This window comes from Python bivittatus, unplaced genomic scaffold, assembly GCF_059951505.1.
Source record: "Python bivittatus isolate LINGU-HERP-01145 unplaced genomic scaffold, Pbiv_v1 ctg000610_np1212, whole genome shotgun sequence".
Taxonomy (NCBI): domain Eukaryota; kingdom Metazoa; phylum Chordata; class Lepidosauria; order Squamata; family Pythonidae; genus Python; species Python bivittatus.
The window spans coordinates 29,593,181-29,665,269 of NW_028277088.1; the positions used below are offsets into that span (position 1 = coordinate 29,593,181).

The 72,089-nt window shown below is 37.4% G+C and overlaps 2 long non-coding RNA genes across 2 annotated transcripts; both read left to right on the forward strand.

Moving 5' to 3' along the window:
• Positions 1–22,447: 22,447 nt before the first annotated feature.
• On the forward strand, positions 22,448–42,020 carry LOC148214587 (uncharacterized). The gene is made up of 3 exons (XR_015797855.1): positions 22,448–22,559; positions 22,689–22,829; positions 41,152–42,020. It is a non-coding gene; the product is annotated as an uncharacterized LOC148214587 (long non-coding RNA).
• Positions 42,021–66,212: 24,192 nt separating this feature from the next.
• On the forward strand, positions 66,213–71,064 carry LOC112540504 (uncharacterized). Its single transcript, XR_003084584.2, has 3 exons — positions 66,213–66,318; positions 68,367–68,444; positions 70,269–71,064. It is a non-coding gene; the product is annotated as an uncharacterized LOC112540504 (long non-coding RNA).
• The last annotated feature ends 1,025 nt before the right edge of the window (positions 71,065–72,089 follow it).

Below are 72,089 nucleotides of genomic sequence, written 5' to 3' on the forward strand. Positions count from 1 at the left end.
ACATAACACCACTATTTTTCCTTCTAGCTCTGACATTTTAAAAATGAAAAGTGTCAAATGCATCATATGGAAAGAACTCAAGCACAAAAGCTGTATTACGTGTGTTCAGATGATGCCTAGAAGCTTATTAATTAAGTATAATAGATCATGCTATTAAAAAAATTTCCTCCCAACAGACATTGAAATGGACATTGGATTCCATAGTCTTTGCACCACAATGTAATGGTAATGGAAATGTAATATTCCAGAGTTATTACTGAGAATAATCTACTGTTAAGCACGTGGTAGCACTTAGGTAATCTTAGGTGAGCTTGAAAAAAGATAAGTAGGGTCAAATCTGGTTACCATTTGAATGGGTGATTGACCAGAAAATCTCAGAGCTGAAAGCTAAACTGGAAAGTTAAAAAAAAAAAAATCTCAGAAAGCAATGGAAAACCATTTCCATATTGCAGGAAAACTATATGGGCACATCCATGAAGAATCAGAAGCCAAGAATGACTCAAAGGAGTTTTATGTTTTAATTCTGTCCAACAAGCCGACAGTAATTTATCAGCCTATAAATCAAGGCACCAATTGTCCCAACTGTACATACAAGTTCTTGTTATAGAGTAAAACATTCAGCCAACCAAGAAACATGGTTTTTTTTTTCCTGACCATAGCAAAGAGAGCATGTCCCCAGCTTCATTTAGACAAAGCAGACCTATCACTCAGTACAGAAAGTTGTAACATCAGAAACTAAAAACATCTCAAACGTTTGCTGGCCAATCCTAGCAGTATGGAAAAGAGGAATGAGTGGCTTTTTCTAGTCTGTTGCTATTATGGATGAATTAGGTTTTTTTCTCATTGATTTGGAGATATTTTCTAATAGAAAGTTGGAACTCAACTTTTTAAGGCTACCAGATCTGGTTGATCACTAGATTTTTTTTTTTTATTTTTTTTTTTGCTGCCCAGATCAAGTAATTTGATATTTGAGTAAAATTATATTTATCCAAGTAAGTTTTTTTTTTTTTAAGTGAACTGTGCCAGTTCCAGGTTGCATAGCTCTTCCCATGCTATGTGGACATACCAAAGGGATAGGAAGATCCACTGTCACCTCTGTCTCCTCAAAATCAGCCCTTCAAATAGTGGAGCAGTGAGAGGTAGTAGTGACCCCTACAGTGAATTGGTAGGAGGTATCCAATCTCCTACTTTCCCTATGGGCACACCTATTTCTCTGTCCTTGGATGGGAAGAATTGAAAGATTCTTTAGCCTCTGAGATACCCATCCAGGGATCATAGGATTATAACCTCCAAAACATTCAATTTGAAATAAGTTAATTCAGACCCCTGTGACTAAAGTGATGATGGGAGAGAAGTCTCCAGATCTGGTCCTTTGGTTAATGAATTCTTTCCATCTTCCTCAGCTAGAAACTGTGAATTTTATAAAAGCAATGCCCTTGCCCTCTCTCTTTCTGATTTCAGTGTTCATCTATTAATGAAATGAGATGTTTCTGACATGTGGTGGCAATAATGGCAAGTTTCAGTACTGACAGTTCTGAAAGTCAATTTATATTTTAATCAGGAAATGATTATCATACAAAATTTTACTTGTTCTGTCTCTGTGTTATATTTTAATAGCAATTTATATATACACATGCTAATAAGTGGTCTTCATTCTCTATAAATATTTCAAATTCTGTCATTTGTCAAAAAGCCTCTTTCTTGAGGTCGCTTTTTATTCTTTAAAAAGAATAAAAATTCACTTTTAAACATTTTTATTCTTCCATTCATAATTTGCATCAGCCATGGTAAATTTCAGCTTTCAGCAAATAATACTTGCTGTGTCTTTAGCCTGTTTCTAAAATCTGGGTGCACCATATCCACATACATAATTACATTTTTCTTACAATAATGGTCTCCAGAATAAAAGGCATCTGAGGGTGAGACAAAAAGTAAGATTGCTGGACTCGTTTATTGTTTTATTATGGTTTTTGTGGAATTCTGTGTTTTTATCAAGCTCTGTCTTATATGTCCTTTTAAGGCTTTGTCTTCTTTTATCTTCTTTTGTATCCTTATGCCTTAAATATCTGTGAATTCTGTTGGCTAAACCAGTACCTTCTAATATTGACATTCTGCTATTCAGGGATTTTATCCATTTCATTATCTATGACAAACACCTTGCATTGTAATATAATTTAAACTTTGGGAGAGCAAGTCTACCTCTATCTTTTGAAACTTGTAACTTTTTTTATTTTACTCTAGGTTTTTTTTCCTCCTTTCCAATAAATTTGTTATCTTTTCTTTGCCAATCTTACCATTTTTTTTTCTGGAATTGAAATTGATATCATTTGAAATTAAAGAAAATTATCTTAGGAAATATATTCATTTTAGCAGTTGCCATTGATCCTAACAGGAGATTTTTTAATTTTTTTTCATCTTTCTAAATCTCTTTTTAATCTCTTCCCATAATTTGATGTCATTATTTTGAAATATACCTTTGTACTGCCTATCAAATACAATCCCAAATATTTCACTGGGTCTTTTGTTGTCTGGCAATCTGCCTCCTCCACAAAACTTGCTTCTTCCTGGGGTAAGTGTCTTATTTCAACTCTGCACACTACCTTGAGACAAATAATAATAATAATAATAATAATAATAATAATAATAATAATAATAATAATAATAATTCCTCCTCCTCCTCCTCCTCCTCCGGAAATTACCCTGACATCTGTTGGGAGACAAAGTCTGCCAAATAGTGTCCTTCTAGTAAAGTCCTGACTTGTCTTGCTGACAACTTTCTTCTTCAGAGAGTAGAGGAAAGCACAAGAGGATCAGCAATCCTTATCTTGATAGTGACACTATGGAACATTTGGATGATGAACTAGAAGTAAAAGGAACATTGGGAGAAAGTGACTATATAAAGCTGGAGTTCTTGATATTAAGAGAAACAAAAGCTATGTTCAATGCGTGCCTTGGACTTCAAAAAAACAAATTTTAATAAACTCAGAGCAGTGATAAATTGGATTCCATGGCAGGAAAAGTTAATGAGGAAAGGAGTCACAATGGTGGGAGTTTTTAAAAATAAGGTATTAGAAGCTAAATTAGATAAAATTCCAGCGAGGAAAAAATGGAAGAGAGTACAAGCAACCAAACTCACTGTATTAAAAGCTTAGTGAAGATTCGAAAACAAAGACAGACACACATAGAAAATGGAAATAGGGACAGATTGCCTAGGAAGAGCACACACAGAATGTAAAAAAAATAGGGACAGTGACAGAAAGTTTAATGTTCAGAATGAGCTGGATCGGCAAACGATACTAGAAATAACAAAAAGCTTCTTAAAATACATTCAGAATAAAAGTAAGAGAAAAGAATGAGTATAGCAGCCTATCTCAGTGAAGAAAGCAAATTGCAAACATGTAGCCGAAAATAAGGCAGAACTACTGAACTGCTCCTTTGGGTCAGGCTGCCCTGAGAAGAGGGGACACGTTCCACCAGGCAACAGCGAAGGGTCTCTGATAAATAACTAATAAAAGCCTCTGACTAATAAAAATTGGGGCAAAGAATACCTAGCTACTTTGTATGACTTTAAATCTCAGGACCAGAGGAATTGCTGAGTACTGAAATAATTTCCTGATGGCTTGGCTAAATATTTATATTCTGTAGAATGGATGAAGTGCCAAATGACTGGAGGAGGACACCCCCCCCCTCTATTTTCAAAACAAGGGGAAAAGGAGGTTCCAAAGGATTACACAGCATTCAGCAAATCACAAAGTGGTAGATCTAAAAGTACACTGAAGACAACATGACCATTATGAGAAGTCGTCATGGATTTGTTAAGAACAAGCTTTGCCAAACCAATACCTTATCCAACTTTTTGTTCAGGTAACTTCTCCAAAACAATGTGAGAATGCTGTAGACCTAGCACACCTTAATTTTAGCAAAATGTTTGACAAAATACTCCATGTTATTCTAATTAGCAAGCTAGTTATGTATTATCTGGATGGCATGAAAATTAATTGGATCCTGGGCTGGCCCAAAAACTATGCTCAAAGAATGATCATCAGAGGTTTCTCATCAAGTCAGAGGAAGTCATTGGGTAGAATGCCACACTTTCACCCTGAGTGTGGTGACTCTTCAACATATTTTATTAGTAAGTTGGATGAAAGGTGAATCATTTGCAGATAGCAAAAATCACAGTGCCTGTAATACAGCACAAGTACTCTGTGTATCACAGTCAGGAGTAGCAGAATTTTATTTATTAGCTTATATACAGTCATAAAACAAAAGAAAAAAGCCTCCAACACACAAAGCTTGTTCATAGCATAAGCTAAGCATACCTAGATCACATTCAGATCTTATGGCTTCTAACAGTTATTGCTACAGCACAAAATTTGACCACTTTTTTGGACATTTTGCAATACTGGTTATTGAATAGAAAGATTTATAATTATAGCAAAGATGTGAAGTATTAATTCTAACCCTTTACATATCCAGCTTTATGTAGGTCCAGCATAGATAAAGATTGTGGGGTGGGCCAGATTAGATATAATGTTATGCTTCCCCATGGAAACACATCTATCACTGCAAGATGGGCTAAAGACTCACACCCATATATCTGTTAATTACTTTAAATGGCATAGCCCCATATGGGTCGTAAGAGATACATCCAAGCTCTCACCAAAGAACTGCATTTGTGATTAAGCAAGGCAAATGGAACATAGATTTCAAGAATTTAGACTGGACTGCTTCTAGTGCAGGGGTTTTCCTAATATACACAACACTGAACCATACAGCAAAAGACTTCAAACTTCAGCAGTTTAAGTTGAACTTAAACTGTTGTACTGTTGAATATCAGGTCTCTGCACAATAAACTGCATCGATCCTTCATGTAGTAGATGACTGCACAAAGGTGGTGTGTATTACTGAGATCTCACTGAGCAGTGGTAGAGATGTGGTCTCAGTAATACATAAGATCTTCTCCTGTGTTTCAGGTACTGCAGCAGCCACAATGACATAGCTAGGGAGGAGGTGCGGCTGCTATCATATAAGAAACAATTGCAGTGAAAAATAGCACTGCCCTGGTATAATGGCATGTAGGAATGACCTTGAGGTAGGCGGAGGAGCCACAAACTAGACAATGGTCAGACAGGCAGCAGCTGAGTCTGCAGAAGGAATGTGAGTGTAGCAAATGTCTCAGAAGGAATTTTCCCAAGTTTCTTGGGCTATAAAGGCGAGTGGAGCAGGGGGGAGAGATGTACTTTCAGACTTGCAAGATTCTGTTAATGTAACTTCACAATAAAGTTAGAGCTAGTACTTCTGGGTGTGCTTCTTCTTTGGATGACCTCCCAAGGCTGACACCTGGAGATGACTGGTCATGAGTGCCTGTGTGTGAGGTTGGGCTGCAGGGACAGCTTAGGGGAGCTGATGGTGTACTGAAAGCCCAGCTGCTCAGTAGTGGCCCTTCACAACCCACAGAACTTCACTTCAGGGCTGGTTTTGCAATCTCCAATGTTCCTAGCCTGGGCAACTTCTAACTCCATGCCCTGGAAGAAGGCTGTAGCTGGCTCATGAGGTCATGGCCACCACAGTGACATTTGGCTTGTCCAGATATTGGTAGCTCTGATTCATGTAGGCAGGCACAGACTTGATCTGGTTTTTACTTTGGAGCAGATGAGACTTGATAGATATTTCAGCTTGGGTTTCTTTTAAGCTTATGGAATTTGAAGAAGTCCATAGGATCCAGAGTAGTAGAAACTCTACCATTTGTGGATAGATCCAGCATTTCCAGTGTGTCTGGATTGGCAGGTCATAAATGTCTCCTCCAGGTGTAATGCCAATTCCCCTAAAGGAGACACTGGTGCACCTTCTCCTGAAAGAGGCATCTCTCACTCTGACTGTTTTTGGTAACTTCAGTCCCAAATGTCCCCTGAGGAACATTTGCCCAGTTTCAGATGGTATGCAAAATGTAGCCTGACCTGGACCATGTTGCCCTAGTAACAGTGACTTATACACTGATCACCTCATGACTGGACTGCTGCCTTTGAAGAAATATACAGTAGGTGGTACAGAATGCGGTGGCCAGAGTCTAGTTGCTGATACTCAAAAAAACCCCACCAGTCTTGTGATTGCTGCACTGGATCCAATAGACTTCCGGCCCCACTTTTGACTGCTGCTTATCATCTGTAAAACCTGTATAGCGTGCCACTCAGTTGTATCAGGGACTGCCTTGCCAAGTATGATTCTGCTTGTCCAATTTGGACATTTGGTGAAGGCCTGCTCTGAATTCCTCTTCCATGGGAGATTAAGAGGTTTTGGACTAGGAGGCAAGCCTTCTTTGTGGTAGTGCCTGGAGGTACAAATGGAACCACACTATCTCCTCTCCCTTACCAGAGTACAATGTGATCGTGTCCCCTTCAATCCTCTTTTCTCCAGTTCTGGATGTCAATGTTCTGCTCCTAAACCCTCTGTCATTGCCATGATGATCAAACATCCAACTATGAACCTATTAGGCACTTTGAGGAGAAAGTCACTCACATCCATGCAGAACTTGCTATTTTAGCAGCATTTCTGGCAATTTCAAGAGCATTCCCTGTTCTTGTTTAGGGATTTATGTCACTTTTTTTAGTTGGAAAATGTGGACAAGTAGTCTGTAACCATGCCGGCCTCAGCTATTAAAATCTACCAGAAGTATTCTACGGAGATCAGTCAAGGGAGTGTTAGGTTCTTCATTACATAATTACTTTGAAAGAGGCACTAGTGCAGCCCATCCTAAAGAGTATACCCCTGGATATGGGAGTATTTGACAACTTCTACTCTATCATGAATATCTCCTTCATATGGAATAGGGTGGCTGCTGATCGGCTTCATGCATACTTCCATGGTCAGCTCCAGAGCATGGTTTAGGGACCTTCTGCTTGATCCCATAGCTATTGGGCTATGGCATCATGCACATGGCTATTTAGTCACCTTTGGTATTTGCTCTCTAATTAAACTGCTGGATGAGGTCACAAAGGGTTTTGGTACTGGGTGCTACCAGTACCGTGATGACATCCATCTCTGATTTTCCCAGTTTCACTACAGATCATGCTGCAGGGATTGCCTAATACTTTTCCTAAAAGAATTGCACTGGATTCCTATACATTAGTGGTCAGACGTTAAGGTTTTATTAATAATGTTTCAGGCTCTTAAAGATTTAGGACCCTGATACTTAAGGGAGCACCTTACTCACTATATGCCTGCCTGAACATCACAACCTTGGGGAAGGGAAGACATCTCCTGTGTCCTGTGAATGGGAAAGATGCATTATGTGGGGACATGGGAGAGGTTCTTGTGTGTTGTGACATCCTAATTTGAAATGCCCTTTGCCTTGAGGCCGTATGGGCACTGACATTTTCTGCTTTTTAGCATTAGAAGAAAACCTATATTTTCATTCTTGTCTGTTAGTGTTATTTGTTTATTATTGTGTGGTTTAAGTCTCATGTTTAATGTAATTTATTATTTATTTTACTGATTTTTATGGTTTGTAACACACAATGAGAAATCATGTCACATAGAAGAAGCTCAAGACCCATTCTGTAATCATTCCTAATGGCCAGGTTATGAAATAATGGATTCAAGGCACAACTGAATGTTAGGAGAATGTTCTTAGGAATTACAGCAATTTGATACCAACTACTCAGAAAACTAGTAGGCTCTTCTTTACTTATGTTCAAGCACAGTTTAGTTAGATATTTTTTATGGATGCTTTAGTTTGGATTGCTGCATACAGCAGGGCTTTACATACAGTGGTGTAAATGGACCCTTGCAATATAATAGTTCTATAATTATTTCAGTAAAAAAGTTTTATATATATATACACACACACACACACACACACAGAGTTTATATGACTAGACAACGCTGCCCAACACATTACAATGAGGATGGAGTCTAGGCCATCAATCAGCTTGACAATTTATGCTAATCAATATCTAATGCTGCTTGTTTTGACAAAACAACCACTTTTGGGGTAACATGGGGATTTTTTTTCTTCTGTTTCTCTCCAGTACCAGATTCAATCTATGCTATTAAACATGGCAATGCAACTTATCTGACTGGCATATGTAAAATCAGCAAACATGCAGCCCACTGTTGTTTATGTATCTCTAGCTCACGTTAAGCTAGGAACTTCCAAATATTGCTTGCAACTTCAGTAGTTCCCATCATTAGGAACTAGAGATGCTGAGAGATGTAGGCCTGCAAAAGCTGGAAGTCTGCAAGTTGCCCACTCCTGCTTTGAGTATTAAAAATAGTATCAAGTTAAATTAAAACCCAGGATACCATATTATCAGAAATCCATTTTAGGTATTTTTGCACTGACAAATATATAAGAATTACTTTGTTAAACAGATAAACATACACATATATCTTATGTTGGTAATTATCTCTGGATTAGATTGACTAATACCTATACAACACTTCTGTTAATTTCTTGAATTTCTTTTTTTTTTTGGTAAAACAGTTTGTGAATTATAACCAAAATGTTTCAATTCCCTTGATGGAGAATCCCAGCATGCTGCTGATTCATTCTTTAACAATTCTTTTATGTAAGTATGCGAGTAGTGAGATGGGCGACATCAGGAACACATGTGGGCAGTGGGAAAAAAATAAAAGGGCTGTTGAATGATGTAATGACTTAGTACAAAAGCTTTATCCGAAATAGAAAAGGCCAAAAAGGAAAAGGTGCAATGCCTACAAAAAGTTTGAATCCCAAAGGATTAGAGGATTGATATTCAAACTTACCTGTTTATCTTTGATTTGAAAGTTGGATTAGTCTTCTGAGATCAAGCTTGTCCTGAACATTCCCAGATTCTTTAGTCTTTCAGCACATTGAGAGTGACCTTTCAAACCTAACCTTTTCTTATTTCCAGATGCAACTAAGAAATGCAATGCTGTGCTAAAACCTGAAACACAATACAGCTAGAACAAGCTAGAAGAGATACCACAAATCAGATCTATTGGTATTTGACCAAAATAGGTTCCAAGATCTCTTATCTGAACAAAAAGTTTTAAACATCCCCTTTTTGATACTTCTAAGACTGCATATCTTGATGATCTTTTTAAGACAGGCACTTTTTAATTTGAATTATTTCTTATTCTTAACTTTGTTTACATCTTCAAAATCATTTAATTAAACCTTGCCTCAGTAATTTAATAAAGGGGCATAATAGATTGAAGATCTTTGTTTATGGGTTACTAATTTCACATACTGAATTATCCTTAGACTCCCATCACTGGCATCTTTCTGGCCCATTAAAATTCCTTCAAACTATAGGTAGTGTTGAAACACCATGGGGGAATAATAGCCTAAAAGAAGATGGGTAACTGTGGTTCTCCAGTTGCTTTTGAACTATAATCCCAAACATTCTTCATAACTGATTGCTGGTTTGGAAGGCTACAGATTTCCAATCCTGGCTTAAATGAATTTGGTGCATTATTACTGTTTGTACAGATAATGTATTTAATAGTATCATAAAATAAAAAATATTTTTATTTTTTATGTTAGGTTCTGGAAAAAAAACACACCAAGATGGACACAGTGACAGAATCATTCTTTTTTGTTGCTGAAATGCAATCTAAATTCAGTATGCTGCATTAAGAGTTACATATATTGCTTCCCTAACTTGAGTTTCATCCTTTTGGAAAATGTTCCTATTCGAATTGAAATCATGGAAATATTTGGAGTAATTATTGTGGATCCAGAACTAGATTACTTTGTGGAGAATATTGTAAATTAATAACCATTTTGAGCTGTTATACAATGTTTGCCCATTTGACTGAATTGTTTCTACATTACCATTTTAGGTTTGGTCTTGGCTGCATAGAAAAATTACTCTAGCTGCCTTGTAATGGCTCATTTTTGGCACAGTAGTTAATAATTAGCAAGTCAAAAATATCACTAGATGTAGCTTCCTAATAATCTAGTTTAAAAAGTTGGAGGCAGAAAGGTTTTAAAGTAAAAAAAGAAAAGGTAGCATTTTGATACCTACCCATTGCATTCCCACTTCTGTTTTTTTTGCTTTGTCAGATTACAGCTGGGAAATATTTTCAGTCAGACTTATGGAGAGATACTCGGCTGGGCTCCAGATAGTTTACTTGCCATCAGTGTGGCATATACAGTGTGTGAGTTCTGCTGGTAGAATACAGTCTTGGAAAATGTTGAACTGCTATGGTAATCGTATTTTTGATTTCATGGAGAGAGGACTAAGTATAAACAGTCTGATGCAATAGTAGATAAATATAAATGGTTTTTCACCCTATTTTAGATGGCCAGATTGGTTTTTAGAGGATGGGGCATCTGGGCAACAGTTGGGGTAGATTTTTTTCCCCTGAATCACCAAAAAGGATGATTTTGCTGTAGTTCAAGAGAGGAATCTGTATAAATACTTTCTTTACATATAATATGAATTAGTTAAATGCCAGGCAGGATCTAGTTATCAACTTCCTCTTTGAAACAAGTTAAGCTGAAGCATATCAATACTTTCATCATTGTTTATGGGACAATAGAATTTAATCTCAATCCAGTGTTTGAGGATTTGTATTTTATAGAGTTTGAGTGAAACAATATTTGGAGAACAATAGGTAATTCTATACAGAAGTCTGCCTATTGTTAATAGAAAATTTGATCTGTTTTAATGTATTTATTATCTGATTACTGTCCTGCTTCAGTAACATACTGAACTGATTTACAAGTAGTTTATTAGTGAGTAGCAAGCAATTATGCATACAGCAGAGGGAAAGACACTGGCTGCAAACACATGCATGTTCCACCTACTTTTACAGAGGAGCAAGATCTTGCCAGAGAGAGTTCAGTCCAAAGCCAAAAGAGAGCACAGGTGAGTGTAAGTCCACAACAGTCCAGAAGCCCAGTCACCAAGAGTTAGTTAATCCAGATCAAAGAGCCATGGTTCAGCATGCAAACAGGAATCATGAATCCAGGAGCACAGAACTAAGATTAGTGTCATTGTTCCTAATGAAGAAAGCAGCTGTGGCAGCTGTTCTAATACAGTATAGATCACATGCAGGTGTGCCTCTGTTAAGGGCATTCATGTCTTGGTTTTTTGAGAAGTTAAGCAGAGAACCTCTGCTTGGCTCTTCAGAGTTCCTGATGCATCCTTTGGAATTGGGGCCTTAACAGCTGACTCTTCCCACATTTGCTCCAGCTGAGTACTGACTTAGTCATTCTCAAGTGATTGATTGTTTACCAGATCTGGAGGTTGAGCAGGTCCCTCTAACTCCTCCAAGTCAGAGAAGACCATTGCAACAATTGTTTTTCATTTGTTATACAGCATTTTGAACATATATTAAGGAAAATCAAAGTTGGTATTTGAGATACTTTGATCTAAGTTTAAGAATTGTCCCTTTTCCAATGAAATATAAGAAAAAGGGAAATCTATAACAGGAAAAACAGTGAGGAGAAGGTATGGTCAATCTTCTTCCTGCTTATCAATTCTTGCTATTTGTTCATTCCATGTTATTCTCCATGTCCCTTCCCCCTTTTAAATGGGCACCTTGAAAATTATAGGAGAATAACAAATACAAGCTTGGAAATAAAATTGCTGGCCAATTATTTAGTTCTTATAATAAGTAGTTAGTTAGTCCTATAATGCCCTGAAGTAATACATTATACATGCATTTATTATTTTGCATATATACATTTTAAATGGCATCTGTATATTCTGTGACTGTCAACATAAGAAAATTCTTCTGCAGTTCTCTTTCCAGATGTTAAAATCATGTATTGTCTTCTTGGTTTTTGCCACTTCTGTGTATTCAATATTTCCAACTGTTCGTGTCTTTCATCTGTTTCAGATCTTCTGATGCATAGCTACTCTAAAGAGAAGAATATTGAGTTGTACAGTACATTACCATCTAAAGCCTGTGCTCTAAAGAACTGTAAGCATTCATCACCAATTTTTTATGGAATGATATATACGTACACATACTTGACTTTTGAAGTGGGTCTGCACATGAGCATTTTTTTAAAAAGGAGTACTTTTTAAATGGGATAATTGACACAAATTATTTCAATGACCAGGCAAAGATGATGGCCAAACAAGCTTATGTATATAAGATTTCCCTCAAGATTATAAATACAGTCTTTAAAATGGGGGGAAAAATAGTTCTTCATTCACCAATTTAAAACATGATTTGAAATGTTTGAAACTATTCCAAATGCTGATTGGTTAAGGGTTGCTTTCTTTAAATCAGTAATTACTCTTTGAGTTACTTCAACAAAGCAAAATTCCATTATGAAAAAGCTAGATTTTATTTCATATTAATTTTGATACCATTAATCTATGTTTCCCTACAAAATTAGTTATAGTATTCTTAGTACCAGAACTATACCTCCTCAATTAATCTTCATCTAACTGATTTCATGTGGAACCAATTAAAGCAACTTTTTTCAAATCCTCAAATATCTCTGCAAGAGCATCTAATGGGAGGCTGAGCCCAAAATGCAACAGAAATGTCAATATTTCATAGTGCTCTTGAACTCCTTTCTGTATTGTTGTACATTACATTATTTCAGATTCTTTTCTAGAATGCTCTGTGGAATTCTGCAAATGAACCTGACGTTATGTGAGCATTTTCTGAACTGAAGGGTATTTGAGGAATTGACCTGTCAACTTTATTTTGAAAACAATTTTGCATTCAAATGGACTTTGCAGGATTAGAAGGCATTAAACCAATTAAAACAAAGAAATTGCTAGGCAACGGGTAAAAGTAATCTACAAAAAGTGGGATGCTAATCTTCTAAAGTCTTCAAGAACCATTGTTGGTTTGTTAGCTTTTTATTTACATGGCTGCCCAGTTCACCAATGCAAGTCTGGCCAGGAATTAAAATACAATATAAATACAATGTTTACTGAAAAAAGGAAAAAGAAAAGAAACACACCAACCCAGCTAACTAACACAACGTGGCTCCCAAACACACCATTCATTAATAGTGTGGGCTTGTTTACTCTCCTGGCCCCCAAATAAATAAATATAAATAAATATAAATAAATAAATTTGTACATCTTGTTCACTGGACATAAGAGAAAGTTTAGTATCCTGTTATTCATGCTTGTTCTTTCCAATTGTGTTAAATTCTGATCTTTGGTCATACTGGCTGAAGAATATAGGTTCAACACATCTAGAGGACATTAGTTTGGGGAAGGCTGTTCTGTGTGAACTGAATATATAAAAACTATTGATTCATTCATTCATACATACATATACACATAAATTTTCATGTGCATACATATGCTACTGTTGACCCAACTACCTTACTTGCTAAACTGTACAGTACTGTCGCAGTCAAACTCTACTACTGAGAAAAAGTATTGCTTAAGCTGTCATCTTTTCATTAGAATTTCACATGATCTCAGGTAGCCTAACCCTAACCATAGGGAAACATCAAAGTAGGCAGGAGATTAACAGTGCAGACAGGACATGGGTCGCAGGCAGAACTTCAAACACTTCAAGTTAGGCTAAAGTTCCTCAAGAAAAACATTGCTGCTTTTATGAAACTTGACCCTTGGGGGAAAAAAGTTAATACATTTTTAACACAATCACTTCACTACATGTTGTTTTATAGCACTTCAATAAGTTATTCATCATTTCTGTAAACATAATTGCTTCCTGACTTCATTGATTAAAAAAAGCAATATTTGTGGAAATAGCATAGGAATAGAGACATTGAGGAAAGTTGACTCTTTTGTTCATTATAAAATGAAGGGTTCATTATATTTCATTTCAATTGAAAGGGATACTTCAACATTTAACTGATTGTGTTAAATGAATGTAATTCAAACAAATAGAACAATAATATGAATTGTTACATATAAAACCTTGTTACATTTTAACAATTTTTAAAAATAACTCCAGAATCACAAGGTTATTAAGTAGGGAAAAGTTTTAATAGAAAACGGGTTGCCAATAATCACAGCCTAAATACAAATTAATATAAAAGTTTTGACTGAACCTTAATTTGAGTTAGTATGGAATATTTTAGAACAGTATTACAAGAGGTTACTGGGATTATAGAATACCTGGTCCATAACTAGGGTTTCATTTTCACTACCATCCCTAACATGATGTCTCCAAATATGTTGGATTTCAACTCCCAGAATTGCCAATCATCATGTCATTGACTATATTGTTTATGGAATAGTTTATTTATCACCAGTCCTGCCAAGAGTTGAGGAATGTGGTAAATATAACCTAATGAAAATGTGTAGTCTGAGTATTTGATGATCATAATCTATCAAAGACTTTGATCAGGACGACAGAAGCAACATCACATTCCATTTTAATGTTTCCTGAATTTTTGATTCTGCAAAATCCACAGACCAATGGATTACATTCTGGAAACACAACCAGGGTAATCTTGGTTCTATTCCCATCTCTATTGGAGATTGACTTTTACTAGTACTCAGTTCTTCAGTAACTTCTATGGCTTACTGAGTTGCTACAAGTGGGCCTACTTCTTCTGCAGACAGCTGCCAGACCAACCTCCACTTTGCATAATGTTTCTCAGAACATCTTTCAACCTCTTCTCTTTTGGTTTTTACTCCAATTCCTGTCAAACAGTTACTGGGTCAGAGGGGGATTAGCATCTTTCTTTAATTGGTGGATTGTGATCACTTGCAGGAGTGATGTTACTCCCTTTGCTCTTAATTTCATAAATCCAGGTGGGAAATTACCCTCATGTATTTGAAAGGCAAATGGAGTATGGACTGCAAGAAAGGGTGCAAGTAGCAACAGTGGCATGTTTTGCTCTGTATTTTCCTGCCCTGATCCATGTGCTTTGCTTTAGTTTGCTCTGGGTTTAAGCCACCTGATTTTAATTTTAAACTGGGTAAGTTTCATGTCCCATTATTTGAGCTTCTTTTGTTTTCTAATGTATTACTCTGCTTTTCTAAGCTAGAACTCCACTATGCATTTAGAGGTGCTGGGACTGAGTTTAAAAGAGGTCATATACAGTTCAGAAATGTTTAGAAAAGGAGGGGGAAGGGAACTGGGAAAGATCTTTTAAGAGGGTATTTTGATGGCAGCTCTGTAATTCCAGAAACAGCTGATGTTCAGAGGATGTTCATGCATCCCTTGCATGTAATGAAGATCGCTATCCCATAATATAAGATCACATCTTCTAAACTACTGTTTCTGTAGCAGGCAGGAAGTAATTCTAAATAGCTGCTGCAATGACTACCTTCCATTCTCTATTCATTAGATGTGTGTTGAAATTTATTTATTGAAAGAAAAGAAAATTGGTCTCAAAAATTCCCATGAATGCAATACCTTAGCAATGAGGTGACTGGGATTTGTTGGTATCTGGCTTTTTGTGTATAATCACCCTTCTAGTCAGTGGACTGCAGCTTACCTGACTTCTTAAGCTTTAATTAAATCCCAAATAGAAGATATAATAAGGGTATTCCGATCATTTCCCCCCCTTTTAGATCTGGAACCAGAAGTCAGGGAGGCAGGGGAGTGATGTTGAAATATGAAACAGAGAAATGGTAACATTCTTCTTGCACCATCAAAGAAAGCTCAAAAGTGTCATGATAATGTGATAGGAAAAGTAGTTTTTTGTGAAGGGCACAAGACTTTTTTGGAAATCAGCACATTTCCAAAATTCACATTTATTTGTTTGCTCAGTTGATTCAAGGGAGAGGCAGAGAGAGAAGGAAAAAAAGCCATAATGATGCCCATAAGAACAAATGGATGGGCCCTTGATTTGTAGTATGCTGGCATTTAGGTAGACTTGGGATCTCTTAGTGTTGTGTATTTAGAAATGAAATTATCTGTAAACCTCAATACTCATGCCCTTTTAACCCAACCCTGATCTCACCTGCTTTGCCTAATATAGCTGAATACTTCCAAGTACCATCTTTGAAAGCTGTTCTACATCCTCCCCCTAACCATTTAATTTATTGCATAACCTTTACACCTCACTAAGAGACTTCCTGAGTTATTGTAGTTACTCCTCTCCCCTCCCCGCCTCTCCTCCCCATTACACTGGCAAGTAGTCAAATGATTGCCACTGAGGCACTTCAAGCACTGATATATATTAACTTTAGAAATTGTCTAGCTAACATTGACATTCCCTTCCTTTTTCCCTTTCCATTCCCACTCTCTTTCTTTTCCTTTCTAAAAAAAATAAGGGAGGAAATGTATGCTTATTGGCTGACTTTAAAACATTTGCACGTAGCTGCTGGCATTTGCTCAGGTACAGTCTTTGCGAGGGGTTTAATAGGTCAGCTCAGCTCAACGGCTTCTGCCTGTCTTGCCCGCCCTACTTTAACAAAGCCCGGGCTATGTTTGTACAGCTGCATTTTTAGCAGTGGGAGTTCCACCGATCTCACATGCCTTCAGTTCCTCTGCCTCCTCTTTGCCATTTTACCAGTGCACAAATGCCCACAGATTTGAAACTATAGGAGAAAAAAACTGTCTGACTAGCAGGTTAAATGCTCGAGAATTCAAGTCCTGTTTATTTTCTTTGCTTGATTTCCTGCTGTTACAGTAAGTAAATGGTCTTTTTCGCCTTTTCTACTTATTTGTCTGTCACTGTCTGGATAAGAATGAAAGAAACCATAGCTTTCAGCAACTTTTATGGGACTTCAAGGAGCCTCTGTTCTTTATGTGCTGCTCTGATATTTTTTTCCTCCAGGAAAGATGGTCACAGAGACAGGTAGATGAACTGTGACTTCTCACCAGGGAAGAGTGATATTTGAATAAGTCCAACAAATACATGTTACTCAGTGGCAGAATGGCAGCTCAAATTATTTTTGAATTTCTGCCATAAATTACAAAACTAAACATCTGGGGAGGTATTACATTTGAAATTGTATATAATGGCAAAATCAAGACATGCTGTTTTAAAAATGTATCATTAATTTCCAGTCAATCTTTTGTTCCTTTCCCCTGTCTATTAAATGGTAAAAGAATGCAATATATTTTTTAACTTTGGTAATCTATTGAGCTAATAAAAAATTGAGCATATTAGAATTAAAATTAAAACCAGTATAATGTGTGATTTCAAAAGAAGGCTTTAAAAAAATCTTTCCATGAATTATTGCCAGAGCACAGGCCAGTTTTGCAAAAGGAAAGGTTCAAATCAGAAAAATATCAATCGCAAAAGACTAAAATTAACTTTTCAAAATTAGAAGACCATTAATGAATAGTTTGAAGACCTCACTTGTTTAAAGAAAAAAAACCTAGTCACTCAACTTAGCATTGAGTTTTCTTTTTAATTTGTATTTATTTTATGCAGTTTCTAAAAACTATCATCAGAACTGTCCAATGACAATTTCAATATAGTAAAACCATGTTATCAATATGTATCAGATTTAGAGTTCTTATTCCACAAGATCTATAAGCCATCCCTGTCATGGATTCTGGGTGGCTCACCATCATTTCATTGAAGTTCAATCTGGTTACTTCTAAAATAATCCTAGACTAATTTTCTGAACACCCAAGACATACAATATTAAACATTTATGATCATCTCTTTGCCAGGTTTAAGCTTCAGTCAATTGCTACTGACTCTTAGTCACACTGAACTATACATGCAAATATCCATAATATCTCTAGAACTGTAAATTATTATGAAGTGGTGAGTCATTGTTTGAATCAGTCTGAAAGGAAATGAGTTGAGCTAGACAATTCTGCAATCTTTCTTGACCAGTTCACAAAATGGCTTATTTGATTTCTGTGCCTCTACCCTGTACTCATCTATTATTTTTCTTCTACTTCAAATTTTGCAATAATCAAATGCTATCTTTTTGCAGTGTCAAAATTTATCTACGTCATCACAGTTCTGTAACAATCAGTAGTTGGTAGAATATATCAAGCAAAAAATTATCTGGAAGTCCTTAAGTAGCAAGAGCATACACTCTTAGCATGAACTAAACAGATTTATGATAAAGCCTAAGTCCTTCAAGAATGGATCACTCTGGCTCGGAAGAACATGTGCTCTCATTCAGTGGAATAGTTAAGCAGAGGCCAGCCAGCAATTTCTCAAAGATGTTATCACTGAATCCTGCTTTGCAAATCCTGCATATAGTAAGCAGTTAATGTAAACCAAAACTGTACAACCTGATCAGACTGTGAACCAAACTGGCCTTTGAATGACACTGGTACTACATTCCAGGAAATAGGTGGAAGAATGCATATATGATGATGGCTCCAGACAAAAATAAATGCTTTATTAATATTTGAAGTTTAATGTAATTATTACATCACATCTATAATCTGCAAAATACAACAGAGTAAAGACCATATCCATCCTCAACCTACCTAGTTTCAATCTTCAGTTGGCGTGCTAAGTCATTATAGTATAAAATTTTTTTTTAGCGTAGATACCAGAGTGTGGCTCTGTTCACACAACATATTTAATTGGGTGAAAAGGAAAACCAGGAGAACCAATGAACCTCAGGTTAACTGACCCTTTCCTTCTATAATTGATATGAAATCCTAGAGAGACCTTCTGAAAATGAGGCCTTTCTAGGCTCTCTGTCTCTATAGTTTTCCATCTCTACCTCCTCCCCATCAGTAACATAAACACACATACAGGTAGTCCTCGACTTACAACCACAATAGAGACCAGAAAATTCATTGTTAAGCAGTGTGGTCATTAAGCAAGACATCACATGACCACACCTGAATTTACAAGATTTTTGCGGTGGTCATTAAGCAAATCACACAGTTGTTAAGTGAATCACATGGTTCCCCATTGATTTTGCTTGTCAGAAGCTGGCTGGGAAGGCTGCAAATGGTGATCACATGACCCACATGATCATGAATACGTGCCAGTTGCCAAGTGTCCAAGTTTGGATCATGTGAGTTCAAGGATGCTGCAATGGCCATAAGTATGAGGACTGTTCATAAGTCACTTTTTTCAGCACCATCGTAACTGTGAACAGTCACTAAATGGTCCTAAGCCGAGGACTACCTGTACATATTTGGGACTGAAATGGGCAGAGATGATAACATCCTCCATCTTTGTTTACAGTGGCATGAATACAATCACTGCGCTGAGGATTTTAATGCTTTTCCCCCTGAGACAACAAAAGAAAAACAATGGGGCATTAGCTGAGCAACTGTTAACATTACCACTTAATAAATGATGTAGATATCACTGATTGTGTGTTGTTTGTTCATGCAGGTGAGGTAAATAAGAGGGGATATCTTGGTTACCATTTGTGTTGACGCCAACACAGCATCCTCTTTTAGGACAGGATCAAAAAGGATGTGACATGATTTCTAAGATCCCTACCAAATATATTGTTGCTTCTGAAATTTAAAAAAAAACCCACATGGGAGTAATAAGAGAAAAGGGGTAGATAAGCTACTTAACAAACCTTTCTTAGATATAAAATGTTTTCTGATAGAGATGATGGAATCTAGAGGAGAGGTGGGTTGACACGGGTGACCTACCCACTTATTTAGAGAGATATTTGGAATAAGATCTGTGTTTATGTCGAATAGGATCTTCGATCCATTCCCCTTTCAATTTTTTTTGTTACACTGTTTTGTTATACTGACGCTCTAAAATAAGACATGATTATAATACAAATTCTTTCGTTGTGACAGAAGATGCCGCCTTCTATGCTAATCAAAACAATACAGGCACACTGAGTTGCATGAACAGTGGTAATCTTGCTAAAAGGAAAGATTATTACAAAGACCTAGCTTTGAAGTGGGTATGGAATGGGAGAAAGAGCAAATGCTGGCAGAACTAAACAAACATGTGAGGGGGAAAACATTAAAGAGCTCTTTGTTCCAAACAGCAGAAGTTAACTACCCAAGGTTAAGAAACAAACCACCCCCATATACTTCTCAAGGGTCTGAGGAAGGCAGTTTTTGAGATTTGGTCCTGCAGGACTGGGAGATCCTTTTATGCTATTCTAATGTTAATGCCTGATTAACAGAAAACTAAAGAACAGTATTTCTTTAACAAAGAGGGAGTAACACAGATTAACAATATGATTAAAGTAGACTTAAGGGTGGGCATTAGTTATGGGATGAATCCAAAAATGAAACAGTGGACACTCTGATTACATATGCTATTGGTCATGAACTGAGAGCCAGACACAAAAATGATTCTTAATTGAGACTACAATGATGTTATGCCTTTATTAGAACCAAGCAAAATGGCACAAAGGAGACCACAAATGTCCAGGTTTTCCAGTTCTCTTCATCAGGGATGTAAAAAAAAAAGGGGTGGGGGTTGATTGTACGGTTGTGGCTGCCATCTGGACTTTTGACTCCCCTGGGATATCCCCTGTGCACAGGGTCCTGGTCTGACAGAGTAGGAAATTAATGAAACATCACTGTTTTTATTTCAGCAAACCCAGAAAGCAATTTTGGATGAGGAAGAGGGAGGAGGAGGAGGTGGCAGAAATATCAGTGGAGTCAAATTATTTTGGTGAAGGGGATTGAACCCTCAAGATATAAAGGTGTTTTTCGGAGTACAGAAATGTATTTTCTTTGGGAGAAATTTATTTTATTTGTTTGTTAGTTTTCTATCCTGTCTTTCAGGAGTTCAGGGTTGTGTGCATAGTGGTCTCTTCATCCATTTTTCCCCACAAGAAACCTACCAAGTAGGCTGGGCTGAGAGATATTAAGGAACCCAAAGTTAAACATTGAGCTTCTGTGGCTAAGGGTGGATTTGAAATTGGGTCTCCTTGGTATCAGTCCTTCACCATCACCATTATACCACACTGGATGGCTGTATATTGTATTTCTAACATTCTTTAAATAATCGATTCATTCAATGTTATTCACCCTCTCTTCCTTTTTCAGAGCCAGGCACTGATAAGACTTGAGGGGGAAAACGTAGAGTAGAGTGTACTGATTTCTGTTCTAACTGGGATAATAATCTGGGTACAAGAAACAGTTATATTAGTAAAAGTGGCATGATTGTGTAATTCCCATCTGGTGGAGATTTTTCAGGATTCCTTTATTTCTATTTCTATCTTTATTTCTATCTTTCTGCAGGTAAATGATGGACAGCCATGGTCCACAGGGCACATGTGGATCATGGTGCCATTCTTGTACTCCTCTAAAATTCATATCACCAAAGATCATACCACCAAACTGGCAGAAGACCATTTTTGTCAGCACAATTTTTATCTCTTTTCTAGGTAAAGTTGCAATCAAAATGGGTATATTAAGCCCAAATGTTACCAACAAAAAGGGGTGGTGGTGGTTAAATATTTCCACCACTCCAGTGACATCAACACACATCTTACATACAAAAGCCTACAAAATATAAATTAAAGTAGAAAAATTATTTCCTCTACTCTAAGTAATGCTGTGTTTTCCTTTGAGAACCCACAGGGATCTCCCTTATGCAGACATTTGATCACATGGACCACTTATAAATTAGGAATGGCTTACACACAGCCTGCCTTTTCCCCCTCCAAACCTAGGAATATAGGAAGGATTCCCCCATGATGTTGAGGTGGGGCTAGCCAATGTAACCAAACCCTTGTTCTTATTTTGCTTGTGTACTTGAACTCTGATAGTTGAAAGTGGCTTAAATGTTAGGTTGTGCTATTTAAAGGAAGACATTTGATGAGCATCATTTTTCTAGTGACCTTTTTTCCTGCTTGAAACACAGAATTCACAATACAGTATAGGCTTAACTAGATTGTAACTGGGGTCAGTATGTCATGAGAACACTTAAACTAATTCAGAGTCACTGCCATCATAGAGTCAGGCCTACTCCTTCCACATTATTATTACTTTGCACATACCCCCTACATAGTGGGCCCAGGGGGTAAAAAGCAAAATAACCAAAGAAACAAAGTCTGTCTAAAACTTCATCTCTATCAGGGAAGGCAGAGGATTCATTAAATCTCTAGTTACAATTTGTACAACAAAGCTTAGAAAGGAATGCTATAGTCCTAGACAAACTCAGAACTGTCTGAAGCTCAAAATAACCCCTTAAAGCTAGTAAACTCAACTAATTCACTGTTCCTATGTGCATGACACATTAATCTCCCCATGACAAAGAGGTTAGCTTGGTTACTGCAGTCTTAAGCATTTTCTTGGTTCACACATTATACTGAATCACAAAGTAAGCTAACTAGATTCATGTTACACAATGAACCACAAGAAAACCAGCCAAATTTGCCAACTAATCAAGTACAGCATGTGGGGGTGTGTGTGTCTGCTAGCTTTTCTACCCAATCAGCTTAAAGTATGATGCAAACAAAGGTGAAGGAGGCAGAGTAGGTGCATGGCAAATAAAAGGTGAAGGAGGCAAAGGTGTAGGTGCCTGGCAAATAAAAAATTATCATATGAAAATTGTTATGTATGATTTAGCCAATGGTCTTCCTCAAGGCCAAAGAAATTGTATAGCCTGATATGCTTTCAAAATGATTTTGAGGAGTCAAGGACAAGCACAAAGTCCTTATATGGCTTTCAGAGTCCTGTTGGATTGGACCAGCAGAAGCAAGCAAGCAAGCTGGCTTATGAATTATCCCTTATAACAAAAAGCATGGATTTGAGGAGGGATGCAAAAGAAGCAAGAAAGGTGGGACCAGGTAACATAACACAACAAAGAACTGGCAATTGAGACAACACATATCCTTCTAACAGATAAAATCATGCACAATATATGTGCCTTTTCCCTCTTAATCATAATTGCTGCTAACCGTATGTTTCCTTCACAGACACATAACTCACTGCAGCCTTAACTTGGGCATGTCAGCACTTAATATTTCCTGCTAATGTTACATCTGGAGATGTTCAGATATTAACCACAGAACTGAGGGCAACCCTTAATCATTTGGCAAGTATTTGAAGGAAAAGAGGTAATACATCACAATATTTTTTTTCCCTTTACAAATTCATTCCAGCAATATAGCAATGTCATTCTTTAATAGTTGGTTGTAATTCTGAGAATTTGTGACCAGGAGATGTAATTGGTGATATCTTTCTTTAAGTAGGACATCCAAAGGGGCCTGGCTCCAAATGCAGTGGCTATAAGTTTACAGACTGTCTACCAGTATTCCATTTGTATTACAAGATCGATAGATCTTCAGTGGTCAAACTTCCTAATGTTCCAGCTTTCCTAACATCCAATCAGATCACTCTAAAAACATTTCAGCTTCTAGCTTCTGTTCAGCTGTTCAATACCCTGGAGAGCTGCAGTCAGTTAAGTGCAGATATTACCAAACTAAGTAGCCTTCTATTGTTGCTGTGTTTCTAATTCCAATAATCTGTTGTTCTTTAATGTCTGATTCTTTATCTGAACAACTCTAATGTGAAGATTCTGCCAAGCTCAAACCCTCCCTCCCTCCCTTCCTTCCTTCTGATTTCTCTGGCCCTTTTGAATATGAAGGGGGTGGCTACTGTGATAGATTATGAACTCTGCCTGTTCGGGACCACACATAATCTTCTGGACCCTTTGGTTTATAGCCAGTGGAATGATGCCTTTGAGAAGGACATTAAGTGAAGAGAAAAGGAATCATGAGAATCTACAGAGACAAGGAAATCAATTGTCCTCCACTCAAGCTATAATGTTCAGATTTTCAGCTTTCATTTAAAAATGAAGTCTCTTGCTCTTCCAAAGCTGAGGAACATTGGCTTTTCTTACTGTTATTTAATAGAAAAGCCAATGAGATAACAGCCCTAATGATAATTGCTGGCTGGATTAGAGATCTAGCAGATGCATTTGCACAACACACTATGATTGATTAATGTTAACTGTGGTTGGGTTGGGTTTTTCATGGTATGTGCTGTGAAATCCATCTGATTAGAATGTTCATCAAAATTTTCAAGATAAGGGAAAAGCTGGATCTCAATGGTAGACTGTACTTTGCATACAGAGAGTCCCAGGGTTAATCTTTACCCACTCCAAGTACGGTGGGGAAAGAAATGTTTGGGTTCAAAGTTATTAAGAACTTCTGCCTGTTAGTGTTAACAGTGAGCTGGTAAAAAGAAGTTTCCCACATTCCCTTTCTTTGATAATTCATATGCTGTTGTTAATTTATGAAAAACGTAGTATTGCTAATAGAAATATCCAATACTTTTGGAATAGAAGTAGCCAACATTACTGTACATACCTTAGTACCAAGCTCAATGTTTTTGCAGATGTGATCAATACTGAGGTATTGATCTCCCAAAGCCTTGAGAAAACAACTCAGTGTCTAATATATTCCATAAATATACCATGTTTCACTTATGGAATGTGCTACTAAAACAAGAAAGCACATACATGAGAAAAATTGACAAATGTGCTCTACATGCAAATTACAATCTTATCCTACATTGCAAATATATCCTTCTCCTCTTCCCCTGAAAGAACATGCAAATATCTGACAGTATATGTTTTGACAACTGATGCATCATTTAAACAGTGGCAGAAAGATATATCTAAATTTGTGTGGCAGGGGAAAAAACCATGAATTAAATATAACGTGCTACAAGATGCAAAGGAAAGAGGAGGATTGTATCTGCCAGATGAAACTGTATTTTGCAGCTTGCTGTTTGGTTTGGATGAAAGGGTGGACACTGCTGAGAAATAGAAGGAGTTAGAAGGACACAACTTCAGATTTGGGTGGCATGGATATTTGTGGTATGACAAAGTCAAGGTTAATATGGATTTTAAAAATCATTATGTTAGATGTGCCATATTGAGAATATGGAATAGATACAAATCCAGGTCATGCCCTAAAACATCTTTGTGGCTTTCAGCACAAGAAGCATTTTACTATAGATGAGAAATGATAGGCGAACATAAATGACTAACTTATTGGGAGATACTAGCATTTTGTCAAGGGGAATGTAAAATAAAATCAAAAGAAGAATTGGTGGTAGAGGGATATAGTTTTCAATGGTTTTCTTATTTACAGTTATTAGAAAGATTTTAAGTAGATAAAAGAGTTTATGGTTTTGAACATTATAAGACTGAGCTTGAAATAGAGTTGTGTACAAATGGTGAACATATAATTGCTAACATGTATAAACTTTTATTGAAATTTGAAACAGAAGAAGAACAAGCAAAAGAATGTATGATAAAGTGGGCTAAACTTTTTGGTTATAATATACAGATGGAACAATGGGAAAATATGTGGTTGAAAGGATTGAAATTTATGTTATAATCTTACAGAAAAGTTTTATGAAATGATGTACCATTGGTATATGTCACCAAAGAAATTGTCTAGAATGTATAAAGACACTTCAAATTTATGTTGAAAATGTGAACAACAAGATGTTGTTGTTATCATGTTATCATGTTTGGACATGTAAAAAAGCTAGAAAATTTTGGATTCACTGATTCAGAGGATTATAAAGATTAATATACAGTTAAGACCAGAGGTTTTTCTTTTGGGATTGATGGACAAACAGTTGAAAAAAAGTCATGGAACTTTGTTTTTGTACATGATAACTGCAGTGAGATTATTGTATGCACAAAGATGGAAAGATTTAGCACTACCTATGATGGAGGAATGGTTGCTGAAAATGATGGAATTTGCTGAAATGGCTAAATTGACTTCTTTGATCAGAGAAAAGACAATATCTATGTTTATTGCTGACTGGAAACCACTTATGGACTTTTTGTGTAAAATAGAAAAAAAATGAACTTATGATTTATGGTTTTGATGATTAGGCAGGATAGATTATACAAAGAAGAGAGTTATGTTGTAACCATAGAGTAAGAGGTATATATCCCCTCTCCTATGGGTGGTATGTGTCTGCCTCAATCTCAGGTCCTTTACCAGAGGCCTGGGAGTTTGAGGGTTCTGCGCATTATCTTAGCTGTTCCTAGCACTGCACTCTCTGGACTGAGAGCTCTGATGTTTTCCTGGGATCTGTTGGAGCCACTCTCCCAGCTTAGGAGTCATAGACCTGAATGTTCCTATCACCATGGGGACCACTTTTCCCTTTACTTTCCACATCCTCTCTAGTTCTTCCTTCAGGCCCTGGTACTTCTCCAGCTTCTCATACTCCTTCTTCCTAATGTTGCTGTCACTTGGCACTGCTTCATCTATCACCACTTCTATCTTCTGGTCCTTGTCTGGTTGATTGGACAGTACCTGCCTGTCCATCTGGATCTGAAAGTTTCACAGGATCTTAGCCTTGTTATTCTTCCCCATCTGGACTTGGGAGGGTCTACCCATACACTGTGCAGATATTCCTGTTCACAATGCCAGCTACTTGGCTGTGCCATACACTGTATGCTGTTCCTGCCTGCATCTTACACCCTGCCACTATGTGTTGGACTGTCTCTGAGGCCTCTGCACAATCTGCATCTTGGGTCCTGTCTAGTGTGGTAGACCCCTGCTTCTATAGTGCTTAGTGCCTGTTCTTGTGCTGCTATGATCAGTACCCCAGTGCTGTCTTTTAGTCCAGCCCTTTCCAGTTACAGGTAGGATTCCCCAATGTCAGCCCACCTCAGCTATCTGTCAATGGTACATCCCATGCAGGGTCTTCTCTTGCCATGATACCTCCTCCACTTGAACTTTCTCCCATGTCTGCTGCTGCCTGAGGCATTCTCTTAGCAGTTCATCTTTGGGTGCCATTTTACTGATGTACTCCTGGATGCTCTGGGTTTCATCCAGGACAGTGACTTTGACACTCAGAGACCCTGCCTGCCTTTTTTCTAGCTGGTGTACAGTCTCTTTGGAATTGGTGTAGAAACCTCCATATATTGTGAGGAGCTTCCAGGTCTTCATATTGGCAGCCTCCATGTCCTCCTTTGGTCAGCTCACTATACCAGCAGGGTATCTGATAACTGGCAGGGCATATGTGTTGATGGTGTGGATCTTGTTCGTTCCACTGAGCTAGCTCTTCAGGACCTGTCTTATCCTTTGGTAGCATTTGGATGTTGCTGTCTTCTCATCATGGTTCCCTTGTGACTGTGGAATACCAAGGTACTTGTAGCTGGTCTGTATGTCTGCTATGTAGTCCGCTGGTAGTTTCACCCCATCAGTCTTAACTACCTTCCCTTTCTTTACTACCATCTGGCCATACTTCTCCAGTCCAAATGACATCCCAATGTCTTCACTGTAGATCTGTGTCACGTGGATCAGTGAGTCGATGTCTTGTTTACTCTTAGCATACAGTTTAATGTCATCAATGTAGAGGAGGTGGCTGATGGTAGTTCCGCTCTTGATCTTGTATCCATATCTAGTCCTTGTGGTTATCTGGCTGAGAAGGTTCAAGCCTATGCAGAACAGTGCATCACCTTGGTATATGCCACACTTAATGGCCACTTGTGTGAGCTGTCTTGAATTGGTTTCCAGTGTTGTCTTCCACAGTCCCACTGAGTTCTTGAGAAAGGTCCTTAGTATCCTGTTGACTTTGTATAGTGCCAGGCATTCACAGATCCATGTGTGTGGCACTGAGTTGTAAGCTTTCCTGTAGTCAATCCACACTGTGCTCAGACTGGTCTGTGTAGCTCTTGAGTCTTGGGCGATTGCTCTATCTATGAGCAACTGGTGTTTTGAGCTTCTAGTGTTGTTCCTAAACCCCTTCTGAGCAGTGTTTATGTACTGGCCCATATGGTCCTGTAGCTTGGCAGCTGTGATGCCTGATAGGACTTTCCATATTGTGGGGAGGCAGGTTATTGGCTGGTATTTGGCCTGTGCTGTTCACTTGTGGGGGTCTTTCATGATCAGCACTGTCCTTCCTTGTGTTAGCCAGTCTGGGTGGGAGCCTGCTGCTAGCAGCTGATTCATCTGTGCTACTAGGCATTCATGCAGTGCTGTTAGTTTCTTTAGTCAGTAGGTGTGGATCATGTCCAGGCCAGCTGTTGTCCAGCTCTTCAAGTTCTTGACCTGCTGTTGGATGTCTGCTACTGTGATGGTGACTGGTTCCTATTCTGGGAGATTGCTGTGGTCTGCTCTCAGGTCCTGCAGCCACTTTGCATTGGTGTTATATGTCTTTCTCCCATATGTTCTTCCAGTACTGTTCAGTTTCTGTTGTTGGTGGCTCTGCTGATACTGTGTTGTTGCATTGCAGTTGGGTTATACCTTGGATGGTTCTTTGGAGAATAGGGCATTTATCTTCTTGGCCTCTGCTTCTCTAGTGTATCTCCTTAGTCTGGTAGCCAGTGCTGTGAGCCTTTGTTTAGCAGTCTCTAGGGCTTCAGATGGAGTCAGGCCCTTGTATTTTTTCAGTAGCTGAATCTTATCCTTAATCTCCATACCCTTCTGTAGTTCCACCAGCTGACTAACGTCTCTCTGAGTTGCCTTGATCTTAGCCTCCAACCTTAGGGTGGCGGCGGTGGCAGGATGTACTGCTGTTCTTCTTGATCATGTAGCCAAGCATCTCCAGGATTACAGCAGCTGTAGCATATACCAGTTCATTGGTTTGAGTTATGGTGGTAGTAGGAATTGTCTGGAGGGCTCTATTGGCATCTTGTAGCATACTATCTGATGGTACTTCTCCACTGAGCCTTGGTAACCAGTCTCAAGCATTGACTGTAGCTAGTTTATCCATGATCTTATGCCTCATATCAGCTGCTGAGCTCTGTAATGGAGGGAGTGACAGTAACATTCCCGCTTCAGATGTTGGCTGCACATCCGCTTGTTCTTCCAGGTCTTTTTGAGTTTGAGATGTAATATGTAGTTGATTGATCTCAAGTTGTGAAAACAGCTTCCTCTTCACTATGTTGAAGTGTTGGGTAACTAGCTGTTTCTCAATTAGTGTGGATGTAAGTCTTCTGTCCATCCATAGTTCCCTCATACATTTCACAAGGTTAGAACAGTACTGGACATTATAGAATATCTGGAACAGCACAATAAAAAATAAGCTGCACTTATCTTTTTGGTAATGCAGAGAAAACGTCTGACAATCTTAATTAACCTTTTCTGTTTAAAGTTTTAGTGGATATCTATTTTGGCGAGAACTTTATTATATATATCTCACAGAAAACACAAATTATCATCAATGGAGATTTAACGAAACCATGTGAGATTCAAATAGGTACAAGACAAGGATGTTCATTATCCCCACTTTTGTTTATCTTGGTTTTGGAAGTTTTAAATTGAGATATAAGACAAGTTAAGAGGATAATGGGAGTAAAAATCAAGAAAGAGACATATAAATTGAGAACTTTTGCAGATGATTTAGTGCTAGTGTTGGAAGATCCTTTGAAAGGGATAGAGATACTAGTGAGAAAATTAAAAGAGTTTGGTGCATTAGCTGGATTTAAGGTTAACAAAGAAAAGACAAAGATGTTAACAAAAAATAAGAAGATACAAGACCAAATAGAATTGATGGATAAAACAGGTTTTAAGACTGAGAAAAAGGTAAAATACTTGGGTGTTAATCTGACAAGTATGAATTGTATGTTTTTCCAGAATAAATATGATGAGACATGGAATGAAGTCAAGAAAGATATGTTAAGATGGGAGAAATTACAACTATCACTTTTGGGAAGAATCTCTGTGATAAAAATGAATGCCTTACCTAGGATGCTATTTTTCTTTCAGACAATACCGATTGTGACTACTGATTTACCATTTAAGCAATGGCAGAAGGATATAACTAAATTTGTTTGGCAAGGTAAAAAACCACAAGTTAAATATAAAATATTGCAAGATGCTAAAGAAAGAGGTGATTTAGCCTTGCCTGATTGCAAACTGTATTTCACTGCTTATTGTCTAGTTTTGCTGCTTATTGTCTAGTTTGGTTGAAAGAACAGGTATTGTTGAGAAATATCAGACTATTGAATTGGAAGAACATGAATTGAGATTTGGGTAGCATGGCTATTTATGGTATGATAAAGTTAAGGTTAATGTAGACTTTAAGAATCATTTTATTAGTTGTGCCATTTTGAGAATTTGGTAACTACCTGTTTCTCAATTAGTGTGAATGTAGGTCTTCTGTCCATCCATAGTTCCCTCGTACATTTCATATATCCCCTCTCATTAGGTATATAATCATATGTTCTCTATGGAGCAGATCACAATTTCATTCTTTTTCATATGGAGGTTGAACTGAGAAAGATTCCTGAAACCTTAGTGATCTGTTGCCAGTCAGTGTAGGTAATATTCAGTTATGTGGATTAGTGCTTTTACTTGATGTAAACTAGGTATCACTGGTGTGAATCAATCATTAACCACATACTTAAAAATCAATGTTGTCTTTAAAGTCCCTTATTGATCCCAGTTTTGAAACTCATATTTTGTAGTAAGAGCTATTGACCAGGTGGCACATGACTCCAGGTTTTTGAGATGATGCATCTCAGCTTGGACTGCTTTTCTAAGGCCATACAGTTCATGTGATGCTTGTGTTCATATATACCCAGAGAATATGCCAGCAAAATAATATCTTTGGCATCTTGGAGAAATCAGAGAAATTAATTGTCTTTTCACATACCCTTCCCCTCCTCCAGGATAAACAGTAAGTGAAATATTTCAAGGATAGTTTGCCATGGAACTATTTTGGTAGGTGTGCAGTTGGGCTGTCACATAATTCCTTTTCTTCTGATTTGAAAGCATGATTGTCTGTAGCCCAAGCTGCCTGTTTTCAGTCTCTATTTCTTTAATCGTTGCCAATTTTAAAAATAACAACAAAAAGTCCCATCAAGTGATTTCTCTAAAATAATTCCCAGCAATTATTTATTGAGCTTGGCCTGATTACAGAGGAGGCAATAGATGTGTGCCAATATCTCCATTACAGGTTTTCCCCTCTCCAAAATATCTTAGATTAAAACAGAGCTCATTAAACCAGACTTCTTAAAAATAACTATTATTTGGGGAATATATACCTTATACTGTATATTGCTCAGTCTCAAGTTGATGATTTGAAGTCAGCTCAGACTGCTAAGGACTACAGGACAAGGATTTTCTACAACAGTCTTCCTGAGTGTGGTATCCTCCAGATATGTTGCTCTACAACTCTCACCATCTCATCTGGATGGAGAAGTTGGGAGTTTTAATCCAAAGACATAGGGTATTGGATTTAGAAAGGCTGTTATAAGAGATTACCTATTACTTTTTTTGAGGGGAGGTGCCTTCAAGTCAGTGTTGACTCTTGGTGACTTCCTGAACTAATCTCTGAATTTTCTTGACAAGATTTCAGAAGTGGTTTGCCATTGCCTCCTTCCCAGGGCTGAGAGAGAGTGACTGGTCACCCACTGGCTTTGTGCCTATGATGGGACTAGAACTAACAGTCTCCCAGTTTCTAGCCTGGTGCCTTAACCACTACACAAAACTGGCTCTCTATTACATACAGGATGTAAAATAATTTCAAAGATGTTGGGAGGGAACTTCTAGACAATTTTATTCAGCAAGCATGCTAACTGCAAGAAAATCACATTTCCTGAGGCTCAGATGGAAAATCTACTGTTTCTGCAGAAGTGTGGTTTTCCATCCAAAAAAAAAAACAACAGCCTGCATTTTTTACACTGGAGGGTCTTAACACTTTATGACAGCTTCTGCCTCTTTAAATATAGTGTCTGCAGTAACTGAAAGTCTCCCTTGCTTTGCTGTTTCTCTCTAGTGGCAACCCTAAACAGTAGGCTATAAATAAGGTGCAGTCTTATGAACTAGGATTCTGCCTTTTAATTTCCATTGCATAGTGACAACATTGTCAAAAGAGAGAAGACTGCGCTGTTGTCCTTGGAGTTGGAGGATTCTAAACCAACACTGTGGATCCATAATCTTCCTAATGTCTCAGCAGGGTCTTTCTCATTAGTTGAAATCCTACACCATCTCTAATTCTACAATGAATTGGGGAGCATTCACAGGTTTCTTATGTGCATCAATGTTTTCTCCATGTAGGAGAGCTAAGGAATTATAATTTCCTGCCATTTCCTATGTGGAAAAAAATGGTACCCTTTTCATCCTCTGCAGATGAAAGACCATGCCATTATTCCTTCTGTGCAGACACTGGGAATGTGGGGTTTCTGACTAAGGGTTTCATCTGAAAACCGTAGCTGATTTCACAAATACTCCAGTGCCCTGAGCACTAACAAGCTAGGTTCCTGAGTACTCAAAGATACTCTCAGCAGAGGCTAAGATAATCAGTTGGAGTTGCAGTCCCAAGGAGTCCTGCATGGTCTGCTTCTGAAGCACCATCTGAAGATTTAAATGAGTGCCAGGCTGACAAAACCTCATGCATTTTTTTTTCCTGCCAGTTCCCAGCTGTTGGATAAAAAAGAATTTGCTTTAGAAAGTGAAAGAAAGAGTACTCCAGTTAAATTCTCATGGGTGGAGTGTGGTATGTGTGTGTAAATGTCCTCCCTTTCCTTATGCAGAAATCCCTGTGGTAGTTGGAAGTCTAGGGGGCTTTCCATGTTTAAATTATATTCCAAGGGACAACATCATGAGGGAACTCTTTTCAATTTTTTCAATAGCAGTCCTACTCTCATAGTTAAGGAAGATTCCTGCCTTTGATAAATTGTTGGAGAATTTTTCTTTCTGTTAGAGAAACATGGAGAAATAATCTACCTAATTTTTTGCCCACATATTTGGTGAAGGATTTGGAAAGGCCATCTGTGCTTAGGAATAATATTAGTGACTTTCAGTGATTGCTCCTCAGAGCTTCCCAGGGTGCTATGTGACAGCTGACTGGTACCTTGGACTCAGATTTTGCTTGGTCTGGACAAACTACTGTGCTGTGACCATCTCCTGAAAGAAAATAAAAGCTGTTCCCTCAAAGTTGTGCCACCTCATTCATGTCTCAATGTACAGTGTTCTAGTTGCTTCTCTTACTCTCTTGAAGCAGAAATATTATATTCATAGTCCCCTCATCCCTTGTTTTTATCCTGCAGCCAAAATTTATTTATTTATTTAGCTGAAGAATATGCACTTTAATGACATGAGACAAACTGGAGCCAGTTTGGTGTAGTGGTTAAGGTACTGGCTTAGAAACAAGGATATTGTGGGTTCTCGGCCTGCCTTAGGCATGAAAGCCAACTGGATGACTGTATTACTACACATAACCCTGGCTTCAACACCCATAATACCTTATTAATTTCCATAATTTTTTGTGCCGTGTTCTAACTTCAAGCAGTTCATAGAGTAAAACATACAACATAACATTAAAGAACATTTTTAAAAAATCAATTTGTAGCAAGAAAACACAAGTAGAAGACATATTTCCAGTGGAGAGCTAGAGGTGAGTAGAAGATTACAATGCCTATTCCTGCACTCCAGAGATGGTTGGTGGCCTGTACTCACAATGGGGCAATCTGGTGGGGTCGATATGCCTTGAATCTTCCTACACCTACTTCCTACTTCCTACATTAATACACCTTGTTACATAATTTGCTTAGTTTAACTGTGCTTTAAGAAACATTTTGCTCCTAATTCTCCACCATTCAGCCAGATGTGATGTTTCTGAATTTTATTACTATGAGAGAAGGAAGAACAAAAATTTCTACACACCCTTTATCTGTGCCTTTAATATGTCCACCCCTCTATTTTTCTTTCTTTTTCCTAAGCTAATAGCTCAAACATTGCTGCCTTTCCTTCTATGAAGAACTGCTTCATCATCCTGACTATTTTGGTTTCCCTTTTCTGTGCCTTTTCCAACTCGACCATACTCTGTCGTTGTAGCAACAGTTATAATACAGCATATCTTAAGTGCTTTGAGAATGTTAAATACTTTACCACATCTGCTTTTATTATTGCTGGGCTCAGAATATCTATCAAAATTTATATTGCCACTAATGAAATGGATGTGAAAATTTATCCCGCAGTTGGCAATCTTTGTGGGGCTGGTAGATGTGTTTGAAATTTGAGAGGATGTCATGAGTATTTTCACAAAATGGCTGCTGTTGCAGAGAGGGGGATAGCTTACACAATCTAAAATAGTTGTCAGGCAGTCACAAAATATTCATTTAGCAATATTCTTCCTACCACAACCTTGGATGTTGTTTAAAATCCTAGTTTAACTACATTTTTGTTGTTGTTCCCAAACAAGGTACTGAACTGTAGTCTCCCATAATGTTCAGTATCTAACAATGCCTATAGGTAGCTTTTCTTCTAGTCACAATAGTTCAACTCTAACTTTTCTATCTGAACATCATGCTAGCTATCATCGTGCTATGTTTATGAAGTATGGTTTGAGATGCATATGCAATATTATAATTTGCAAAGTTTAAACAATATTTTAAAGCCAGCCGTACAGAGAATTCTAAAAAGCCAAATGCTAACAGCCTTCTGAAACATTAGTAGGGTTGGGCCACCCTTATCTCTGGGGGTAGGCTGTTCCAGAGGCCTGGGCTCCCACTGAGAAGGCTTGCCCTCAAGGTCACTAGTGATGAAGTTCCCAGAGGTTGACCAACCAGGATACATTCCTTTGTGAGTTTCTTTGTTGGGTAAGGACCTTTTCTAGATGCCCAGACAAAGGCCAACAAAAACCCTTGAAAGCTGACTAAAGGGCACAATCCTGTTTAAACTGGAAAGAGAACACAAACTTTATTCAACACCATCTGTGTAATTTTAGATAGCCCCCAACTCAACAAGATGAATTCCAATTTGTGTGTTCTACTCCAGAGCAGAAAATGTTGTTTTTGGAACCATGTTGAGCAGCCATTGCCATTTTACTGTCTACTGACAGAAATTAATGGTGAAGGCCTTATAGAGCAATTTATCAACAGTCTTTTGAATTCACACTTTCCCAAATTTCATATCTCTAGACTAGGGAGCGTTTGCCTGCCGATTTATGTCAAAATGTCAGTGGATGCTAGAAATTGACCAGGGAAGGCTCCAGGGAGTAACTGATCTTAGCAATGCTGAGTTTGGTTAAACTCCTGGAGGACGAGTTTTGAAAGGAGCTGAAAGGCCCCAGAGTGGGCCTCTGACTGATCACAGAAGATATGTAAACACAGATGCAGCCAGCAAAAAAGGCATACCAAAGAATTGTAATTAGCACGTTGTGAGGAAAGGGCCAGAAGGACAAGCTTTTGGAAGTAAACAGTCTCTTTTCAAACTAAATGATACAATGCAAGGGGCAGAAATGAAAAAGGAGAAAGTTCACTTTAACTCTTGCAGAAACATGCATTACTATATGAAGAACCCCAGGACTGTTGGCCATCAAATTCATTTTCCAAGGACAGTTTCCACTGCTAAAAATATACAGTACTGAATATTCATTAGTCAACACATGAGTGTATAAAAAGTCAAGTGGTTGATGGAGGTTTTGCTGTATTGAAAGGGTGGGAGATAGAACTTTTCTGAAAATAGTGGGTACATCATTTGTTGATTGCCTGGATTGGTTCAGTTGTACAAGTTAGAATTATTGGATATGAAACATCAGAGCATTTAGCCTAATAAATTAGGATTGCAGTATTGACATCTTGACAAATTGTATCTTTCACCATTTAACTTTATTTTCTCCAGTCTAGGAACATTTAATGAACATATACTGTATACCCAGCCCACCATCTTAACGCCTCCAATGATTTCTTAAGTTATAGTCCATTTGTAACCCTAGAGTTACTCAGAAGCAAGTTTCACTCACAAATGTATGTAATGTGACTGAGGCAAGGTGGTCTTATATGGATCCATTCCTATTTCTGTGGAGTTCTCCTATACTTAGATGGGGTTTGTACATGGGAAACTGATGAACAGTGCTTCCCTCATTAATTTAACACGAGCCATCAAAATTTGTTGAGATTCTCACAACATTTTTGGAAAGCTATAGAATCTTTTTTCACAAGTGTCAAGAAAAATGTTCTGTAATTATGAAGTAGTCCTCATGGCTGTCACTGCCAAGTTATCCTCTAAAGATCTGACACTTTTTAAAATAATAATAATATTTAATTAAAAAAATCAAAATATGATAGTGCTTCCCAAAACCAAAAACCAAAATAAACCTCAATTAAACAAAAAGGGACAGAAATATTAATCAAGATAGTAGGTGCTGTAGATACAAAATGACATACCCATGAAAAATTCATAGAAGATTTGACATAAGACAAATGTGTCTGTTAGTGCTCATTTCATGATACAGTATAGCACCTTTTTTTAAGGGAAGGATTTTACAGCCATGTGGAAACTTTTAGATTACATTTTCCAGTAGCAAGTTTTATTTTCAGACATTTATCTTGTGCTACTTCCTTTGCTTCAGTGTAACCTTTGATGGTGTTTGCAATCTGACTGGAAGAAACTCATACTGAGAACTGGGGAAGAAAGAAATCGACTTTGTTTGAATAGAAATATAATTCAGGTTCATTATGCAAGATTGGCATTTATGACATAAAAAGTATGGAACATTCCCTTTTTTTTCAGAATATCTCAAACATCCCACATTTTTGTATCGCCACCACAGCACCAAAACAATGAAAAACAAACACAATATAACATGATTATTTTTTTTTAAAAATCACACCTATTGTTCAAATCATGTTATTATTTATTTGCTTGTTTAACTTATTGCAAATGTATCTCAAAGTGATTTACAGTAAAATTATAAAATACATTAATAAAAACAATATATTTAAAGAATTCGAAAACTTATTCATTAAAATGGCAAAGAAAGACAAAAGCAAAGTAGAAGTAATAATCCAATCCTCATGTGGGAAAGGCCTTGATGGGTCTAAAAGATGCCTCAAAGCGAAGTTTCCAGAAGAGAGCCATCCATTAGTACCCCTAAAGGTGATACCTTGCAATGCAGCACATGAAGCAGGAATTCTATCAATTGCAGTGACCATCCAGGTCTGGGATAAAGAAACAATCTATCAACTATCTTGCTTCCAGACTGTTTAGGGCCTCATTTACCCCATCATTGCATGCAGACCTGGGTTCAGAAGATGCACAGCCTCGCTTGATTCCTCTGATGTAGTATGGTGATATCGGGATATTGATGACTGACAACTGGCCAGGTGGATCATAGATTGTTAAGAGCATTGAGGTCAAAGTAGGGCTTTATGATACTCCACAGCATAGTTGCCAGGCTGGAGAAGTACAATCACCCAATGCTGCTTTCTGAGACTATTGCTGCAAGCCAGAGCAAGAGCATTGTAATACCTGTGCCCATTGTAATACCTGACTCCAGAAAAAAAGCCACAGAGAAATTGAACATGAGCAACAGAGTTGGATCCTCTTTGTTCGTCTCTTGCAGGATGTCCATCAGGTTTGAACCCAGACTGAAAAGGGTGAAAATAATCCTAAGGGACAGAATTTGTGTCACAACATTGTGGCATGTGTTTTATAACTTGCTCAACCCCTCCCCATGCCACAGATGCCCATGGTACTGTTGTCTTCTCTGATTGTTAGGAAAACTATCAGTTTCTGTACTGGGTTTTTTTTCCACCACATACTCTAATACACATAATTGGATAACAGTGGAATGTCCATTTTGACATTCAAAAATGAATATGCTTATCTAATTAGAACATGTATTTTCTACCATTCTACCTGACAGCAATCCTCCAAGTTGCCTGACAATAAAACAGTATACTTTTTTTAAAAAAGTAGTTTAGAATGATAAACTCAATAGCAAGGATGCTTATTCCAAACTTATTCCACTAATTTGTGTAAGTGCAGCTGGTCCTTTGGCTAACATAGTCCCAACCTATTCAGGACAGCAGTTTTCAACACATCACCATATTCTGCCACCAAGTTTCCACAAATAAGGATGCAAACTGTTCTCAGTGAACCACAGACCCATTCCAGCATCTTTTCCCTTATGCGTGCAGTCTAAGGAAAGAGAGTCCACACAGAAGTGTACATAGAACAACACTGATCTATTTTGTTGCCAAAAGAGCTACTTGGGGACTGTGGTGTAAGCATGCTCAATGGTTGTATTCAATGTTATGAATGGTCTGTATTCAGCCACTGATTGTGTGTGTGTGTTTTAACAAGGTTTTAAATAATGGTTTTAGTATGGTTTTTATGTTGTTTTTATTTGTATTTTGTTCATTGTTCTTGATGTTTTAAGACTGTAAGCCACCAAAGTCACATGTGAGATGGGCAGTTATGTAAAATAAATAAATAAGTAAGTAAGTAAGTAAGTAAGTAAGTAAGTCCGTATGTATGTGCCTTTGAGTCAGTTTTTGATTCCTGGTGACTGCCTGGACAAGTCCCTGCAGTTTTCTTTTTTTTTTTATAATGTTTTTTTTATTTTTACAACAAACACAAAACAAACATGAACAAACAAAAACATAAAAAGGCATAAAAAAGCATCTTCCATTTTATACCGTGTGTCAACCAGTTAAACTCGTTGGTGCCCCTTTCATAATCTTAAATTCTCATATCATCTATTCAAAATATACTTGTATACTTATCAATTAACAATTATTAATCATTCATAGCTAATCTATAAAATCATATATTGCAAAAAATTTTAACTTTCAATAGGATTAGTAATACATCTCCATCTATCTATTATATGTGTATATATATGATAATTAATATCAAATTTCTATTATAAAATTTCCTAATCTATTACATTACTATATTTTCTCATCTAATCATTAATAAAAACAAATCCCGTGTCATATAAAATTGCTTATCTTCTTACTCTAATTTCAAATCTCAATTTAACTCATCTCTGCACATTCCATAATTTCCCTGCAGTTTTCTTGGCAACGTTTTCAGAATTGGCTTGATGTTGCCTGCTTCCTAGGGTGGAGAGAGAGGGATTGGCCCAAGGTCACCCAGGTGGTTTCGTGCCTAAGGCAGGACTAGAACTCATGGTCTCCCGGTTTCTAGCCTGGTGCCTTAACTGCTACACCAAACTGGCTCTCTAAATAAATAAGTGAATAAATACATTTGCTTCAATCTGCTGTTTTAAACTGCTACATGCCAGCCTTTCCTAACCTGATGCCATCAAGATTTCAGCTCCTATTATCCCCAGGCAACATGCCAACAGAATTATGGAAGTGGAAGTTTAAGACATCTGAAAAGCAACGGGTTTGGGTGGCTGGTGAACACCATGAAATAAACTTATTATGCATAGGGAAGCACCTTTATATTTCATTTTTCTTCACTTGACAAACAGGTCAATGTTTGGTTTATATCAAGTGATGTTTCCTTGATAATTTTCTTCTGCATAAAATTCTCTGCTCTGTGAACTTTTCACCCTCAATAGGAATGAAAATAAATCTTAAAGCACTGTAGTGGTTTATGGGAAAGTGTTTCTGTGTTGTAACCCACCAAATCAGTACCGATTTGGCTTCAGATGGTTGTTACTGGTTTCAAAAAGTAGCAAAAGATTGATGGAATGATTAAATCAAATGTTATTAATGTAGAAGACAAACCTTTTGGGTGGAGTTCCAAGCATTCTGTGACAACCTATTATACAATGCTTTACATATCATGCCTGGCTGAAAGAGTGTTATAAAAATTGCTTCTGTGTTCCATATTATTTGTCTAAAGAAGTAAATATTGTTCATATTTATAGTAAAGCAGCTTATGTGGAAACAATAGGTAAAGTCACCAGAATAAAAATAAACTCAGATTCTCTGCCACAAAAAGAAACATATTGTGCTCAAAATTAATTATGCAAATCCTCAGCTGCTCAATGAAAGTTCTAGAATCACCCACCTTTCCAGGCTAAGTGGGTTTGGATCCAGCAAAGGTTCAGACAGCTTAATGTTATCTCAGTTTGGTTTTAACTGTAGTTTGGACCCCATCAAGAATGTAGAGGTTAGAATTAATCATTTGCTGAAAGCTGCAGGAAATTAAGTCAAGAGTACACATAACCTTAGAGCCAAATGTTGCCCATTCTTGCCATGTAATTTCAGTGGAAATAATGAATAATGGTATCTCATTTTAGAGATACCACTGGTTGGATTCATCTTATTAATTTTAGTGTAAAGATTACAAGGTTGGTTTGGGATTTGGGAGTTGAATCAATGGGCAAATGTTTCTAGAGTGGTGTGTTTCATATTGAGAATGTAAAAGAGTCTTGCCTGTATGAACCTTTTTCTTATTAGTCAGAAGTTTTGTCTGCCTGTAATATATGGAATCATTTTACTCTTAAATATATTTAAAGATTATTTGATTGGCTCAAAAGTCCATGTGACAAATACATATAAAAAGTCTAAACTGCTGAAAGCACAATTTGATCAATATTTAATTAAAGCAAGCCCCAGAAATGTCAAAAAGAATGCTCCCGCATAATCATGTGTAGGATTGCTGTTTCAATGAATGATGGCACTTGTCAGTTGTGTGGCTTATCTATGTAACAGCTAATACTGATGAAATACTTACACTTAAGAACAAAACATGAATGAGAGGAAAACTGGTTCCCTGAAAATAGCTAATACAGTTTGCAAGATGATGTTGACAATAAATATTATGAACTTATAACTATGCACCCAAGTAAAGATTGATGTGATTAAATTATCAAAGCATCCTCTTCTGAGACTTTACTCCAAGACCATGGATGGTAAAGAATATGCAATGATAATCTGTTTTTACTTCTATTATAGTTTGCTACTACTAACCAGGAATGATTAAACATTGCAGTTATGGATTAAATTAATGCTTGTTCATGATTGAGCATTGTTATATAACAGTATATTAGGGCATTTAATATGGATAATACCAAGGATCTTCTTGAGTCAAGCTGAACTCCTGGCAGGAATATGAAAATTGTTTCCCATTGCTTTCTTTGGGGATTTTTTTTTTAATACCCAGTCCTCCAGCTTCTCCCAGTCTTAGAGGTTTTCAAGGTCCAACCCTGTTTAGCATTTCAAGATGAGCCAAGGTTTACTAGGTGGGATACAAGGTAGAATACAAAAATTACAAATACAACTTTACAATGGATCCTGTAATTACTACTTCTGCTTTTTAAATGTATACAGCATTCAGGCTGCATAGTGCAGCAACACAATGGTTTATCCAAAGTCATACAAGAAACCCAAATATAGTCCTCAAAAGGCCCTGATTATAATTATCTTAGATGTAATGTCAAGATAAGAATCCAAATATGGTTTTGGTAAATTGTGATGTATCATTTATTTTTCATAGATATTACGTTATAAAAGATGACTCCTCATTCATGTGCCATCGGTATGGGGCAAATGACAAAATGTGCCTGGTGGGGTAATTATGCAAATAGCATGGCTTACATTCTTGTGATAAGACACAAATACATAATAGCAGTATTTACACGATGATGTCACCACACTCACATCATCAATTTGGTGTTGTTATGGTTTGTTGCAGATGCCACTGTCCTCATTACTTTTAAATCAGAATTTTACCTATTTTTCCCCAGTTAGATGACTATTCAACAAATATTTCTGCATGTGATATTTATAAAAATTCTTATCTGCTAAACACTGGTCAAAGACAGCCTGAAGTATTGAAGTTGGATCAAAAGAAGAATGCCCAAGTTGTTTCCTCCCCATTAACCTGCTTCACCGTGTGGGAAATCCTTTGAGACCAAGGCACTGTGCATGTGTGTTTTCCTTCTTCTTTTTCCCTAAAGGATCAAATGAAAGAAAGCAATTGGCATGCCGTATCTGCTTCCCAGGTTATTCTGGTTTCAAAATGCTGCTGACTCCTGCTGCCATGTCTTTCCCCTTTACTTTGGAGGCAACATCAGAGTGGAACGGCGGGTGACCCTGTGCACTTGCTTCAAATGAGTGTAAATAGAAGATGATATTACTTGTCTGAATGAAGTGGACTATCCCATGGAGGGGAATAATAGCTGTCGCCTAGCACCGGGTCTCTTTTCCTCTTCTGAAAAAGACGAGGGAGAACTTAAAAGTCAAGGAGACCCCAAGATGAGGGCGAATGTTGATTACTTTAAAGATTAAACTGTTACCCTGGTGAAGTCAGCAAATACTGTTTCTAAGCAGTGATTTCAATGTCTCTTGAGTGCCATGAATCTTAGCTTGGTGATTAGGAATCAGTGTTTTAAAGATGTGAATATAATTTTATGGGACCTTGCAAATTTTATTTGGTGTTTTGACAAAAAAAGGATACAGAGATTACATTTGACAGCAATGCATGACACATATTAATTTTTGTTTAAAAGCTGTGTTAATGCAACATACAATGTTGCAATACTATAAAACTCTTAGTTTTGAAATATTGTAAAACTCTTAATTTTGCAAAAGAGCAGCACTTTTAATAAATAGATTGGCATGATGCATAATGTTCTTTCCATTTGTGGTTAATTGAATTTCCACAAGCAGCAGTAACTGCATTAATATTGAGGACTGATGGAACGTAGCTGTTTCTTGGCAAAGTTTGGATTGTTATTTCATTAAGCAACTAGGTAAGTATTAAAGCTCACCCAGATGGTTTATATATTATAATAATCTTCTTCATAGAAATTCTCACAAAGAAAATAATTATGCATAAACAGGTTCTGATCCTCAAGAGCACAGTGTATTTTAACTTGAAATCCCATAATGACTATGACCCTTAACCCTGATGTAACCATTTTCCATCCAGGCTACTTACAGAAAGACACCAAATAATACAAGTGAATGCAAAGGTTAACAAAGTTAGTGGACCAAACAAACTTGATACTGAGAACGAACTTTCACATGCAGCAAGTAAATAAACCTATCTATCCCCGACTGATCTATACAGAAGAGCTGAGATACCAAAATCTAAATGTTATTAACTACATAATATCTATTTACAGGTAAGGTTAGTATCCTTTAGAATTGATAACATGCGATTTCTTTTAAGAGTTTATGCAGCAGTGTTCTCTGTGAGATTTTTTAGAACCACTCTCTTAATGATAACTGAAATGGCCGCATTCTGGAACAAAAAATATCCTTTTAAAAACAAATCTTTAATATCGTAAAACTTGTTTTATTTTATTAAAGCTGTTTAAGGAATCATGATCACTTTTTTTAATGGTTTTCATTTCTTTCAATTCAGTTTACTATCCCACTGAAATTCTTTCAGCAGAAAAAGTATAAGGTTATGCTTTGCTAACTGAGTTTTAGCAATGCAACGGCAAGTTGTTCCAGTTTCTAAGGAGTGTGCTATAGTTCATCCAAAGTGAAGCTGGCCACTACTGAAGACAAAGCATCTTCAATTCTGGTCTGATCAAAAAAGTTAACTCTGCTAGGAGATGAGGTATATATGCTTTGGATACATGGAACAATGAGTTTATCCATTTCATTTAAAGTTTTAAAAGCATCTCAAAGAAGAGGTTTGAAAAAGTTCTTTACTGGAACGTTAGAAAATCAATGGTTCAGCAAAATCAGCCACATTCACACACACCCCACACACATACCCTTTTTAGTTGAGATACAGTGATGAAATACAAAACAGGGTTACAGGGTACCTCCTTTTCCCCCAATAAGTAACAAATAGGTGAGTTAGGCTTTGTGCAGTGTTGTCTAAACTTGGCCACTTTAAGATGAGTGGACTTCAACTCCCAGAATTCCCCAGCCAGCATGGCTGGCTGGGGAACTCTGGGAGTTGAAGTCCACTCATCTTAAAGTGGCCAAGTTTGGACAACACTGGCTTTGTGTATACTTAAAGCCTACTGGCCCCCGAAGTGAAAATAAGTTATGGGGATGGCTCCCGTGATGTACAGATGCCAGTGTGACGCCCACAGGCAGCTCAAAACAGCAATTGCATGCTTCCATTTATATTCCCCATTTTTCTTTGATACTGGAAATAAAACACAACCTCCTTAATTCTAGCCACTGCAAGTCTTATCTTCCTTTTGAATGCTACCTAGATTGTGGGTATGTCAGCTTTAATTGTGCACTCAGTACAAAAGTACTTCCTTTTTCCCCCCCAGAAACTTCTAACATTCAGATTCATTAAATGATTCTGGAGCAAAACGTCTCCCTAAGCCATTTGTCATATATATAGGGTTTTTTTCCACTTCTATTATTCACATTTCTGTTCTTTCTCTCTCCACATGCAGAAGACCATGTGACCTTTCTTCATGTGGAATGTCATCTATAAATGCAGAGTAGAAATCCTGAGCTTTGGTTGTTATCAACCACAACCAAATTATTTAATGATTCAGTTTATTGCAGCCATGGGGGGGGGGGGTTTGGTGCCTTTGAGTCAGGCTTGCAGTTTTCAAGTCTCTGCAGTTTTCCTGGCAAGAGTTCAGAAGTGGTTTGCCATTGTCTCCTTCCCAGGGCTGAGAAAGAATGACTGGCCCAAGGTCACCCACCTAGTTGGTTTTGTGCTTGAGCCAGGATTAGAACTCACCATCTCCTAGTTTCTAGCCTAATGCTTTAACTACTACACCAAACTGGCAATCTGATCCAAACTGCCAGCCATGATTGCCTGTTTTTTACTATCTGCAGAAGATTACAAATTTCAGAGAGTGACATATCTTGCCTAAGGTGGACAATTCAAGAGCCATGTCACACAGGAAGACAACACTGAAGAGGAGGAGGAGAAGAGAAAAAAAAGGCAAAGTCAGACACCACTTCTTAAAATTACTGTACTTATCATGACCAGATGGGATGAATAGAAGCTCGGGGGCATGATGGGATCTCTATAGGCTGGGTTACAACTGGGATGAGCTCAAAAGAGCTAGCTTTTTAGCAGAAGTGATGAAATAGCTCTTATTGTCTTTCCTCTCTCTTTTCCTTATGGAATGGCTAGTATGCAGGCTAATCTCTTAGAGATTATGGTGTAGCTGTTTTTCTTCTCACTTTCTCTGAAGTCTGAGGGTATGCTTGTTGGCTAAGTGACAGTTGGAGAGAATTACTAAGTGATGATTAGAAGTTTAAAATGTTGGCATGAAATAGATATAATAATATCGACCACAAGAGTGTAGATTTCTCAGTGTTTCTGTGTTTTCAGGGAGACCAGGGTTCCCTTGCCACTCCTGTGTATGAGATAAACTTTGACAGCTATGGAGATCATTTCCCTAGCCCACAGCTATTAAGGCAGACCAAAGAAAGTTCTGGATTCTACTAGTTTTCCCATTTTAATAGTATAAAATCTCTTGTCCTAACTTGAGGATTCTTTGAAGATCAAAAAACTGTTACTGTTATTTGAGTGATAGTTACTGAAGAATTCTTGCCTGTTATGAAACTCAATATTCCCCAGATCTTACATGTGTGTGTCTATGTATGCATATGCACACGCACAGACACAATTTTAAAACAGACTTCAAGATATCCTGTGTTGTGATTGACTCAACAAGTCACAGCTGCTATATACAATTTTCAAATGATTTTCATTTGGTATCCATTTTCAGTTTAAAGCAGCAAGAAAACAGCAACTTCTTAATTGCAAATCCATAACAGCATTGTTGATCATGCCAGAACAATAATTATTTCATTGGTTAGCTGTGACTACCTTTTACAATTCAAAATGTAAGTCATTATCTGTACAATCTGCATAGTTTATTTTGGAGAAATAATAATATTAGGAAATATAATTTACCAAAGCTCTATCTGTTAGGGGAGATTCCAAAAGTAAATGACTGTAAATTTTCTTAGGGATCATTTTAAAGAAGTCTATAGAAACAAGTAAATCAATGGACTGGCATATTGCTCTATTCTGTACTCAACATGAATTGAACTTGACTGGGAGGAGAAGTGTAGTTATTTTTATCTTAACACAGCTAAAAAAAAAAGACTCATGGTGATCTGTATACCCAACTATCTATATGTGAGATAAAGTCTACAATATGAAGATGAGGGGTCTCTATCTTTTTCCATTCTGTATCATTTTTGCACATTTTTACCCATAATTTCCATCCATTTCCACTTTAAGGTATACTTACGTACATATATAAATGTATACAGCCTCCCATTATATATGTTGACTTATTTTTTGTAGACTTAAACTTTAGTACAATGTATTACAGCATTTATTTAACTATGTATTCTAGCCAAGGATATCCACAGCAAGAGTCACAGGCTTCAAAATGACAGATATGACTAGATTATTAAAGCCCCCACCCCTTTTTAATGTGCATTACACGCATGGCATGCATGCAAAAAATGGAAGGGCTGTACTCAACTGCACTGATCATTTTGAAGCCAGTGATTGTTGCTTTGGACACCCCTGTATCCAGCTAATTTTCCTCTGCATTTTTGAAAGGTGTGCCTTAGGTAATAATATAGTTATTCAGATTATTGGAAGGTGTTCTGTTTTCTTTCCAGTTGACTAGCCTGTCTAATCCAAGGTCTCTGAATGACCTTTGTGGCTAAGTGGGATTTGAACATAGGCTTTTCCCCCATCCTACTAATTCTCTGTACCAGGGGTTCCCAAAGTACGGCCCGTGGGCTGGATACAGCCCGCCGGGGTCATTTATCTGGCGTGCCCGCCTGATTGGCCGCCACTGCTGTCTGTCAGAAGCAGAAGTGTCGGGGCTGTGTTGGGAGCTGCAGGCGATGCACGAGGAGGGAGATCGCAGAGCCGGACTATTCTACATGACAGGTATGTCGGGTCCGGCGGCTCTCCTCCTCTCCTCATGTTTTTTTCAAACTATAGTCTGGCCCCCCAGCATTCTGAGGGACCGTGAACTGGCCCCCTGTTTAAAAAGTTTGAGGACCCCTGCTCTGTACTAATCTGTTATATCATGCTTAGTTTTCACAATGTTTTTAAAGATCAAAAGAATCGTCATCTCTAATGAAGACAGGTTTTCTTTGTAGACACATTACAATTGTACACCTCTATGTAGGTGAGGAGGTTTTGTTTTCCACAAAAATAGGTGACAAGGGAACCACTAAAAGCCAGTCACATTAGTCTTTCAGTTGAAGGAATGATCTTTCCAGGAAGGAACACCTGGTCCCTACAGTGATGTCTTTTCAGCACTAGGAGGTGTCCACAGAGTGTGATTAAAAAAAAAAAAAAGATCAAGATGATGGTCATGATAGTACAATCAAGGCTTCTCCTGGTTTTTATGTTCATCACATCTGTGACACATAAAAAATGGCCAGAACTTCAGCTGAACAGTCACATATACAGACAAAAATATGTGGCCCAATATACTTCTTTTTATTATCTATATTAAGTTTAATGGGAATGGCCACAAAGCTAAATAAAACTATTGTTCTACTGTATTTGAAATAGGTTGGGAGAATAGAGAGGCCACCTCAATAGATTCTGAGTTATTGTATAAATAATCAAGATAGATTTGGAATTACTGACTTTTTTCTCCAATCAAATAGCTTTCCTATATTCCATAATTTCAATTTAATTTTGCTAAAAATCTTTTGAAGAAAAGAAACCTCCAGTATGCACAGTGTATCTGAACATCTGCCAAGTACATTTGTTGATGGTAATTCCAAAAGTGCAAATTTTAAAATATATATTTAACGTTAATACTTATCCACACCACCATTTTTCCCCATTTGTAGTAGTTCTTGGGCCTTGATCCATTGCACACACATTTTAGCAAATTCTCTGGGACTTATTCTTCTCTTACAGCCAGGGATGTATTCACATTTCTCAAATAGTTTTACTAACATTACAATTTCAAACTCTTGAGAAACAACTTAGTCTTGGAGTTCTAATCAGTCTTTCCCCATCTTCCCCTTCATCTTATCTGACTTCATCTATTATGCCTTCTCTTTTTTCCCAGATATTTTGGAAACTTTGAAGTACTCTGACTGAACTTCAGTTTTCATAACTCCAAGTGACCAAGACCAGTTGTGAACAGCATCAGTGCCAGGTTGGGGAAGGCTAATCTAAACAAGAGTCCACATAGTCATTCTCATATCTTAAACTCCTAGGAATGGCCATGATGTTGTACCACTTAGTTTACTGACAATCGTAGGTAGGTAGGTAGGTAGGTATGCAAGAAGTTCTCAGATCAAGGCTGATCTTCCCCAATATATCAGTCTCATAGGTCCAACAAGAGAATGCTACCCATTTACCTCTTTCATAATAAAATAAACTCAAAACATTTCAGAGTAATCTGATACCTGATTACAAAAAGCAGGGGAGCTTGCCCAATAATTCCAGGTTTCCTCTCTGCTGATCAGGTTTCCCCTCATCTGAAATTTAGATAAATTTTCTTCTCCTTTTTCATATAATCTGATGCTGCTGCCAATCTGCATTGTTCTGATTGATTGATCTTATGTTAATTTTTATTGCTTTGCTGAAATTAAGAGGTGGGCATAAATATTTTACATAAGCAAACAAAATAACTATATGCTAGGTAAAGTTATGCAATCTTGAGTCCCTATATAGAATGGAATCTAGGGGTAAAATGTCAACTGTTACAGGTGGGATACCTACCACAGATGCACAAACTATATTATAATAATTAGATATGTTTGATAGTATCATGTACATACAACAAAGTGAAGTGCCTCTTTGAAGATCAGTGTAGCTCTAATAAAATCAGTGCAATGTTAAATATCCTGAGAAAGAACATTGTATCCCCAGTTCTCTCTCTTTTTAGTTTCTGAATGTATAGTAAGCACTACTCTATTGTTGGTCTTTAGGACTGTGTAGGAAATAATGTCATGGACTAGATATGTGCACTAGATTTTCATTAGATCAAAACTGGAGATTCTGTGGCCTATTTACATATTGCTGAATAAAATTCCCAGGAGCCAATGTGAACAGTGATAAGGATACTTGGAGATGCAGCTTACTAGCATTTGGAGGACTGCAGGCTCTTCGCTTCAGTATAAATAAGGTATGCATATGCATATCTAAGATTATGAGTGAGTGATGTTTCACTATTTCTTTCCATCCTGCAAGGCATGAGGCACAAATTGTTACGTGTTTTATCTGTGACAATAAAGGAATGCACTCCTAGTTTCTAGCTCAATAGAGCACCCAAGACAAGTTAGCGGTCATTGAATGGGAGAGCATAACTATCTAATGTTGCATTTGATTCCTAGATGAACTAATTAAAAGTTGCTGAGACTCAGAGGAAAAACATTCTAGCTGAAAAACTGCTTGCTCTGTTTAGTTTCATTAGGGACAAAATTTCAGTGAGGGCCACACTCATTATGCTGCAAACATGTGATTTTTTTGCAGCCTATCAAGCATGCATCTTCCTCCCACTCCAACTTATTTTTCCATTTTGACATTAGAAAAATATACAGCCCAAATCTATACGACTTTGATTAAATGTTGATACAGCTGATTTCAACACTGCCAAAGTCAGTGACCATACATGGAATCTAAACAACAGCTAGTAATTACAGTGTCAAAGGCATGTATACACTGTGTGTTATATTTCATTGTCTGGCATGCAAATATAGCTTTGGTTTCCTTTGCACTATTTCCAAAGTATAAAGAAAGCTAACCAGAGAGTTCTGTTTCATTTACACAAAAGAACAAGGTTCAATCATGTTTGATAAGTTGCAAATTACTGGTAATACCACAAGTGTTGTTACAGCTGCTCAAAGTGGTCAGGAGGATGTTCAAAATGCAGCAACGGCATGAATCAAAAGAAAAAGTCTAAACAAGTTTGAATGATAGTATATAGTATTTGCTAACTTTAGCCTGGTATTGGGGCCTATCTTCTCCATCTTAAAGGAATGTGAGAGATGCAGAGTAAGTTCCTGTCCTCATTAGGTCTTAGTAAAATAACCACATCTTCTTTTCCTTGCTCTCCTCATTTTTATAAACAATTATCAATGCTTGTTAGTTTGGTTGGAAATGTGGACTCAAAAGCAACCTTGGGGAATTATCAGCCTCTTTAGCCTCTTTGATGTTACAAGGATATTTGCTGTATCAAGCATTTACAACTGAGAGTGAAATAGTTACATTTACAATATATGAGAATTGCACAAAGCCATGGATTGCTGCAATATGTGAAAGGAGGAGGTTCTCTTTTTTCTGAATGAAAAAAACAAAACAAAACCCAATATTCTAAATACTTATGAGAAAAAAAAATAGTGAATTATGGACATTATATGAACCAACTGCAAATTCTTTTAAAGATCCTTTCGGTTTCACATAGTCATTGATGGTCTTAAACTGTGTTTAGTTTGCTGATTTGTCATAAGTCTCTCCCCTGTTGCAAATAATCCATTATGGCTTTCATGGAGATACCCCAATTTATCCTCTCAAATGCCTATATGCTGAGGAGGAATCTACTTTTTTCTTTTCATTGAAACACATATATCTTTAGCACATCCAGTTCTATATGCTAGTCTCTGTAGAGGGTAAGGAAGATGACCCTGACAGAGATAGACCAGACCCATTCTGACAAGGGCTAAAACATGGCTCATGTTCAAAACAACAAGAAGGCATGTGCAAAAGACTCAGACAGACACCTCCCAAATTCATAAGAATATAAAGCAGGGGACGGAGTGCGTAAAGCATAGCTAGACTTGCAAGATTCTATTACTACAGCCAATATTAATAAAAGTAATTTTAATCTTCAAGTGGAATTGATTTCTTGGCTGGGTCTACATGGTGTGGCTGACAGGCTTTAACCTGGTACCTCTTAGATATTTAGGATTTGAAGTTCTATCATACTGAGCCAACATGGCTGTGCTATCTGGAGATGATAGGAGTTATAATCCAAATATGTGGAGACTGAGAAGATGGGAAAAAACCACACTATCAGCTGTTCTAGCTCCCCAAAGAAGTCTGATCAGTTCCGTTTAATGTATGTTGCCCTTTGCAGTTCAGTTTAGGTGTAATTTCTGAACAAAGATCTGTTTACCATTAACAATGGAAAAGCTTCCAATGTTCTCAGACAGTTCCCTGGGGCCGAGTTATAAAATCTCAAAGCACCTACTTTTAAAAGGCAGTTGAGTTACCAGACACCTTTCATGGTCCTTTCTTACTAAGACTTTTACAGAGCAAAATAGTAAGTAGTGGTATATATCAAGCCATTGGGATTGTTTCCAAGTCATTTGCACAAACTAAGTGTGTGCATGGAAGGAAATAGAATAAAAGAAATATAGGTAAGGAGCAACAATAGCCAACTCTTGTCCTCATCTTCTGGGTGTGTGTAAGTGGATCACAAAACACGTTTAAGAATGTGTTAAATAAGTCATTGTGGCATGCCACTTGAACACCTTTTGTCCATCAGATCTTGTGAATACATGTAGTGAATTTTTGTACTACATGTTCTAACCATATAGTTGTATATTGATATGGCGGGGGAGGTGGGGTGATATGTTAAATGCCTTGGCCTTTCACTATGGCTTGTTTGCTGAAATCTTGTAGCTGAACTGTATCTGGAGCAGTTCTTAATGTGCCAATGCTTTTCATATATAGCTGTAGTATGTTAATATCTTGGGCCCATTCATGATGCCAGGGTAATGTCAGAATGAATTATATAATAATATTACATTTCAAGTATTAGGCTAATGTCACATTATTTCATGATAATCTGTCTGTGTATATCAGAATCAGTTTCTAATGCATGTGCAACCCTTCTTGTATAGTCATATATAACAATAGGAGCCACTTTTTATATTTATGCGATCCATTTTTCACTGTTATTTCAATGTTCCTCTCATCTGATTTTGAGGGCAACCCTGTAAGGCAAACTAAGCTGTGAAAGAATGAACTGCTGAAAGGCACCCAGGCAGCTTCTTGGCCGAGAGACCTCTGAACCTTCCAGACTTAGTATCCTATTTTGGTTATTTCTTCTACCCTACAGAGCAGTCTGGGCAGCATATCACCTTCCAGTTAGGGTTCAATTTCCTTTGGACTAGCCAGCATGGCCAGTGAGGAGGGATGATGGGAGTTCCAGTCCAACAACATCTGGAGGGCCACATATTGCCCACCCCTGCTGTCGCCTATTCTTCCAGGCTGCAGTCCAACTAGAACAGCTTGCACTGAGATAGCCCCTTGGGAAAGTTATAATTTTCAAAACTGTTTAGAAAAATCAGATATATTTAAAGGCATTACGGTATAAACATAAACTCCCTAATGAGCTGTAGTAAAATGGCTCAGGGCTATAACTTGTGAAGTTCAAATGATTTACCCTTTTTTTTTTTTTTTTGGCCATGTATTATTTTCATTTAATCTGCATCACAAGGACTGTAAAGAGACCAGCTGTTCACAGTGAGTCTTAACAATCCCAGCCAAGGGCTGAGGCCTCTCCCATGGTTCCTACTTAATGTGTTCGGCTGAAGACATATTAATTGATGGATCAAATGGAGACTTTCTCTGCCTAGCACTAATTTTATCACCTCACTCTGAATACTACTTCAGTGGTTTGATCAATCTGAATTGAATTTCCTGATAAGACATGATACATTTCTGTAAGTCCATTTCATCAGACACCCAGTTCTGTTATACTCTTCAACACTTTCACAATAATATAGTAGACTGTGTTTGAAGCAGTGACCTGTGTATACAGTATTTGCTTGAACTTCAACAACTCCTCTTGTTACCTATTGTGGCAAAGTCTAGAATTTAAGGTCCACATGAAAAACAAAACCCACTTGTTTTTTTTACAATGATCAAAAGGTACATACAAATATCTGCATGGTGGGAGAAAGTTACAACATGTAACATATATTACAGAAAATAGCATATTAGAATGTTTTCTATTAGGGAAAATTTATCATTAAAATTTGTATATCAGGCAAATACAAATAATACATACTGAAAAGTGCATTAAAAACACACCTCAGACTAACAAAGAAGCATAACAGACTGAATATAAGCCATGTTTGTTTCATCTTTCTTTCTTTCTTTCTTTCTTTCTTTCTTTCTTTCTTTCTTTCTTTCTTTCTTTCTTTCTTTCTTTCTTTGTTTAACATGTTTAGCTTAGCATGTTACATGAATCCAGACCTTAGGACTATAAACCATGGTTTATGGCTTAGTACCATTGGTGATTAATATAATAAACAATGATTAACTAGACCACAGTTTAGGACCCCATATAAACAGAGAAATAACAAGAGAAGTCAAAAGCAACAGATTCCGTCATTCCATATTTAAATCAAATTAACGGCTAAACTTTTGTAAACTCTTACAAAAGTGGCTTTTTTAGGCAATCATTTGTGTGAAAATTAGTAAGAGAATGGACCAGGGTAATGCCTGCTGGGTATCTCAATGCAACCAACAGACAAGTTTTACTTTTCCATGGAAGTGATTATGCATACAAGATCCTGTTCCAGATGAATCTGCCTGGCCACTGAGTACAAACCTGCTGAATATTCCATCCCATTGACCGGAAAGGGCATGGAAGCAGCCACTCCTTTGGAAGAGGCAATTTTCTAGAAGATCATTCAGACCTAGATGTTCCAGAAGGCCTTTGGGGAACAGAGTTATAGTATGTTGTCCAAGTCAACAATACAGTATATTACTGTATTCTATTTTACACTAACATTGTATTACTATTACAGTAGTATTGTATTTTAATGCACTGTATTTTGTTACTGAGAGTGTGAGAACCAATTTGGTGTAGTAGTTAAGGCATCAGACTAGAAAGCAGGAGAGTGTGAGTTCTAGTCCCACATTAGGCACAAAGCCAGCTGTGACCTTGGGCCAGTCACTCCCTCTCAGCCCTAGGGAGCAGGCAACAGCAAACCACTTCTGAAAAACCTTGCCAAGAAAACTGCAGGGACTTGTCCAGGCAGTCACCAGGAGTCAACATTGACTCAAAGGCACAAAAGAAAAAAAAGAAAAAACCAAACCAAACCAAACCAAAAAAAAAAAAAAACCCTCTGGTTGAAGTGTATTATGACTGAAGCAGTGTATACATTCTATAAATAAATCCTATATGCGTTCAAGAGCATGTATTCAAGTGTATAACTTTTGGATACATGAGAGACCAGGAATGGGAATAGCTCATCCTCCATACATTTCTACCTATACAATAACACAGAGAGAGCTAGGAATTTTCCATTTAAAAACTAATATAAAGGTATCTTCAGCAAAAATGAGCAATGAAGCATTAGCCAAAATTACTGCTAACCACAATCATAAGCCTAATCAAGAGAACATGGGTTAAAGATAAATAATAAAGTTTGCAAGATTGGATAGATCCAGGAAATGAGATCCAAACTTTGATATCAGTGCAAATGTTAATTGCCTATTGATTTCAATAAATCTATTCTAAGCATAAATACCTGTACTGTTATTTACCTATTCAATGAAATATGTATGTTTTTATTGTTACATTTAATTATCCAAGTTCTCAAAAGTGTATTTTATAAAGGGCCAGTAAGAAAAAGAAGTCCAAAAGGGGGAAGGGAAACAGTATATGAAGTGGTAGATTGTGAAGCCGCAAAAAAAGGGAAGCAAAAACAATGTGATTTTTGAAAGATAAATTGGCAAAATATAGGAAATGTACAACATACACAGGAAATCTACATCTACTCAGAGTTATACTGTACAAATTTAATGTTAAAAGTTCAGACAATCCTTTGTGTATGTTTGTTTTTAACTTAAACAACAACAGTAAGGAACCATAATAGTAATGCTCTCAAATAGCAGTAATTGTTGTGGGCAGTGCAGAGAGAAATAAAGCTAAATAGGGGTGAGTACTGAAATACTGACAGCTGAAATATCCCAGGAGTATCAGCTATCCACAGAACTAGAGAATAGGGAACAAACATCTCCTTCCTTTATAATGAACTCTTTTGACATGATGCGCCAGGAAATGCTAAACTCCATTTAAGTAAATGGGAGCTGCATAAAATTGTTGTGTAGCTCTCTTTCAGGGGACGTGGTGGCGCAGTGGCTTAATGACGCTGAAAGTTGCTGGCCAGAAATGGTCGACGCTTCAGCGGTTTGAGTCCAGCCTTCGCGTTAACAGGGTGAGCTCCTGTTTCCTCCCCAGTTCCTGTCAACCCAACAGTTCAAAAACTCATGTGAGTAGATAAATGGGGACTCTCACTCTGGTGGGAGGAAAAATGCTGGCGGCGCCTTGCAAAAAGGAGTCGGGAGCAGTTGCCGGTAAGCGCGAAAAACCGCACGTGCCCAAAAAGGGTGTGAAGCAACGGAAACCCCGCCTCCTGCGCTCGCCAGCTGGGTTCTGCTCTAGGAAGGAGGCTCTGGCAAACCACTTCCGAAACACCTTGCCTTGAAAACTGCAAAGGACTCGTCCAAGCAGTCACTGCAGAGTCGGTAACGACTGAGCGCAGATTAAAAAAAAAAGAAGCTCTCTTTCAATTTAATGAGGCATGTATAAAAAACTTCCTGATTCTCACATGATTAAATGCTCTTCTGATAATGCTAGCAGGTCACTTTAGACTGAACAATCTGATGCCATTTACCATTAAATGGCTAGTGTGGGTATGGTTCAAGGTGCTAGACAGGGATGAGAAAAATCAGGTTCAACTTCATCCTTTGCCATGTAAATTCACTGGATGATTTTGGGCCAGTCATAATCTTTCATAGAGTTTCATAGGCACTGTTATAATAACTACCTAGAGTTCCTGGGAAAAAACTAAGATACAAATCTAAGAAAAAATAAAAGAAATAAATGTATTTATAAATTTACATTTACTTCAAAATGTGGTAAGGCATTATGTACTGCCTTGGTGGTGGGTGGTCCTGTTCATTCTGCTGAATCAAACTTTCAGAATATGTATTAAAAGTCCAACCCTTCAAAGTGTAACTGAGCTCCTCCATACAAAAGTGTGTCAGGGAAAGGACCAAGCTAGGATCCTACTTCCCAATACTTAATTGTTGCTGTTACCACATCCCAGGTTCTACATAAAATAGAGCAACACTAGAACTTGTTGTTCTATTTTATGTAGAACCTGGGATGGGGTAACCTCTAGTCCTCCAGAAATTGCTGTATTACAACTTTTAACAACTCCAGCCTGAATTGCTAATGGCAAGGAATGCTGGGATTTGTAGTTTAGCAACATCTGATTTTGCTACCTGTGGCATAAAAAGTGGTTGTTTTTTTTCCAGATGAACTTCCTCATCTGAAGTCTGAAATGGTATAACTCAGATTCAGGTTTACCACTTCAGTGAGAACTTGACTTCAGATTACCCTGCATCCTATGTTTTAATGTTAATGTTCCATTAACTTTGCTGCTTTCAGCAGAGAAAAGATTATCCCACTGTATGCTTCATTCTTTAATCTATTTTTTCCACCCTAATGACTTAACTCAATTGAAAGATGTATGAGGTAAATGAAGATTATGGTTAACCAATGCAGTATTCATTACAGTACTACTGTATAAATTAGCAATGGTAGAATCAGACAAGGGTTCTGGTCTTGATTAAGTTTTGGTCTTGGCCAAAAGCTTTCAGTGTATATTTCTATTTGAATCCAAGCCAGCACCTGTTAGAAGATAATAGAGCAGAGTAAAACCACATTTTAAAACTCTTTAATCAGAGAAGAAGAAGAAGAAGAAGAAGAAGAAGAAGAAGAAGAAGAAGAAGAAGAAGAAGAAGAAGAAGAAGAAGAAGAAGAGGAGGAGGAGGAGGAGGAGGAGGAGGAGGAGGAGGAGGAGGAGGAGGAGGAGGAGCTTCCTACATATAGAGTATTGTTACATTAGTGTATATAGACTTCCCTTATTCAGTGCTTTTCAGATATTGTCAGTGTGTATGGCTCTAATGTAAGTTACAGGCCAACACATTTGGAGGGAAAGCTGGACTGATGCACAAGAGATTTTTATGGTACATTTCCTGAGGTAGTGGTTTTTCAGTTCTACATGAGGAAATTAAATCTCATCTTAATCAAAAGTAAATAAATGATTTTCCTCTCTCATTGATGAAGTAATAGGTGGCCAACAACTCCAGGCAGGAAATTGAACAGAAGTGGTATTCCCTTTGATTTAGATTTAGAAAAACTTGTTTGGTCACATTTAGCTTTAGTTCAAGGCACCACAAGAAAAAGCAAAACATCAGAAGGAGTCTGGTAGCACCTTTTCCAACTCATCAATTTTACTGAAAGGCATCAGTTTTTCTGAGCTGCAGCTCCCTTCGTCAGATGCTGATGATTGGATTGTTACTTTTTATTTACATAAATGAAGCACTTTTTTGTAAGTTGCAAGTGGTAGAATGTGAATTTCTAAACTATCTGCTAACATGACAGAATTATATTAGGATTCATCTCAACCACAATAGACAGATAGGCAGATGGGCAGATAGATAGATCCTCATGGAATATGCAAGTTAGAATTATAATTTAAGGAACCAGTGCAAACCCAATGCAAAATTTCAATAAGTAAGAGCTTGCCTATTGAAGCAGTGAATGAACAATGTGGCTATCAATTTACCTAACACTGAACTGTATTCAGTGTTAAGTAAATGTAATTCACTAAACATAACAGTGTCTGTGTGTGTGTGTGTGTGTGTGTGTGTGTGTATTAGACTGAGAAGGAGAGATCTCAGCCGAGCTTCTGCTTGCTTCCATCAGAACCATTGCCTAGAATGTAGTCCAGTGTCCTCAGAACAAGGATTTGGAGTGGGCACAAGGTTCTTTGGATTAGGTGTTACTTCTAACTTCCTTGCTCTGTAAGTTGTCTGGGTGATATGTTGATGCTTTAGCTCCCTTATCATTTTGGTTGCCCTGAGTGGAGTTGCACTATCCCATTTGGGACTGGTGCACAATCTGGGGGTCTTTCTGGACTCTCAGCTCTTTCTTGAGGAGTTTGTGACCAGTTGCACCTGTACCTGGAGCAGGAGGCCCTCCTCACATTCACTCATGCCTTGGTTACTACATGGTTGGACTATTGCAATATGCTGTACCTGGGGCTACCCTTGAAGTCGACTTTGAAGCTACAGTTGGCCCAGAATACAGCAACATAAGCAGTGTTAGGCAAATCTTGCTATTCCCATGTAATATGCCTATTCCATGATCTACACTGTTTGCCACTTGGCTTTCCAGTGTAATTCAAAGTGCTAGTTTTTAATCTATAAAGGCCTAGACACATAGCATCCAGCTGTCTGAAGGACCACCTCTTGTTGGCTTGCTTTGGATCCCCTTAATCGAGCAATGACATCTAATGGGATCCAGTAAGTAGGCCTTCTTCTACCCTTGAAGATCCACAAGGTTCCCATCTTACCCATTTTTAAGTGCTCTTAAATAGCCTCGATTTTCCCACAAGCCTTGATTTAGCTAGATGGATAGGATCAAGGAGTTGTGAGGAAATTGGACAGAGGGATTTTGCTCCCTTAATGGATGCTGTTTTTATTACTGGAGTAATTTTGTATTTATTGATGTAAAGCTGCCCAGAATCATCTTGAGTTGGATCATCATCATCATCATCGCATAAATGCACTAAAAATCTCTACAAACAGCTTGATAAGATATAAGATTTCCTTCAATCAGCATAGGATTGAGATCCAGGGTGACTGCAGAGAGGAGGTCAAAAAGTCAAGATGGTGTACCCAACCATGTGATTGAAATCCTGTCCTTTTTTACTTGTGTTGTAATCCACATTGAAAAGGGACAGAAGTTTGATTGCATGGATTTGGCCACCATCTTGATTTTTTAAAATTCCCCCTTCTCCTGTGTCTGCACCCCTGACTGAGAGCTAAATATGAAGGGCAGTAGCAAGACTGGCCTAGTTCAGGGACAGCACAGATGAAATACATTTTTAAGTCATGAGAAAACAGCAATTTAAATAAAAGTAGAAAACTTTAGCTTAAAGATGTAAATAAACTCCCAAAATCATATTCACAGAGAACTTATTCATGACCACAAAATACTGCCATTTCCACTCCAAGGCTTTCTACATTTGCTTTGCATGCTCTCTCTTTCTTGCTGTCATTCTCTCACACATGCCCTCATTCTCATGGTGGGAAGCAGAGGTTGGTCCAAGAGCTGGGTTGTCCCTGGTCCTCTACTCTCAGTAAGTGGAATGATACCAAGGAGTGAGATTTCCAGAAGAACCTAAAGTTCCCTCTTATTCTCTTCTTCTGGAGTCCTTTCTTGTCTCAAACATAAGCTGCAGGTTGGCTGAAGATTTTAAGCAAGTAGATGGTTATGAGACTACAAGTAGTGGCCAAAAATATCATGACTTTGGCCTTACCTTACTGAATGAATATATTTCAAACCTATACCTTTTTTATGTATGTATGTATGTATGTATGTATGTATGTATGTATGTTTACATTTATATGCTGCCCATTTTCCCCAGATATCTATATCTATAATCTCCACATAAAATATTTCAAGAAAACAAAGACTGCATATAAATTTCTTGTAGACAAGAAAAATATATTTCAAGTCAGAGACATCAGAGGCCTTCAGAAGCCATATGTTCAGTATATATTATTCTATAGAATTGCTACAGCCACCTCAAAATTATATATGAAATGAATAATTCCTGCCTAGAGAATACAGGTGGTATATCTATGGATAATGGGAATTGTAGTTTAGTGCAATTGGAAGACACAAGTTTCAAGAACACTGTGGTACCCTGACGGTTGGAGTTCTCTTTAAAGCAAAACATAATGGCTTCCTTTACCATTCTTTCACCTAATTTCTCTTGTAACTTGTTCCAGTGCAATGGCAAATTTGGGACTGTGTTGATAGCTCAGAGGTTTCCAGGGATTGCTGAATGAGTTCTTAAAATAACACTATGACAGAATAATAATTGTGAGCCACTTCTACGTTCCAAGAAAAGTATTTTATGAAGATATGGAAAAATCCCATAAGGATTTTTCTTTAATGTTCCATTGCAAATTAATATTTAAAAGATTTTACAAGCCATTGATAATGTTCCCAAGTTCCACACTAGTGGGTCTTTGGATCTCAATGTATACATGTAATATGTACAGATGCCAATCTAATGAATTTCATTCCCTGCTTATGGAAAATACTGACTGCAGTTCCATACATGCTAAAGGGCTGGCTACTACTGTCTGAGTACAGGACAATCTTATAAATATCCTATGAAAGAATGAAAAGTGGTAACAGCACAGTGAAATCAGCTGACATAAGTAATCAAACAATCCCAGTACCAATAGGTCTGTTTGAAATTTCACATAGGTATGAGCAAAACCAGGAATTATTCTGATTTTTCAATCAGAAACATAATTATGTTTGGTCCTACATGAGTCTCGTGTTTTTAGATGATGAAAATCAAGCCAAAGTGAAAACTGAGGCTTAGAAAAGGCATACGTCCCACTGATGTTCGTTGTTTATTTATCTATTTATTTTATATTCTACCTTTCTGTTTCTGTAACACTCAAGGTGGCTTACAGCGACTAAAAATATAAATGAAAACACATTAGTAAAAATATTGCAATAAAAGCAATATTAAAATCAACATCAAATTAAATGAACAACCAAAGCTTGGTGAAAGACTTTGGTTTTCACCATTTTCCAAAATACTGGGAGAATGTAAGCTAAACATACCTCCATGGGGAATGCATTCTGTAACCTGTGATCCAAACAGGAGGAGACCCTCATCTGCATACTAGGTAAGTAAGTTTCTACCAGTGGGCAGATCTTTCAAAGGACCACTTCTGTGATCTAAGTAACTGTGCAGATTTATAGTGGTAGTCCCTCAGTTAGACTCATAGAAAGCAAGTGTTGAAAGGGATTTTGGAGATTGTCAATGCCAATTCCTTGGCCAATACAGGAATCTACAACTACAAAATCCCCAAGAGTTGGCCATCCATCCTCTGTCAAAACACCTCTAACAAAGAACAGTCCACTGCCACCCAAGGAGTCTGTTCCATTGTTGAACAGCTCTTACTATAGGAATGTTTTCCTGATGTTCAACCAAAATCCACTTCCTTGTATTTTAAATCCATTGATTCTTGTCTTCTGGAACTGCTCTGAACAATTCTACTCTATCTTCTACATGACAGCTCTTCTGATCCTTGAAGGTAGGTAACATGTCTTCCAGCAGTCTTTTCTCCAGACTAACCATATACAGTGCCTTCAACCATTCCTCATAATTTTTTCCTACCAGGCCCTTATCATTTTGGTTGCTCTCCTCTGGACACAGTTTGCCAATATATTTCCTAAAATGCAGTGTCCAGAACTGGTCACAATATTCTAGAAATGATATGAGCATCATAGAAAAGAGAATAATGCTGACTTCTCTTGATCTTTACATTGTCCTTCTACTGATGCAGCTTTTGATTGTATTTACTTTATTTGCAGCCATATCACACTGTTGATTCATGATCAGCTTCTAGACACCCAGATCCATTTTCCACATATAGCTTCTCAGTATGGCCCCTTTGATTTTTACTACCTAAAAGTAGGACATTGCATCTGGCTGTGTTGACATTCAGCTACCTGTTGTTCTAGCTTGTCTGGGTCCTCCTGAATCTTGATACTGCCTTCTATGGTTCTTGCTTTCCCTATATCATGCATATTTTCTAATCTCTCCTCCAGATGTTTTATAAATAAACAGCATAACACCTAGAAAGTAGCCCTGAGACATAGCACTTATCACTTCCTTCCAGCTTGACATGGAGCCATTGATATACTTTTGCTGGGTATAATTGTTTACTTGCACTCTATATTTCTAATGGCAGCACAGTTCAATTCATATTTTGCCATCTACTAGGATCTCTTAGGAGATATTGTTGAATTCTTTGCTGAAATCTAGGTACATTTTATCCACTGTGTTCCCAAGGTCAGCTAAGGAGATCAGACTGGTTTAATATGACTTTTTTGTGATAAGCCCATGCTGGGTCCTGCTGACCAATGCATTTTTTCTAAATGGTCACAAATCAATTCCTCAAGAGCATTTTTGCCTGGTATCAACATCAAACTGACTGGTCTGTAGTTGCCTGGGTTTTCTTTTTCTCTCCTGTTTTGAAGATAGGAACAATATTGCCTTTCACCAGTTCTGGCACCACACTAATCTTCCAAGATTTCTCAAAGATCACATAATGGCTCTGAGATGACATTCCACAAGCTCCTTCAGTTATAATTGATCTAGTTCTGGAGACTTCAACTTATTATAGGAGACAGATGGTCCCTATTCATTTCTTTACTTTCCTTGAGTTCTCAGTCCCTCCTTGTGTCAGCTGTTCTGCTTAGATCAGAGGTGTCTGCAGGGGGATAACAAAATCAAGATCATGACACACATAAAAAAGAGGTGGGGTTTTGATTGCATAGTTATGGCTGCCATTTTAACTTTATTGACCCTCTTCCCATGGACCCCCTGGCTTAGATCAGTTTTGAACACAGTTCCCCTTTGAGGCAAAGGTCAAAGGAGGAATACAGGAGCTCTGCCCTCCCGCCATCATTTTTTTTTTTTTACTGTCCTACCATCTTCTCTGAGCAACTGATATTGTCTTATTTTTAAGACATTCCCAACCATTCTGCTCTCCCTTGGTATCCTGTCTAATAATTCACTATGTTTGTTGAAATTTGTCTCCTGAAATATATTGTGAAAGTACAACTATACTCCATTTTATCTTTCTATAGTATCTTGAACCCTATAACCCTGCACAGTTTGCTTTGGTGAAAGCACTTAAACAGTTCATAGTTAAGGCAGATTTTTAAGGTAATATGGTAGGTAGTTCCACAGGACCAGGCTTTAAAGTTAAACAAATGAAATATGAATGGGATTAAGATGTTGCTTCCCCACATATTTACTAAAATATGTTTTTATGAATGTTCATACAGTAGACATGACAACTGCTCTATAAATACAGTGGTATCTTGGGTCATGAACACTTCTGTTCATGACCAATTTGGGTCACGAACAGCACTGTTTGCAAAATTTTGCTTCCGTTCGCGAACGCCAGATCAGGTGATGAACAGGATCCGCAGCCATTCTCCCTCCCATGACACATGGTCATGGCTTCCTGTAGGGAGGGGGACTCTCCCTCCAAGCAATAACTGCCTCCCCACCCACCTTCCTGTCCTCCATGCCAGAAGTCGCCTCGAGCAAGGTTAGCGTTCTCTCTCTTCATACTGCACTGTACTGTATTTTGTTTCATATTTTTGTGGTTTTTTTAAAAAAATACATATGGTTCAGAACGGATTAACCGTAATTACATTGAACCTTATGGGAAAATTTGATTCTGGACGCAACCAAAATCGGTTGGTGACCAAATTCGGAGGGGTCAGAATGGATTAACCGTATTTACATTGAACCTTATGGGAAAATTTGATTCGGGTTGCGACCAATTCGGGTCGCGACCAGAGTCGCGGAACGAATTAAGTTCGTGACCCAAGGTACCACTGTATCACCTACAATGGATGATTGTAAGTGTCCTGTAAATACGACAGAGCTATTGAGGGGGAGAAAGAGGAAAAGATCACTTGGAATCATCAAATTCACCTGAGTGGACATTTGAACATTTATCACTAAACATTTGGGACACCTGCTGTATGAAATATCGTAAAACTATCTGTCTATTTATTGGAAATGTACAGTGCAATTCTTTGGGGGAGAAACTATATCTTGATGTAATAGAGATAATCAGAAAATGGTGGCCGTCCCTTTCATTAATGTTATTGTGTTGATGGTGTCAAATGACATAGTATTTTGTCTGGACCAGTATTTTACTAACATTCTAATGGAACTAATTACAAGACTCAACCACAGTACATGCAGATTGCATTCCAATATACAAAGGAACATTTCTTCCCAAGGGTGTCTGCCAGGAACGGGGATTTCTTCCCATACCATCTGCCCATCTCTTCAGATCTTCTGATGATCTTAAAAACTCCAGAACTGCCTTCCTTGTCAGAAGCATATGATGTAGCTACAAAAGAGGCCACCTCAGCTTTGACCTGTGTTCTCTAAAGCATTATCCCTCAGACTTAATTTACAGTCCTTTTAGCACGTTGAGTCATTTTTAATTAAACCAGCATTTTAAATTCTACAGTCTCTCCACCTGCTTCAAAAAGTGCCTTTTATAACACCTGTTGTTTTTGTTTTCTAAGGAATGAAATCATCTTCTGATTTGCGTTGTTGTACACTACTCCACAGTTGATAGACATATTTAAATAAATAAATAAATTATTCCATTTTTTTCCTGTTGTAAAAACAAGAAAGAAAAGTAAGTATATTAAACCTCAGGTAGCTTTACCATACCCATTTTCCTTCCTTTAAAAGAGAGAATCATCATCATCATCTAAAAAGCTGAGTACTGTCTTCTCTGCTCATGTAATTGCACTAATATAGACCATGTCTCTTAAGCTCTCAGAGATAAATTTAAAAGAAAAAAGTCCTTCCCCCCAGCTGTAAAAAAGCTTTTCTACCTCTCATCCATGGTAAGGAAGAAGTTAGAAAAAACATTGGGTAAACAAGGGGGGATCTGCAACTCTATGAGCAATATTATGAGAACAACCCTTCGTTCTCCTCTCCCAACATAAATTATGGTGACCAGGGCTGGTTGATTCCATGCTAATACCTAGTTTTACAGTACCTTTGCTTCAGCAGCCAACTGCTAGAAAGCCTGTATTTGAATTTTTCCCTTGCAAATTGTTTCTGACAAATTCAATTAAACATGTACATATACTGTTTCCCTATGCAATGGTACAGATCTATAATTTTTAACAACTGGAAGAAGAATGTTGAACTACATAGACCTTTGATCTGACCCAATATGGTTCTTTTTCTATTCTTGTATTCTTAAAAATGTAAACAGCTTCTTAATATGCATGATTTTTTTCAGGGGGTTTTGTCTGCTATCACCATAACATTACACTGAATACTGAAGTTGATGAATTGTATTCTAAACATGACAGAACCAGCATTTGCCAGTTCTGCCATGGCACAAAAATATACATCTGAAGCTTGAATATTTATAAATTCTTATGATTTTTATAAAGTATCCTTCCATAACTATAATCAAATGATAGGTCATTCTCTGTCCTTAGAAGTATCCTATAATTTGACCCAGAGTTGTTGGCATCCCATGTAACAATCATGACGCTCCATGTGCCTTGGATCCACATCTATTGTCCTTCTCTGACAATGGCAAATTCTGGATCTATGACTTTTAATGTATAGTTGATAGACATAAACTTTAATTTGATGGTGGTTTGTGGCAGATCCCACATAAAAATCATGAAGACTTATTTTGTATTTACTATATGCAATTATGTTCTTGCCCATTTCTGGTTAGCCATGTCCCCACAGCACCCATTTCATGGTTGGCCACGTCCCTATGGCAAACCAGCTTCAGAAAGGCTTCATTTGCATAATAGGATGGAATGTTGGGGGGGGGGAAATCCCAAGCCCATGTTACTTGGGTTATGAAGTAGCCTTTTTAACGTGTTAAATGTAGTCTTTGTTTTAGAAAACTGTGTTTGGGAAGTATGGAATGCGGCTTGGCTCTCTAGAGAGAGATCTGTCTTAAAAAGACTGAAACTACCTCATCATAATTACTAATTCAATCCTGAAGGCTAAAAAGGATTATTTTTATGGTGACTGAGTGGTTTTCCCCAATTGTTGGTTGAAATTACTGGTTACTGAAAGAAAGTACTAGGTCAGCCAGTGAAAGCAAGCACTGATGACGTAGGCTACAATCCTCTACGTGCAGTTACCAGGGAGTAAGCCAACTGTGTGAAATGGACTTTCAAAGAAGGCACATGTGTGCTGAATTCTGCAGTTAAGATATTTTCGTAACTTTCCTATCCTGTACATATATACAATGGAAGTGATGATGTGGACATTCTGAAAAAGCAGGTAAGACCCCAGAAAGGAAACTATCCAGCTCTTCTTCAACAAAGGCTGTCCCTGTCTACTACACCAATATCCTGCTTAGAACCTGTCAACCTTCTTTCTCTCAGCCACCAAAAACCTGACAAACAAGTATATATCTTTCCATCCACAGTTGATAATAAGTTGAAAGGATAGCACTAGCTGGACACCATCAAGTCCAGCAGTTATGGTTGACAACCTTGTTGCCTTGAAGACAAGTTTGTATAAAAGGAAATGAAATAAATACCATGATGAATGTAAAACTGTGCCAAGACTTAAGAGACTTTTCACCACCTTTCTGTCAGGACACACTTACAAGACTGGGGAAAGCCAATTACATCAAGGCCACATGTTTTTCTCATAATTGAAACCTAATTTCTGATGGCCCTAGGGAATCTATTCATCTTTAATTGTAACATGAAGCTTGTATTCAGGAATAAAATAAACTCAATTGTTGGAAGATGGGGGGAAATTGAGCTTTTACTAAAAAAAACAAGGAAAAGGGAGAAAAGGGGATGGAGAAAAGAGAACTTGGCATATTGATTATCTGTTCTTTCAGAAAGATATTAATATGGAAAACTTTTCTCTAAAGTTTAAGGGACTACATGATGAGTCTTCTATGAAAACTATTTCTTGAGTGGATATCTAAATAGAATAGTGGATTGTAACTATTTTAAGTAAGTGAACAGTGTTTTGTTGGTATTCCTTTTCAGCATGGTGTGCATTAAACAAACCCATCTCTCAAGCAAAATGACTAAATAGTAGGAGCACTCAGCGCATCCCATAAAACAGCTGAAACAACATCTAGAAACCAATATGTAATTCAAAAGCTAGGCTAATTACTGATGGTTCTTGTAAAACAGCTTCTTGTTTTACTTTGCTTTAGAATGAACACGTTACCGAATGAAAATTCCATATTTTGATTTCAGTTGAATTATCTTTATGAAGATGTGTTGAAGGCCTGGTGAGAATAGAGGAGTCAGAGAACTGGATTCTGGAAGGTAGATTGTATAAATCCTGACAAAAATAAGCAAAAATAATGAAATCCATTGCCATATATTTATAATTCATGTGTCTGGTTGGAAATTTCTTTGCATTCAGTTTGGCACTGAAATAGTGAATGGAGATCCAAGGAAATGATCCCAAATAAATTGCCATATGTGTTATATGTGAATAGCAAGGACTGGGGACACCCAGTAGTCATTGTGCTTCAAGAAGATGGAAAAAGAACACTATTTCAAAATGGAAAACAATTGTTCCAAATAAATACCAGGAGGTTTAATGATGCCTCCTTACGCCAGTAGCCTGATACAAATTGGAACATCCAATTTATATGCTTTTACTTTACTCTGACCATTAAACACAACCATGCAACTACCACATTAAGTTCATTCTACATTCCAAATAATAAATTTCACTGAATGCAACATTTTGGAGAATAAATCCCATTTAATAAAATGTGTCTTGGTTCTGATAAAAAACTAGTAAAATGGCATTGTTCTATATTAATATTTAATCAGAATATACCTTCAAATGTAACAAGCTAATAGATGGAAACAATGGGCAATGGATGCCAAATGACCATTAAATAGTAAATTGGATTTTTCTCATGTGTAAAATGACCTTACTTGTGTGTAAAATGTTGAATGAATTTTGTCCATTGCATCCAAATTCTGCTAGATTGAGGTCTGGTAAATTGAAGGTTTAATAAATTTTCAAAGTACATATTCATTTATCATGCAGATTTCTTTTTTTAAAAAAATGCTGATTAATATGGAAACAAGGCACAACAGGTTTATGAATGAATACTTGCAAACTCAGCATAAATTTGGAACAGACTTGCTTATTCCAACATGTGAATCATGCAACCATCCTGTGCACACATAGATACTTTCCAACTTACTGCTTCTTCTCAATTATTTGTATTGATGATCCTTATAATTATTATCAATAATAATTATTGATTAGCAAAAGCAATCTTTTTCCTCATAATGTATTGACTTCTTCTACGTAAGCCTTTTTTCAGAGTATTTTATATATAATCCTAAATTTATTTATTAAGAAGTAAATCCCACAGAATTCAGTGCAATTTCAGTATCACCATGCTTAGGATAGAGTTGTTAATATTATTTTTTAAAGCTCCTGAAGATTCAGTAGCATATTTTCTCAATAGTTAGATACGAGTAAAAAAAAATGGTCAACACCTCCAAGAATGGAATAAATTTCATAGCATCCATATATGGATAAGCAAAGAGAACTCTGGTAGTAGGAACACATAAAGAAGAGAGGAGTATGACCAGAGAAGGTGGTTCTTTTGGTAAATTCTGTGGTTGGGTTTTTGTTTTTGTTTTTGTTTTTGTTTAAGAAATGAAAAGCTCATCTTCTGAATAGCTACTCATTATAAGGTATGGGAACTGAGAGCTGATGATTGTGGGTGATGGAGCAATTGCTTCTTGCTGAGTAAGCAGAGACTCTAAGAGGAATATAAGGCACTCAGATTCCCAGCAACAACCTCACCAAACCATCAGGGATTGCTAACAGGAATTTGCCTGCAGATTCCTTAGAGAAATTTAACGGGGAGTCCCTAACAAATTTGTTACCTGGCTAACCAGAAGAAATAAAAGCCTTCTACTGAAACAGTGTGAAAATAAATAGAGATGAATTTGCAGTTATAACCTATTTTGCTCTTGGTAGTGTTTATATTCCTGTCCAAAACAATATAGCATATACAGTATTTGCAGCATGTTTAAGCTTGGAGTGATGCTAAGAAAAATTGGAGCAGCACTTAGATCTGGATGTGTTCAAATAAACGCTACATAGTTGTTTGTCAGGGATATTTTAATTTGGGTTTCTACACTGATCAGAAGGTTAGACTTGATACCCTTAATCTTGCCTTCTAACTCTATATTTCTATGATTTTTAACATGGTAAAACAAAGAACTTAGCAATTAAACAAAATATAGCATGGACATTACTTATCATTTAAAATGAGATATCCCAGTTTTTTCTTCATATTTTCTAATTATTATTTTTCTTGCTTCCCTTGCAGCTGTGCTTGCTATCATCCTTAGTCATACCATCCATCATCCAGCTACTGAAGCCAACTCCCTGCAACAAAGAGACACTTGTAAGTTTATATTGCTGCAATAAATTTTTGGACAATGAAAGTTCTTTGGGAAAAAAAAAAAGAACTCAGTAACTCCTGGATATACTGCACAATCCAGATCATCAAATAACCTCCATGCTGGGATTTGTGGAATGTTCCATCTTTAGTCAAAGCTGGAGACCTAATAAATTAATAATCCTATAGTGTATACTGTAAACATGAAAATCACTGGGTCAACAGAAGAACTCCACCTATTTTTCCCCTTCAGAATCTTACAGGTAAAGTTTTCCAAGTTTATACAGGTAAAATAAAATATTAATTGGAGGCATTGTATAAAATATATTATTTTTCAAATGGCCCTTGGGGCTTACAATGAAATGAAAACTTTGATGAAAACAAGTTTTGAAAAAATAGTTTGTATATTCAGGCATCTCAAACAGCATCTACTTTTACATCTCAGTTCTTGTATTCCTTCAGTTTGGTTCTTTTGTATTCTTAGTTTGAATAGGACCATCTGAGAATTCATTGCTTTTGAGTTGTCCAAGAGCACTAATGGCAGGAAGATGTTTATGTTAAAGGAGAAAGTTAAAGGATTGAAAATCTCTCTATCAGCACTATGAGCACTGTAAGCCAGTGAAACATCTCAGGCATCAGATATCAACACTTCTACTTTTCTTAGTTTGACTGATACATAAACCAGGATTCATAGATTCAAACATCATTACTTACAATCCAGTTGGTTGTTGTACAGTCTCTTAGTTTAATTGACCTTAGTTTAGCAGACTCTGGATATGTCAGTTAAATTAACATTTTTGTCCATTAAATCAAGGGTTTGGCAATTAATTTGAGAATTTACAGCAATTATGTCAAATACACAATCATGCAGATTTATGATTTCTTATTTAACAAGCACCCCCTTCCTCAAATGGTCTTTTAAATCAACACTTTATTGTGTGTGTTTTATGCAAAGCTGGGTACAAAACTAACACCTAAATCATAGACAAAGCTTCTTGTTGCTCAGTAATTCTTTTATTCAGTGAAGAACCTGTGAACTTTTATGTATAAGGTTTATTTGATAAAATTAAGCAACAGAAGAATATAGAAAACTTGAAATTAACTGTCTTGTCTAAACAGCAATAGAACAGCAGGCCAATGATAGCCTCAACAAAAGTTGTATTTCTGGCAGAGAGAAAGAAGAGAATGTTGTCTAGCTATCAAGTAAACATTTCAACTCTGTTCTGCTTCCAATCTTTGCACATGAGAACTCCACCCGTATCTTATCTACTTTCTATATTTGCACTGTATTATTCTTAATAATATCATCATCATAATTGTATTGTATTAACTTCTTGTAATTCTAATTACATTTAAATTTAATGTCTTTATTCTGGCTCCATCTACTTTAAACATGAAGTCTCAGCTTGCCACTCAAAGGATTAGTATGCTGCTCAGCCAACAAAGAAGTGCTTCTCAGACATCTGTTGGTCTAGGCCAAGGTGACCTGTTTCCTTTCCAGATTTGCTGGACTACAATTCCCAGCAAAGTTCACCAATGGCCATATTCTACGGGAATATTAGGAGTTGCTGAACATCTGCCTACTCCTGTCCTAAATATTCACCGCATAATGATGGTGACTATATGGAGACAAAATGTGGATCTTAACCCATATTTCAATTTATGGGGAGCCCCATGAAGAGTAATGCTTGTAAGTATAAATCCAAGTGAAGGTAATCACTTTAGTTGATTATGCGTCATCAAGTCAGTGTTGATTCTTAGCAATTATACGGATGAAGTGAAGATCATAAACATGGGTAGTATTAACCCATGTTTATTTTGGTCTTCCAGGTCACAGATGACTTCTACTCTATTGCTTCAGGAGTTCTTCATGTGAGCTCAGAAGTACATCCCACTGAATTCAGTGTGAATTTCTCTACATGGGCTTAGGATGGCAGCTCTAAGGTTCTTTGAGTGCCATGATACAATCTATGGAAAATAACAACCCAAGGAAAATAACAACACTGTATTTTTGCAATTATAAGCATTTCTGCAATTCTAATCTTCAAGTTTTCTGTTTTGATAATAGCCACTTTGTAAAGTTTAATTATGAGGTGCAACTTTTTAGGCTGCCAAAGCAATAGACAATGTCCCTATATATTTTAGCAGATGTGATTTCATCAGATGCTGCAATTACTGATTTACAGTCAGTAGTTAAAAATGTTATTGATATATGTATTACTCAGATATTCTACTGGGAGAGAACAAAGTCCACAACCAATTTTCTAGGCCAAGACCTATACCTGCCCTAGAGTACAAACTCTGGAAAGCTTCACAAAACATAGTAATAAGCCAAGAATTCAAGAGAATACTAACTCCATGGCTATAACAGAAGTTGGAAGAATAATCTTTTCTTCCATATATGTATACAAAAGAACAAAGAAGGTGTTAAACTAGTGAACTTTGTTTCTTGACATGCTGTCTTTAGGAGACATAAATCATAGTCTGCAGTCTCCTAATAATGGTAAATAAGATCCTTACAGCATTATAGGGATCCTTATAGCATTATAGGGATATTTATTGTCCATAATGTCTTCAATTTTGTTTTCAGTTTATAAGTTCCCTCTACAGTAATTAGCTTGAGAGACAGTGGCCAAACCAAGAACAGTCTTACTTATATATATATATATATTTTTATTTATATATATATATATATATACACACCCTGCATGGGATGTACCATCGACAGATAGCTAAGGTGGCTGACATTGGGAAATCCTACCAGTGGCTGGAAAGGGATGAGACACTGATAATAGCAGCACAAGAACAGGCACTATGCACCAGATCCATAGAAGCAGGGGTTTACCACACTAGACAGGACCCAAGGCGGAGACTGTACAGAGAAGCCTCAGAGACAGTCCAACATATAGTGGCAGGGTATAAGATGCAGGCAGGAACAGCATACACTGAATGGCACAGCCAAGTGGCTGGCATTGTGAACAGGAACATCTGCACAGGGAATGGGCTAGACCCTCCCAAGTCCAGATGGGAGACTCCACAGAAGGTCGTGAAGAATAACAGGGCTAAGATCCTGTGGGACTTCCAGATCCAGATGGACAGGCAGGTACTGACCAATCAATCAGATATCATGGTAGTAGACAAGGACCAGAAGAGAGTGGTGGTGATAGATGTAGCAGTGCCAAGTGATAGCAACTTCAGGAAGAAGGAGTATGAGAAGCTGGAGTAGTCCCTACTCCAGGTGGTAGGAGTACTCAGGGCTATGATTCCTAAGCTGGGAGAGTGGCTCCAACAGATCCCAGGAACAACATCAGAGCTCTCTGTCCAGAAGAGTGCAGTGCTAGGAACAGCTAAGATACTGCACAGAACCCTCAAACTTCCAGGCCTCTGGTAGAGGACTCGAGATTGAGGAAGACACATACCACCCATAGGTGTGAGAGGGGATATATGTATGTATGTATGTATGTATGTATGTATGTATGTATGTATGTATGTATGTATATCCATCCATCCATCCATCCCAGCTGACATCACTCTTCCTAGTCAATTAGCTCGCCTTTGCCTGAGAGTGGAACACAACTTTGAATGACTTGCTCAGTCATGTGGCAACCATTTTTCTAGTTCTCCACATTGTTCAGGAGGACTGAGAAGTTG